A 52,739-nucleotide genomic window follows, 5' to 3' on the forward strand; every position below is an offset into this window, starting at 1 on the left:
ATATATATATATATATATATATATATATATATATATATATATATATATATATATATATATATATATATATATATATATATAAGGATTTGTGAAGTTAAACCTTTTTAAAGAAATTGTTTATTGCTCTCAGGGCTAAGATATTTTGAGTTAGTCACTAGAATACTGTGATAATATTTTCTCAATCTCTAATTTTTATTTGTTTTTAAGAAATATTTTGACAAAAAATTTTTAAACTAATTTACTTAGTAAGCTATTAAAAATGTCATATTTTAAGTATTCATAAAATTTTAATAGTGTAAATTATTTAGGTATATTAATATGGATTTGTATAGACTAATTTTTAGCAAGAGAAATGAACATAAATTATGTATTGCACTTTCTGAAATTCTTTTTTTAACAAGAAACATCTTTCAATATTGTGGTATTCAATTTTATTTTCTATATTGAGCTATGAGTTAGCTCTATGGATGTGACATATTCATAACCGCTCAGAGCTTGTTCTTTAAATTCTAATTTTTCTTAACGTAATAAGTTAATCTACCTTTACTAGTATAATAATTAGTAAGTTTGAACTCTTAAGTTTGAACTTATAAAACTCTCAGGGTGGTTGAAATTTTACAATTCTTAATAAATTTAATTATATTTTTTAAGTTGTATTGATAAATACATAGCGATTGTAAAATGAAATACATCTACTTTTGTTTTAAAAACTCTCCAAGTTAAAGTATTTTTTTTTTCTAAATGTTTTTGTTGTATACCTTCATTGAAAACATTAAATGTGTTTTTCTCTACATTTAAGAATCTTTTTCTGGATTTATAAAGTTCAATGCACCCCTCTAAGAAAATTGTTAGTTGCTTTTTGTTGTATACATTAAATGTACATAGCTTCATTGAAAGCATTGAACATGTTTCTCTCTCAATGTATATATATATATATTATTATTGTTTTTTTTTAATGCATAGAATTTTCTAATCCCTAAGCTAATTTTTTTTCTTTCAAATTTAATAATTTTGAAAACAGCTATATTCAATTTATAAACAAAATATATGTATATATTTAAGGATCTGTTTCTAGATTTTTCAATGTGCCTTTGCTCTGGTTTAAGAATTTTTTTTTTAAATAATCACTAGCATACTGTGATAATATTTTATTAATCTGTAACATATTTTTCCTTTTTTTTAATAAACATTTTGACATATTTTTCTTTAAATTGATTTACTTTGTAGGCAATTAAAAATGTCCTATTTAAGTATTCATAAAACTATCAAAGTATAAATCTTCATATGTATGGATTTATTTTTAGCAAGAGAAATTTGTATAAATTTATGTATTTCACTTTCTGAAATCATTCTTTAACAATAAACATCTTTCAATATTGTGGTGTTTTCTACTTACAACTGTAAGCCTCATGCTATACTTTGTGGTGCATGAGGAGTTTTAAGTCGTTTAAATAAAATAAAAAAATATTGTGGTATTCAATTTATTTCTATATTCAGCTTGGAGTTAGCTCCTTGGATGCAACACATTCATAACTACCTAATATTTTTTTTCCTGTCTTTTCTTAAAATAATTAGTTACCTGACTTTATGGACCTATGAATTAAAACTATCAGAGTAATATAAATTTTAAATTTCTAGATAATAAACTTTTTTATCTTCTTGAAATTGTTTTGAAAAGTGCATAGTGATTGTTAAATGAACTTGACCTAATATTAACTTTACCAAGAATTCCATTTGTTTCAAAAATTCTGTCAAGTTGAAATGTTTTTTCTAAAAGTTAGAAATACGAAAATTCTAACGGCTAAATAAAAAATGGAGAAAGCTTGGATGGATGGATCTGTTATTTAACTTAAAAGACTAAACTCGACACTTTAAATCAAATTAAGAACCCTTCAAAACCGCACTCCAAGCTTCGTTTAAAAGCATGGATTAACTAGAAATAGAAAGATGTATGAGCGCACAACGACGCAGCAAGTAAGATGGCGGAAAACTCTCGCGGTTGCTTCACCTTAAAAGGAGTGGGCTAATGGGAGTGTCTACTCCACTTACTCCTAGCTCCATGGTCAGTTGATGTGTAGTTTCTAAGTGAAACTGGTTGTTTTTAGGTAAAACCTGAAACCTGTGTGGTTCGAACTTAAGTGGTTAGAGTCTATGTGACTCATATTGTTATTGAGGAATAAATATTATTGTTATTGTTATTGATCATATGGTTAATTGAATTAGTTGATGATAACCAACATCATCGCATTATGGTGTAGTTTGAAGTAACTCGGCATATATACCTGACATATATATATATATATATATATATGTATGTATGAGAAATTATTGAGAAAATATGGATAATAATAAAGGTTAATGAAAAGAAAGAAAAATAAAATATTTTTAAACAAAATATTTTTAAAAAAAAATTCAAAGCCGGAAAACAAAATAACGAAAAGATATAATCTCTTTCGTAGCTCACACGATTATATCTACAAAAAGGAGTGCTCCTATTTGCGGATATAATTTTTTTTTAATATTCTTTTTATTATTTTCCTTGCTTTCACCCACCCTCTCTCTCTCTCTCTCTATATATATATATATAATATATATATATATATATATATATATATATATATATATATATATATATACGAGGGTTGCTATTTATATTTCTGGCCTAATAATGAAAAAACAAATATGTAGGATCGAAATTGGTTTTATTGTTTTTCAAAATATTCTCCATGATGATCCATACACTTTTGCATGCGTTTGAACCAATTTTCAAAGCACTTTTTCCAGTCCGATTGAGGTTACTCCAAAACATGCGTTTTGAATGCATCAACCGCTTCTTCGGGGGTCGAAAATCGTTGTCCACTTAATTTATTTTTGATGCGTGGGAATAAGAAGAAGTCATTGGGTGCCAAATCAGGGCTGTACGGCGGATGACCCATCAGTTCGATCTTTCGCTCCGTCAGAAATGCCTTTGTTTGAGTCGATGTGTGAGAGCTCGCATTGTCATGATGAAGAATGATTCGCCTGTTCTTCTGCTTTTTTCGAATTTCTCCGATGACTTCTGGCAAACAAATGGTCGTGTACCATTCAGAATTGACCGTCCTGCGTTGCTCTAACGTCACTGTTGTCACATGACCGTTAATGCCGAAGAAACAGGCAATCATTTGTTTCGATGTGCTTCTTCCTCGAACAACTTTTGTTGGCTTGCCTCGTCTTGGAAGACCCATACAGTTGATTGCTGTTTTGTTTCCGGCTCATATGCATAGATCCATGATTCGTCACCTGTGTAGATGTTATACTCAGCCTTTGATGTACCTTGAACGTATTTTTCCAACATTTCCTTGCACCAATCAACACGAGCCTTCTCTTGAGCGTTTGTCAGATTATGCGGGATCCAACGCGGGCAAATTTTTTTTACGCTCAAATGTTCATGCAATATTTTATTGATGCTAGTCATACTAATGTCCAAAGACGCCTCTATCTCGCGGTATGTCACATGACGATCTTGCTTTATCAGTTCACGCACAGCATCGATTTTTTCTGGCACAACAACGGATTTTGGACGACCTGCACGGGATTCGTCCTGGATCGAACATCGACCACGATTAAATTCGTTATACCAATTTTTTACAGTGCTGTAGGATGACGCTTTATCGCTAAATAAAGAATTAAGTTCATCGAAGCACTCTTGTCTTGACAATCCACGTCGAAAGTTATGAAAAATAATGGCACGAAAATGTTCACGATTCAATTCCATTTTTTGAAAGAGAAGAACTTTTCAATTTACTGTCAACAACACAAATGAAGCTATAATGGTAAATCGACTGCTGAATTTATGTTTAAAAATATCAAACTTTCGATTAAAATCGTCTGCGGTCGCCTAGCAACACTTACTGTTGCCAAGGCCAGAAATATAAATAGCAACCCTCGTATATATATAATTCAAAATGAAGATAGAGCAAAGGAAAATTATAGATATATGAAGAAACAAAAAGGGGGGAGAAATAATAATGAAAAAAAAAATAACAAACTGATTTTAAAAAAAAAAAGAGATGAAATTTAAAAAAAAAAAAAAAAAAGGAAAATAAAAGATGTAATCTTTTCATCAGTCCACACGATTATATCCGCAAATAAGAGTGTGGGCTGATGAAAAGATTATATCTTTTATTTTCCGGTTTTTTAAAAAAAAATTCATCACTTTTTTTTTTCTTTCTTTCTTTTAAATCAGTTTTTTTTCATTATTATTCCCCCCCCCCCTTTTTATTTTCATATGTCAATAATTTTCCTTTGTTCTATCTTCACTTTGAACTTATCTAATGAGTTCTGTTTACTTGTAGCTTATGCGCAATAAATTAAACTTATTGTTTTTCTTAACTTTCTTCGTGTTTTCTTGTATTTATTTATTTTGTTGTGTATATATATATATATATATATATATATATATATATATATATATATATATATATATATATATATATATATATATATATATATATATATATATATATATATATATATATATATATATATATATATATATATATATATATATATATATATATATATATATATATATATATATATATATATAATATATATAGATAGATAGATAGATAGATACCCCCAAAATGCGTTGTCCAGCAAAGAGACCCGAATCTGGTAAATCGGTCCAGATATTGAGTATTTCACAATTCGATTCGAGATCATCGTTTTGAATCTCGTGTTTGTCTCAATTATCATCAATTAGCATTTACCATTCGAACTGAAGACCGGAGGTGTTATTTTTTTCTCGATTAGTCGAAAATATGGCTTCAAGCAATTTGCGGTCATCCATCAGCTGATTTCCTTATTGACATATATAAAGCAAATGTTAAAGAATAGTGAAAGTTCATTTCCCTAATATCTTCATCTGGATTACCCACCATTGCAATGAGACTCTTTTGCAAGGTAAGCTTTCTTCTTTCATCTCATCCAGTGATCGGAAAAACTACATTATTTTCGTAGCTTACTACAACTACTTTTTTTTTTTTAAATATAGTGACTATAAACTACTTTGGAATTTTATTAACTACTTCACTACTTTAAGGTGGCGAACTTTGCTGGAGAACGTATTTTACACTTACGCTATGTGGTTTTGAATGAGAAATTGTCTGACATTAAATATTAGGGAATAATTAAAAAATATTTATTCATGTTTACATAAGTCAGTTATTCAAAAAAAAAAAATTTTTTTTTTCATTTAACCTTCTACTTTTTATGCCTTTTTCGAAAGCGAATATTTAATTTAAGATATGCGAAATTATCAAATATACTTGAAATTTTGTTAAGTGCTTAACACTCTTTTATTTCCTCTAAGGAATAAGGTACCTCAAAAATAAGTTCTCTTCTGTTGAAATAACATCCATGCTTCACGACTGTGCATTCGCATGTGAAAGTGTGATTAAAGTGATTAATTATTTAATTTTCGTAATGGCTAGTTTCAATATTAGTTATACGTGATTTCAAATACGTAATTTCACTTAACGCTCAGCTACAGTCACAGGATCATTTTCATTGCATCCATTGACTGACCCGTGAAGATTTGAAGACATCCAATTTGAAAAATTATTAAACTAACGTTAAAAGTAGTTGCCAGAAATTGCTACAAACTACGGATTTTTTTTTTTGTATCGCACTACTCACTACACTACAAACTACGAAAAACAGTAGTAACATCTTCTATAGAATGATATTCAAAATTAGCTCATCAAGTTCCTCTCAACCAGTAATATCTGTAAGACATTTTAAAGTCAATGCCTTTCGGGCATTGTCCCGAAGACTTATCCAAATCGTTTCATATTCTAGATGGCTAACTGTTGTCAACTGACTCCTTAAGTTGTATATAAGAAGAATATTAAAATTAAAAGCAGGGCAAATCATTACAAAAAAAAGGATTTTAGAATTTTCGTAGTACCGAAGACAGATTCAATGTTCGGAATGCTTTAAATCACTCATTTCCTGTGGGAAAGTGCGTCAAACTTGTGACAGAAGCTATTCTAATGAAGTTTGTGAACATGAAGATGGATATTCGAGCAACAATTAAGTCTATGCCTGGTTTCTCCAAAAATCTGACTAGACTTTAAACGTGTAGTTCATACAAAAAAGAAACCTTAACCATACAGTAAATTAAAAGAATCAAAGTCTATTCTAAGTCTTTGTGAATAGCTGTAAATATAGTGTAAATACCACACGGTAAAATGGAATGGTTGATTGGGTAGGAACTGCACCCGTAGGACAGGGTGTGGGTATAAATGAAAGTGCAACCATCCTCACATGGTGACTTCTCGGTCATTTTGATGTAACATAATGAGCCAAGGAATTCACAGTAAAAATTATGTAAGATTGTAAAACTTCTCTTTTTTAAAAATAAAAATAAAAATAAAAATAGACAGTTGCACAAGCGTAAAAAATAAAATTTTGATTAGAATTTAATTTATTTTGCATATGCATGGTGTTTTCAATGTAAATGTAAACAAGAACAATCCCGAGCTCTTGAACTACTCTTCTTCCGGTTGCAAAGTATACAGCTGCTTACTACAGCTTATTATGCAACGCTATATGGATGGTGTTTTCTACACTAGGGAACGTTGCAAGCTCGGTATCGCCTAAATTTCCGGGTTACTGTTTATCTTAAAGCCATTTGGCATCATTGTGTTTTGAGATTCTTGCAAACAATGTATTTGATTACTTATTACTTGTGTTTACAATATTAACAATACTTCTGTTTACATTGCTAAAAGTGCTAACACTAACGTAAGATGGTGCACAGCTTGCAACAAGAACAAACAGTAATAAACTTATGGAAAGAGGCCGTATCAAGACTGCCAAAAAAGCGAGTTATTCAAAATCTAGCAACCATGTCACCTTTTTTAACAATATATCTCTAAATAACTGAAACAAATTTTCACTTCAAACTCACCAGATAATAACATTAATATCTTATGAAATACGGCAGGATTTGAGCTCAGAAATTATCTAATTCATTTCTTTTATTGAAAACAAAATTATCGAGATTGTTATTGTTTACATTTCTTCTGAAAACACCATCCATTTTCAAACAGAAAATTTTGCTTTCAATAAAAAAAAATGTTATTTCTGAACTCAAATTTGTTGTATTTCACAGGACATTAGTGATATTAAGTAGTTCGGGTTAGTTTGAAGTGAAAATTTGCTTTCGTTATTTAGAGATGTATTGTTACAAAGGGTGATATGGTTGCTAGATTTAGAAAGAGCTATCTTTTTTGGCAGTCCCGATTTGTCCTCTTTTTATTTGTTTATTACTGTTCGTTCTTGTTGCAATTGCCTTCTTGCACCCTCATACGTAGTGTTATTATATTGTTATATATCATTAGCTCCAACAATAATGCACAAAATACACAAAAAGTAAAACTGAAATTACAGAGCCCTAACTTTCTTGCCTAAACTTTAGGGACCTATTTTACAGATCGCGAATCTATATTTTGAGGGTCAAAAATCCAAATACTTTAAATAAAAATTATCAAAGAAAGTACGTAACTTAAATATCGTCTCCTCAAATTAATTTGCAAATTTAAGATTAAGTTCCCAAATACTGCATTGTTTTAACGTATAAAAATTTGTTAAAACTTGGAATTCGTTGATTTTAACAGTTTTCATTTAAGTGGGAAAATACCTTCAAGATGGTAATTATTAAAACAGTTTACTTATTCTTTAAGCATTTGAACTATTTTATTTCTATAACCGTTGTTGAACAGCCGACCTAATTTTGAGTTAATGACTACCAATGTTCACCTCTATAGTTTCGTAATTTTGAACCTAAGCCAGAAGACAATGACGCTCGCGGATCAACAATTGGGAGAAATTTGTCCTTTAGGAGAATTTTTTGCTGGAACTAACCAGCATTTGTGTTACAATTGAGAGTAAAACCATAAAAACCTCTCACCGTTAGCCTGACGAAAAGGGGGACTAACCCATAATCCGGTCGATGCGAGCTGGACGTGAAATTCGTATCGACCAGCCATCGCTTGGATTTGAACCCGGGTCACCTCATTGGGAGGTGAGTTTTCCATCCCCTGAGCTACTAAGGCTCATCTGTTCGCGTTAAACCCAGTTCAATTTCAGCAAAATATTAATATATTTTAAAGCTTTTGTTCAAGCGTAAGGTATCAAAATCATAAAACTTAAGATCTTTGCATAAAATGAGAAAAAAAATCATTTTTTTCTCCTCAACACCATTTGAATTTTGTTTCTACCTCAATTAGAGCAAAATTAAAAAATAAAAACATCTATTTATAGGACGCTACATACTCGATCATTTTGTATTGCACATAATCTCAAAACGTGTTTTCTCGTAATTTCTTCTGGTCTCTATTGTCATACCTTATAATTTATTTGTCCGTTTTTGTAAATGTTCTCCACAAGTTATGTAGATAAATAAAGTACGCACTCACTTATCAAACTTTTTTTAATTTTATTACCCTATTAAAACAACAACTTTTAGTATTTTTCATTATTTTTGCTAAGTGCAATGCAATATTAGCTGTAATTTTTTTTTTTTTTTTTAATAAATGTTACGTCTATTGTATTGCCCTTCCCTAACGTTACGATTTATTTTACAAATAGCAAAAATCTTCTAGCACGATAGCGGGAGCTGCAGATCTGCAGATTTTTTTTCCCACCTTAGCTTAAGAGGAAAATATACATTTTAATAGAAAAAAAAAACCGCTAAAAAATAAAGATTTAAAATAAAATGGAAATGAGAACAGATTTTTCTACTTTCTTATGTGAAAAATAGGAAGAAATTTTCCGTTTTTTTTATTTTTCTAGCTAATGTTTTACTTGCCTGCGAAATACCTGCGATGTTATGGAAATGAATTTTAGTTAAAGAAACTTTTAATACTTTTCGTTTTTTTTTCGAATTTTCCTTCCTCCCATTTGAAAAAGAAAATGTTTTAAGTTTTGATTTGTTTTTACCACGGTTTAGTGCATGATTTATTACATAAATCAATATTAAAAAATTCTAAACTAAAAATATAAAAATTTGGTCTCCAAAAATATTTGGGTACTTTAAACGTTTTTTCCTAATTTGCATATCTTCTTCCTGAGTCTGTTCTGATCAGAACCGTTACTAGACTTTGCGAGGCTCCTCATACTAAAACATTTTGGCTCAGTCTCTCGGAAAATGACTTACTTAAAATTCCACATTTTTGCCTTTATAATTGAAAAAGAGACGCGTTTTTTCTTCTTCTTTTTACAATTTTATATCTTAAAACAAAAAACTTGACATATTATTTTTACTCAAATTTTATTTTTGTATATTTTATAAGTGGCTCATTGAAGTTGAGAATTTTGTATTTCAAGGTCCCGCCTAAATAATACTAAACGCTCAAATAAAATTATATTTCATATCCAGAACCGGGTATCATATCCCCCAATGGTGGAATGCCACGTAATTTTGACCTCGGTAAAACGACATAAGCAATGCCTCAGCTGGTACCCCTCTCTTCCAACTTCCACACCACCACCAATGAGAGGACTTTCAGCCATGGTAGATGCGTCCCTAACTGCGCTTACACGCCGATGGTTTATGCGACTACCAGGATCGAACTCACAATCCGAGTGCTTCACCTGCGGCGAGAGCGGCTAATCGACCGGCAGTCAGGGCCTGATTATCGCCTAGGCCCAATAGGCACGGGCCTAGGGCCCACACTTTCTGGGGGCCTCAAAAATTAGTAAAAAGTCCTCAATATTACTTTTTTTTTAAATACTGAGAAAAAAAAGTTTTTCTCAAAAAATTCACTTTTTTTTTTCTTCTTCAAATTTTTTTTATATTGTGATAAACCAAACTCGTGTAAACATTGCACTAATCAAATTCGAAAGTACAGCTGAATTTTAATGGGTGCAGTTTTGACGTCAACGGCCTAAGTGAATGCGCTGAATATGAATTTTAATTTTTTAAAAGTGATATCTTTAAATAAATTATTATTTAAATGTGTTTTTAATTTTCTATGAGAGCTATATGGGAATAGTATTTTGGCTCCTTTTGCATATTTTTTGCGTGCATATTTTTAATAAAAATTATAATTAATAACCTTAATATCTTAGCATACATGCTGAAATTATTGTTAAATCTAATGAAAAGTCGGCTAGCTTTGTGTTGGTTTAAGTACTAAATAAAAAAAATAATTACAGCTTACAATGAAAAATAATTCTACTAATCAGTGACTTTTAGCATAAATCACTGATTTTCAATTGTTTGTGGTCACCAAACTATTTTTATTTTGACAAAACATTGTTTTGTTGTTTTATATTTTGCTTTAATATATAGATGCGAGAACTTTATCTTAGAAAAATGATCCTCAATTGTTTGCTTTCAAAATTTTTTGGAATGTTTCTCCTGAATCATGCAGCTCAATAGATTCTTTTTTATTGTTAGGACTATTCTTCAGAAACTTAATTTCAAAATATTTCGTAAGGGGCCCGGAAAATTTGGTGGGCCTTGGGCCTGAATTTGTCTTGATCAGTCCCTGCCGGCAGTGCTGCTAGAGCACTTTGTATGTGCAACACGATCGCAATCTTTATAAAACTTTAAATCTGTGTAAAAAATAACTTTCCTCGAGATCTTCAAAAACTTTCCTCGTTTTTTTTTTTTTTTTTTTTCATCTTCTTATATAAATATACATCTGTGAATTACCGAAATCAAGAAAATGTCGACTTTCACCGGTGAATGTCAACAAACACATAGTCGCTTTAATGAATGCCCGAAAAAATACCGGTTAAATGCATACCGGGCAGTGGCACTTAATCTTAAGAAAACATTGATGTAGGACATACCGGGCAAATGTATACCTGGCAGCGGTACTGAATCTTAGAAAGAAAACATTGGAGTAGGGCATACCAGACAAATGTACAGCGGACAGTGATATTTAACTAGACCAAGTATATATTTCGGACATTTACCAAAGCTATTATGTGATTGTCACATTCACCGGTGGAAGTCAACAACCACCAATTTCGGTTATTCACAGTAACATATATATATATATATATATATATATATATATATATATATATATATATATATATATATATATATATATATATATATATATATATATATATATATACTCGCACATTTTTTTTACAAATTTCAATTGTTAGATTTTTATGATACTTTTGATAAAAAAAATATCAAATGATAAGTTTCAGTCACAAAATTAAAATTTTCTGAACTTCGAGTCAAAAATTGTCTGTTAAAGTAATGAAAAAGAATAGAGGATTTAAGGGGGGGATCATAAAACCAATGTTTCTCCACATTGTTAAAAATTTCTAAATACTTTGAACCATGATAACGCTCAAATGATGTAAGTAAATATGATGGCTATTTCAACCATATTATTTAACTTCTTAAACTTTATTACGCGATACTATACTATGGTTTAAATTGAACTAAATACCTCAATTAAATCAACTAAATACCTCATTAAGGTTTCAGAAAAACCGCAATATTATGATTCAACGTTGATATGATTTTTCTTCGGATTTAGATAGGAGTAGTCGATAAAGGCAACTGGTCTTCCTTTTTGAGAAATGTAAACGTTGTTTTGTATACTTAATAAACAATCTTGAACTCTGCTAAGAGTCCCCTTGCAATCAGGCTAGCCGTGGAAGGTTGACGTGGTCTTTCTCTCCCTGTAACGCAAAAGCGGGTTAATTCCACCCAAAAGTTCACCACGAAGGCAAATTTCACCCAATACTTGATCCAGGATTTCCCTTGTCTTCTGGATTAGGTTCAAAATAAATAAGAATACGGAGTTGAACATTGGTAGTCGTAAACTGAAAATTCGGTCAGCTGTTCTACAACGGTTATAAAATAAAATATAAAAAATGTTCATTTAATATCTCATTTGAAATGTTCAATATTTTTTTCCATTATGTTTTATTAAACCCTCATACACCCCTACCCCTTTCATCACAAAGATTCTGGGTTCGAATCCCGGGCAAGGAAACGTATTAAAATCCTGACAATTGGATACATGCATCCCAGGATTGTGCCTAATCACGTGGTTGTGCTTGGCGGGGGTTGCTATGTTACAGCAATTAGGCTTGTTTTATTAGCAAGCTGAATCAGTTTTCAAATCATATTTAATTGGATGTCTATAAGTGACGTCACGCGTGTGGGTGTCGATCCTAATGGGCTTCTGAATCTTGTCATAAGCGAATGCCACGATTTGCCTACGAAGCACGCTTACACGCACCACACTATACACTACTAGAATACAATTACATAAAAAGTATCCCGATTAATTTCATTTCTTTAAGAAATAATAATAAGAACGCATTTTTTTTGTTGAGCTAACGATTACATAAATTATGGATTTCTAGAATCGCATTCAAATTTTAATTTTAAAATTTATATATTAACTATTATTGCAGATATCTCGATATTATTGTTGTATTTGATCTCTGAACTGAACTGTATTAAATATATGGGCCCCTCAGACAGCCATTCATCTTTAACTTGAACTTTGTGGTGTTTCGATGAGGTGGTGGAATGCAAATGAAGTATTTATGTGAATTATTGAATTGTGACTGTGTACTTATATGCAGATAATGTAAAAATATGAGGCATGACTTGAACTAATCTAGTATGGTGAAAATGAGATTATGTATATGCTATTGATATCATTGCTATAGTATGCTGCTATTGGTCTCATGACTTCAGTTGAATTTCCATATAGAAATATTTAATTGACATTTGCTGCAGAGCAAGAGGTGGCTTTTGTATTCGTATTTGGTGGAATTTAGAATTTAATTTAGCTATGTGTTTGTCTATTGCATCTATTTTGAAGTGTATTGTATAACTTCTTGTGAACCATTTGGCTTTTCTTATCCATTTTAGCATTTCAGTTTGATAGAGTATTATTTTGTTCAACAGAGTTTGTGTTATATTTGTCAAAACTGGTGTGGCATATGTAAGGATGGGGCGAATCATGGTTAATCGAGCAATCTTTTGAGTTTTAGTGCCATGTTTGATCGATAGAGTAGTACCTGTAATTTATTTCGATGTAATTCAGTTCAATATGATATCGTAGCTCTTTAAGGTGCGAAAAAGAAAGCCATTTTTTTAACAAAGGATTTAATAAACCACACATTTTCTCAATGGTAAGATAAATTATAGATTTCAATTGTAACATTTTTACACAATAGGCATTGTATTTGATGTTTTAAACTAATGTAATGTTTAGAAATAACAATTCTGAGTGGCATAATATTTCTTTTTTTTTTTTTTTTATGCACGAGGGCTGTTTTTTAAGTAAGGGCAGTTTTGTTGTGTACACTAATATGTGTCCGTGCGTCGTGTCCGGACATTCCTTGGGACCAACTGTGCTCCGTTACAGCTGTGTAGGTAACCTATACAGGTCATTTCAGTGTCTTTAAAATATTCAAGTTTAATTATCAATTTTTAGCTATATTATAAAACTTAGTTATCTTTAAGTAGTTATATTATAAAATTCTTTTTTCAAATACTTTTTCTTTAAAAAAATTGAATTAAAATAAATTTATGCGTAAAAAAATGTAAAAAGTAGTTCACTAGTTACTTATTAATATAAAAAAATTAACATTATCTAAATCCTTTGCTAGGTTCGTTCAAAGTTATTATTAAAGTTATTAAAATTCTTTTTATCTAAACTACATGTGAATTAAAGTAAATTTATGGGTAAAAAAATTTAAAAAATAGTTCACTAGTTACTTATTAATGTAAGAAAATTAAAATTATCTAAATTCTTTGCTATGTTCGTACAAAGTTATTATGTAGGTCGGAATCAATTTTTATTGGACAAACATAATATACAGGATGGCAAAGAAAAATATAATTCCTCTTTATAAAAAAAAAAACGCTATTGCACATTTTTACATCTTGTTACTGTTGTTGTTGTCTTAGGTCATTAAGGCAAGGGGGGGGAGATTGTTCTTTTTTTCTAGTGGCTCCATCTATGACCAAGAATTTGACTTCCGCCGCACCAGTTTATAGACGGACCCATTCATACATCCACAAATCGTAATTTTGACCTGAACCAGAGAACGCCCCTGGTCGTCACTTTAAAACAAATGTACAGTGCGCCTAAAAAATTGACCACCTTAAATAACTTTTGGTCTAATGATTGGATCTTTACGTTCTAGGACTCTATTTTAATGGTTCGAGGGGCTAACCTCAAATATGCTAATTAATTAGGGCAAACTATATTTAAAGTTACGAATTCAGACACAAAAACGTACTTTATCTGAATAAACATACTTTTTTTTCGATGGATTCGGATTTCTGATCCCCAAAACATGGGGGGTAGCCGCAATCTGGGAAATACAGTCCCCATAGTTTGGTTAAGAGATCAGGCTATACAAAGTTTGGACCCTTTAATGTTTATTTTATTTTTTTTCATTGGTCACTATATCTCGAGAACTTTTTAGGCGAATTTAAAACGGTTTCCACACAATTATAAAATTCGTTTATCCAAAGATAACTTAATGCTAAAAAAAGAAATTTTAGTAAAAATTATTTTATTAAACAATAGTCGAAAAATGTGGAATTGTCAGGTATGCATTTTTTTTATTATTTCAAAATATGTAAATTTGCATGGCAAAATACAAAATTTGAGTGAAATCGGTCGAATAATTCCTAAAAAATCCAATTTTAAAGAAGTCCTATTTTTAAAATTCGATTTTTCAGGAACTATTCAACGGATTTCGCTCAAATTTTATATTTTGCCACGTGCAATTTTATACTTTTGATGACATACTTTAGTTACATACTTTCAAGTGATTTAAAAAATTGCATACCTTACTATTTGAATTTTTTTCGACTATTATGAAATAAAATAATAAATATTTACTAAAACCTTTTTTTTTTGTTTTTTGCATGGAACTGTCTTTGGATAAACGAATTTTATTATTCTATGCAAAAAAATTTTAAAAGCTCACGAGATATGGGGAAATAAGCAAAAAGTATAATTAAAGAAGTCCAAACTTTGGATCACTCTCTTGACCAATCTATGGGGACCCTATTTCCCACATTGTGGCTACCCCCCCTATATATTGGGAGTCAGAAATCTGAATCCGTCGAAAGAAAATTTATGTTTATTTAGAAAAAGTACGTTTTTATGTCTTATTTCATAACTTAAAATATTGTCTTACTTCATACGTAACTTAAAATATATCAAAACTATTCTAATCTTGGCTAATGATTTATTTTTAAAAGGTAATCCTGTTGGTGACTTTATTGGGCGCTGCTCAAGCCGGAGGACGCCCACCTCTGCCATCCTCTGATGCCGAAGAGTTAAATGCCCCCCTACAGCAAGGACAGGTCTCGGTCGAATATAATGAGGAACCCGAAGAACAAAAAACCGTTGAAGATTTTGATTGGAATCATGGAAGAGGACCTCCGCATGAGGCAACGAAACAACTTCCTCTCAACTATGGAGATCGAATTCCTCAAGAAAATACTGAGAGAGACCATGAGGCTTACGGGAAACATGCTAAAGCAGATACAGGATATTCTGGCAAGAAAGGAAGTCATAATTCGAAAGGTCACTGGATAGAAACTTCAGAAGATCAGAGAGAAACTGGAGAAGAACACCCCAAGAGAAGTTTTGAGGACAGTAAGTTACATGGAGGTCACGATGGTAATCTAGGTTCCAACAAATACAGACTAAAAACCAGGAGAAAGTATCCTAAAAGACCCAAATATCCAAATCCTTTCGAGCAAGCATCAAAGGGACAAACACGTTCAAATGCTTACGGAAAAAATGATAAAAGCTCTACCAGCGAAGGTGACGAACAACTTTTAGTATATCGAGAAACTCATAAGAATGATAAAATACCTGAATTCAAAAATTTCGACACGAGCAGCGAAATAAATCTTAAAAATCGGGACCATACTTTTCAATTTAATAGTAATAAAAATGGTGAAGAAAGTTATGTTAAAAAAGAAGACGAAAAAGACCTATCAGGTTTAGTTCAAACACAAGATAATTCTGATCATCGCAATTATAAAAATGACAATTTATTTCAATCCCATTTACAGAAGGCAGATCAAGCTGAAAGTCATAGTAGCCTAGGAAATCAAAAAACTGAAGATGCACATAACAGACATTATGGCGTAATGAATCTTGGACATAGTAATTTGCATCATGCATCCAAATATGACCAAGATCATCGGAGCAAAGATAACTATCATTCCGGAATTCATTCTCAAAACTACGGCAATAATTTACATCGTGCATCACGACTCAATAATAATAATTTTAGCAAACATAATTATGGTTATGGTAGTGGCTCTGGTTTACATTCTGCAAACTCACACATTAAAAGCTCTGGAAATAGTAATTTGCATCATGCAGCTCTGTTCAGTGAAGATCATTTGAATAAACACAATTACGGTTATGAAAAAGATTCTGGTTTGCATTCCGAAAATTCTCAATTTCAAAGTTTTGGAAATAACTTGCAACACACATCAGGATTCAGTGAAAACCATTTGAGCAAACATAATTATGGTCATGGTAGTAATTCTGGTCAACATTTTTTAAATTCACAAGTTCGAAGCTCTGAAAATAGTAATTTGCATCACAGATCTGTTTTTGGTCAAGAGCATTTGAATAAACTAAATCATGGTTATGGCAGCAATTCCGGTCTCGATTCTTCACAAGTTCAAAATTCTGGGAATAGACATCATACAACTGGATATGGGGGGCATAATTCCGGATACGAAAGAGGTTCTGGTCTGCACTCAGCCAATTCACAAGTTCAAAATTCAGGAAATAGTCATTTACATCATACATCTGGAATTGGTCAAAATCATTTGAATAAACATAAATACGGTTATGGCAGTAATTCTGGTCAGCATTCTTCACAAGTTCAAAATTCTGGGAATAGTCATTTACATCATACTTCTGGATACGGTGGACATAATCACGGATACGAAAGAGGCTCTGGACTGCGCTCTGCCAATTCACAAGTTCAAAGCTCCGGAAATCACCATAAAACCGGATATGATAAAAATCATTTGAATCATCGTAGTAATTCTGGTTTTCAATCCGTAAATTCACAAGTTCAAAACTTAGAAAATAGTAACTTGCATTCACATAATAAATATCATACATCCGGATTCGGTCACGAACATTTGAATAAACATAATTACGGTAATGAAAGAAATTCTGGTCTCCATTCTACAATATCAAAAGTTCATAACTCTGGAAATAATTTACATTATACGTCTGGATTAAACAGACATGGATCTAGAAGTAATTCTGTTGTGAATTCACAAGCTCATAATTCCAGAAACAGAAATTTACATCATACATCTAGGGCTCATGATCATTTAAATAAACATTCAAACAGTTATGGAGGAAATTTCGGCTTGCATTCCAAAGTTCATAATTCTGATTTAGCAAACAGCTATGTCACTGCATCGCATACTTCAGATTTACAAGAAACGCGTTCAGGTGGAGATCAATATGGGCAAAATAGAAAACATAATATGCAAAAAAATACTGGCTATGATAGAATAGCTCAAGTAGACGTCTCTAAGGGAGTTGACGAGAAAAACTATAGGCCTGATTATCATTCACTCAATCATGATAAAAAACATAGCTATGGCTCTAGTAAACGAGATCAAGTACACTACAATTCGGGAGCTCAACACAAAACTACGGGCTCTGGAGTATTTTCTCCAAGCCACAGCGATGTGTTTGGAGCTAACAAGAAGACTCTTAATGAATATTCAAATAATGAACATCACAAAATTATATTTCCAAGCCACAAAGCAAACGATGGGTACTTTTACAATGAAAATGAAAGTGGCAACCATGATAAATACAAAAAAGAGAACGCACAAGGCATAGGAGAAATAACGGTTCTTGGTTACAAAACACAACCTGCAGGAATCAAAGGTTTCAGTGACCATCATAAGACTTTGAGCACTCCAGGTGAACAATTATATGCACATCATACAAAAAAATCACTCCCTGTTTTTGAAGAAAACAAACAAAAAGTCAAATCTTCTATAAAAACGAACAATCTTAACCACCCGAAGCAACCGCACTTGGTAACACACTCTGGGAAACATAATACGAACAGTGAAAACAGTCCTTTTTCAAAAACTGACCAAATTCATGATCACTATCAAGCTTTTGAAAGATCACCAAACACGAAAAGTCACAAACCCAATCAACCAAAGTACCCCCGAATCGGAGCATACAGTGGAATTAAGGGTGGTTCTGATAAAATCAGCAGACCCCACTTCCAGTTAAGTGAACCTAGACATGCATCTGGAGTAAAAGGGGGAATTTCTAAAGATCTTATGAAGACTATTCCAGACTTTCCAGTTCAATCAGATGTCCCCATCATAGAACAAAAAGAATTTCCACTTGAAAAAGAGCAAACACTTGGTCATTGGTCAAAAAGCTCTTCCAAAAATGCAGAACCTCATCTCATTAGCCAACAACCTCAAGCAGAACTATCTTATGAAGCACTGTTGGGAGAAGGAAAGTATCCAGAGAAATCAAGTGGATACGGGTCAAGTGGATTCGGTAATCCTGCAACTCACAACTCAAGAAATAATGAGTACAAGGTAGGTATTAGCACAAGTAAAAAACTAGAAGCAAAATAATTTTTTTCGTAATTAGTTTTTAGGAAGTATATTCGGGCACTAAAAACAATCCATTGCTGTTAATATAGTCACGCATTTTTCAAACCTTACCTAGAAATAAAGTGCGTTTTTCTCAAAGGCTTCCTCTTGGAGTTTTTCACGTGACGGTCAATCAATATGTACAGAGTGTTTCAAAAATATCTGATGGAAATGTTATCAAAAGTAAATATTTCACCAATAATTATAAGAAAATAATACCAGTTTTACATCCCAAAGTGCTGGTTCAAAAAAATTATGTGTGTATTTATACTTTTTAACTTTTCGAGAAATTCAAATCGGATATTAAGTTACCAAATATGAATTAAAACAAATTTATGAAGAAAAAAAATTTCAATGTTTTCAACACCGACGCAATATTAAAAGGATTACTTTAAAAGCTCATATCTAGTACAATTTTTGACGAAATCTTTTTCTTTCTTTTTTTAAATTTTAAAATACTTTTGTTAATGATTAAAAATTATTCAAAAAATTATGTTAAATTTTATTGAATATTTTTACAATTATATGAAAAAATGATTTTTTTTTTTTTACTAAAAGAACAAGTTGATATTTCCATAAATAAAACTAGGTTTACGAAATTTTCTACAATTATTGCTTATAATAACTAAAGTAATGGATACAAATTACAAGCTATAATATTCGTATACACTGAGTGACTAAATTATTATGACCACCCCCTCAATACAGTATTGGACAACCTTTATCTCGTAATACTGCTCGAATTCTACTTGGCGTAGATTCTAGAAGATGTAGGTACGTGGAAGTTGGAATTTGATCCCATATCTGATGAAGTGCAAGTTCAATTCCGTCAGATTGGATGGCAATGAATCCAGCAGCCTGTCTTTTTGATCTTATCCCACAAATTCTCAATTGGATTGAGATCTGGTGATTGTGTGGGCCAACAAAGCATGGTAAAGTCTCCGTCATGCTCTTCGAACCTTCTGATGGCGATACGAGCTGTATGACAAGTAGCATTGTATTGCTGAAAGTATCCATACCCGTCAGGGTACAGCATTAACATAACAAGACGTACTTGATCTGCAATAACACCTAAATACCCTGGGGTATTCAGATGCTGTGCCACAGGAATCAAAGGACCCAAGCAATGCCAAGAAAACATCCCGCAAACCATAACATTGCCCCCACTAGCTTGAAGTGTTGTGGAAATGCATTTGGGGTCCATGCTTTCGTGCTGTTTTCGCAATATCCGAACCCAGCCGTCTGCATGGTATAATTGAAAAGGTGATTCCTCAGAACACATGACCCTTTTCCTGTCATCTACTGTCTAATCCTTATGCTCCTTTGCAAATTGGAGACGTCTGCTCTTGTTCAAGGCTGACAGCAGAGGCTTTCGAATAGGACGTCGGCCCATAGCCCATACCAGGAATGGGCCAACTGTGGCCCATCGGAAGGTTTAATCAGGCCCGCGTATAGAATAACTTGCCGATCCGTGGCTAATATAAAGCATTTTCGTATCTACTTTGTTTAAAGCTATTTTTGTTCAGTTCATTCTCTTTTAACAAAGCACTGATGACATTTTTTCTTTCTCTATTTTTGTTCTACAAAACATAAATTGAAGGAAATAGCTAGCACAGACAGCTTCAATTAGTGAAATGTTGAAAACAGAAGCTCTTTATAGAATAGCCGCAGATTGGCGTCATCTGAAGCAGTTGTTTCTAAATATGCCAAGGTCTGAGTTTTACAAATCATTACCAAAAGCTAGTTTCCCAAATTTAATATCTCATGCTCAGAAAATCAGTGCTATGTTTACTTCATCTTATATTTGTGAACAAGTGTTTCCAACTATGAACCTCAGAAAAAATCATTTCGGAAGTAGATAACAGACAAACATTTAGCCTCGTTCCTTAAAATCTGTTTAGAGATGTTCGCAGTTGCACCTTCTGTTGCTCTACTGTTGGACTGGACAACTCTGGCAAGTCTCCTTTCAGCTCGAGCATTCAGTAGCCTGTAACGACCACAAGCCTAGCGTTCAGACCCGGTTTTCTGCTCGGTAGTCCACATTAATAACTGCTTCTCTCGAACACTTCCAAAGAGCAGCCGCTTTGCTGATACCGACGCTTCGATCATCCAGCTGTCAAATTCAGTTCAGTCACGTTTTTCGTCCATAGCTCCGCTCGTAACACAGTGCAACTGATGGTTCACTTGCATTGCATTCACTTTTTGTAGCTATCTCGCCCTCTATCGTGGCCTCACTGTGACGCAATAGCTCATTTTGCATAAAACTGTCAGGTGGTCATAATAATTTGGCCACTCTATGTGTGCATGCCCTTGCCTTCCGAAGATTCTCTCCCATGAGCAGTAATTTTTGAAAGAGAAATAAGTCCATATGCAGCTAAGGAAGTAGTTAATTTATTTAATTATTTTTTATTTTATTTGAATAATCATTGTAGCATGAGTCAGGGTGGCTCCGGGGATAGAGCGCTCGCTTTCCAATGAAGTGAATTGGGTTCGAATCTCAGCATTGATGGGTCGATTTGAGTTCCGCACCCGGCTTGCAGTGACCACAGTGCTGACGTAAAATATAATCATGGGCTAGAATCCCCTTGCCGCCAGTCTAACCGTGGGTAACAGTTCGTGGTTTTCCTTTCCATGTAATGCAAATGCTGTTGCGATTTGCAATTGGCAAAGACGTTCGAAAATTGGCGAATACTTTTAATGTTCGGCTAATAATTTAAAATCCTTACCGCAGACCCGGAAATACTAAGTACTTTTTAACTAAAAAATAAAAATTTTTTTGGCTTAGTGTTGCATATTGATGCATTATTTTTACGCCGAAATGCTCAAAGCTTTTAAATGATTAACAAGGTAAAACTCGGGAGTTTGAAATCAGAATTTTTTTATTATCAATAATCATTTAAAACAAATTATAAAAAATACTAACGAAATAAAAAAAAAACTAAATATCTCAGTGCTTTTTTTAATTGACCATTAGTTTGGTTTAAAGCGAATTTGAGGCAGATTTGCATTTTGCCCCCCCTCCCAAATCAATCATTCGCTACGGCCCTGATTGATACACATATTTATGCATTAGAAAGAAAAATTTTTTTAACCTATTTAGCATAAATTGTGTTAAAATTATAAGTGGTAAAAATAAGTAGGCAGATACTCGTACTATACTCTTTGTTAATATAATAATCGTCTCAAGGTTATCTCACTTCTCAATTCCTACTCCGTTGCCTATGTTTCCTTTTCTTCTTAAGTTTTTGTTAACCGTCGTAGAACAGCCGACCCACTTTGCGTTTACGACTACTCATGATCAACTCCGTAGCCTTGTCATTTAAAACCCAATCCAGAAGACAAGGGAACTTCTGGATCAAGTAGTGGGAGAAATTTGCCTTCACAGAGGATTTTTTGATGAAACTAACCCGAATTTGCTTAACATGGAGAGGAAAACAACGAAAATCATCCACGGTTAGCCCAACTGCAAGGGGACTCTGACCCATGATCCCTCTACCACTGACGATATTTTACGTCCGCACTGTGATCGGTGCGAGTCGGGTGCGGGATTCGAACCCGGTTCACCTCATTGGAAAGCTCCATCCCCTGCGCCACCACGTCTCCATTACCATGGTTAAGGCAACTGTTTATTTTCTCCACGGCGGTACGTTTCCGCAAAAAGTCGGAATATACTGGAGAGGGTAGAGAGAATTGCCGTAACTATGGTAAAGGATAAGAATTGGGCAAATGTCTATTTCATTGATTTAATTCTCTCTTTTCAATTGAAATAACGTGTGTATTGCAGGAATCCAAAGCTATGCCGTATGAATTTAAATATGAAGTAAAAGATGATGATGGAGCCAACCAATACAGAGAAGAGAAAATGGATGAGGGTGGTATGCTGACAGGTCGATACGGATATAAGGACCATCACGGAATCTACAGGCATGTGGAGTACCAGGCTGGTAAGGAGGGTTTCAAAGTATCCAACATAAAGACAAATGAACCAGGCACAAGCAATTCAGATCCAGCTGATGTCCATTTTGAAGTTCATAGTGAACCAATATATTAGAATTATACTATTTATACTAGTCTCATATGCACAAAGGTAAGAATCATTCTAGCACCATGGAATAAAGGTTATTGGAAATTAAGTCTAAAATCTCCTACACTTTTAACATAACTCTTTTTTGCAGTGTAAATGACAGTCTCTGGCAGAAAAAAAAAATCATTTACTTTTTTAATAATAGCAGTATGAAAATTGCAATAGGCCGATGAATTTTTATTTTAAGACGACTAAAATGTACTCTATGGTGTAATGTTTCGACATAAAACATTTTTCAAAAATCCTATTTTTCTTTACATTATTTTAAGCATTGTTTATAGTGTGTATTGAAAAATAATTTTTTTTTTTCGATTCTAGGTAAAAAGTTGTGATGGTAAGAGGTTGCTCATCAAGCATTGTTTGATTACGCACATTGTTTAGATATTTATTAAATGTTATCTCATGAGTTTATGTTGTGTTTTGTATCAAATAAAGATGTTAATGTCTAGCTTGTTGAGTTTAACTTTGTGATCAGTCAAGAACAGATTCTGATCCTGGTTAATGCATAATTCATATAGTAAATTCGTATGGTAGGGTGCACAACCATTTTGAAAAAAGGGCTACATGTTCCAGTATCTAGATATGTTGAGGCATTTTTTTTTCCGAAATTTTTAATTCATCATTTTATTTTAATTTATATCATATAATTTATATTATTTCAATACAATCAAACACTATGTCTAAAACACTTAAGTAAACGTCAGTGTTTTTGACACAGTTCTTTTTATCACTCAACTTAGTAAAAATTATGCATAAATTAAATTTTTTAAATAATTATAATTCTTTTCCTATTAGTTTTAATTCATTGTTTTCTTTAATCAGTTAACTTAGTAATATACATGCATAAAATTAAATTCTTTTAAATATTACATTCATTCAAAACTGAAGAAAACCAAACTGATACTTTTTTTTTTTCCTTTTTAACAAAAAAAAATAAAAAATAAATAAATAATAAAAAAATGAATTTATCGAAAACATATAAACATGGGGAAAAAGAGATGTTTTTTATCGCATCACATAATAGAAAAAGTATATTTTAAAATAAATTAACTGTAATGTTCTTGAATGAAAGTAAAAAAATAAAAACGATAAATATATTTTTTGAGCAACATAAATGCAAATTAAATATTTTAATTAAGAAAATTGTATGGCATCTAAAATTATTTAAAATGAAACAAACACATTATAGCTCAAAATAAGCTTCAACATTCAGTTGAGATTAAGTTCAGTACATTTTTAACATAAGGACATTTATAGTTCGTGAGTTATAAGAGATTTTATGTATGTTAGATTTTAAAATATTTTTTTAAGCATATTTTTTAACTACCAACAGTTAGAAATAAAGCTCAAAAACAGTAAAAAGTTTAAAACTCTCATTCGAATTTTGTAATAATATTGTTTAAAAAAAATAGAGTTATTTTTTTTAAAAAGTGAAATCAAATAGTGTCAACTCAAAAAAAAACATGGACAAAAGTAATTATTAAAATGTCTAATACGAAAATCGCAAGCCATTATAATACCTGAATAATATCAGGATTTTCGAAACCCTATGAAAAAACCTATCAACAACTGCTGAAAGAGTGATTAAAAAAAAAAATCTTAGATTAGAGATTAAATCCTCAAAAATAAAGTACGTCAAAAATGATTATTATACACACGATAAGAAAGTTGCGAGCCTTATATCTAATTAAAAAGATCAGGATTTTAAAAAACATCTTGCAATCCGAAAACTCACGGTTATCACTTCAAAAGAGATAAACACCGGAAAAAAGCGAACGAAAAACTATAATGATTTAAATTTAGCGCGTCAAAAAATTTAATGCGCAGTTCAAAATTTCTGATTAAAAAAAACACACACACACAATATAGTGTATTATTTGTGGATCGTACCCCCTCCCCACGGTGATGTTATTTACGCCACTACAACTTAAATAAAATGTAAGGTTTGCCTTGTTCTGAGTGTTATTCCCTATTTGACTATAAGTGTGTGAAATATCACAGTTTGTTATTTTTTGGATAGTATCATAGCATGCTTGTGGAATCTTTCGAATTTGAGTGGTGTTTGTTTTGTTGAAAGCTAAATTGAAAGAACGTGTTCTATTGACAAGTCTATAAGTATAATAACATGGGTGGACCTCCTTTTTTCATACTTAGACATAAAAATAAATCAGAAATAGTAACCCAGAAGTCTCATGGTGAATTTCAGTCCATAGCGCCACCTGTGCTTTGCTTTATACGGTCAACCATCCATAGTGAAAGAAATTTTTAAAAATGCAAGCAATTCTCTCAAAATGATATGTTTTGAACAAAAAAAAAATCAGGACAACTGCAAAAAGAACTTCAGCACAAGAATTACAATGAAAAACTTTATTAAAATATTCTTTCTTTCGTTCTTTTTTCAGCTTTTAACAATAAAATACTAAATGTAAAACAGATATACTCTCAACATATAATTGAGGAATGTTTGACTAAAATTTCCTCAAATATTTGAAGATTTCCAACAGAGTGGCTAACCAAAAAAAAGGGGGGCTTACAAAAAGTAGAGTGCGATTCTGATCCAGTTGAGGTCAACTCAGTTAACCCTAGGGTCAACCATAGTGTGTGTGTATATATATATATATATATATATATATATATATATATGATACCGATACCATGGTAGAGTTGGATATTTGTTCAAGTACTTTAAATGATTTCCTTTAGATACTATTTAAACTTTTATATTTGTTAAGAAAATGAAATAATCTGCATACTTTTAAAATATAGATATGCACCTTGAAGAACCTCTAGCACACAAAAAAAGCTTACAAATCTGGAAAAAGGAATTGTTAAGTTTCTAGTGTATGTCTTATTTCAAAAGAAACATTATGTCTTGTGTGGTAAAACTCTTGGAATAAATTATTGAAGGGGAAACAGAAGTGATCAAAACAAAGTCTTAATAATATCATAAATGTAGATGATTCAAATGGTTCTACTAAACCAAAATGGCAAATAAAATTAAAGCCTATTTAAAGGACTTTTTTTCTTTCTATAAAAAAGATTAAAACAATTGATAATTTGATAAAAATCCTGCTATCTAGAATCCAACTAACCAGAAAGCTCAAGTAACCAAATTCTCGAAAATCTAGGAAAAAAGTTCTCCAAAATTCTTACTTATTAACTTTTAAAATATTTTAGTTCATTTTCACATTATTGCCATTATTTTCTATGAGCAGCGATGCAGACATATTTTTGTTTTTCAGAGGTTTTAATTATGTTACGTCATTTTTTTTCCAAGTAAATATTGTAATATGAAGCACTAAAAATTTTGGCATTACATCATAAATTACAGGACTACTATCCTATTTTTCAATTTCAGTTTTTTTAAATAGATAATTTTAAAAGCTTTTATGGATAACTATTACAGTTTCCCCCTTTTTATCATTATTAAATTTTTATAAGTGTTGATTAAAATATTTTTGTTTTGCTTTTGGTGTTTGTTAAAATAGAGATTTTTGGAGCTAAAATATGCCCACATATAAAAAATTTGTCTATTTCCTGTGCATTCCAGATAGTCGAACTTTTTCTGTATAGCTAAATAATTAATATGATTCACAAATAAAATAATTAAGTAAGCAACTTTTTTCCTTGGCCACTCATTAACAATTCATTTAAGGAACTTTTGCTTCACATCAAACAATGTCATTTCTTCCTCTTCTTCATCATCATTGTCGAGGGGAACCATCTCCATGTCAGTGGACGTGATCACTCCATACTTCCGACTCTTGCTCTTCTTGTGGTGCATCCTGAAAACATTAAAAATATCAGAACTAAGAGAGAGTTTTATCTTTTCTAAAACACTTTAAAAATAAATATATAGTTGATTCTCATGGTTTGGGTGACGTTATAATATGTGGAAAATGATTTACTGTAGTAATTATAAAAGTGCACTTATAATAATTACTACTATAAATCACTTGAATTCACAATTATAAATAGCATATATATATATTTTATAATGAAATACTGTTAAGCAAGAATACTTGCTGTAGTGTATCTACCATTACAAAAATACAATCCCAATTCACTAGTATATAAGACATGTTAACTCGATTCTATGGTGGGGTACCTTTTCATAGATGAAGGCTGACATGGTTGATATCTGCTCTCCCAACATTGGTGACCTTTGGATGCGAACATACCTATCTTGACAGCAACTCTCAGTTTGATCTGAACACGCCTACTTTGACGGATGGTCCACATTGAACAGTAGACTTGCTACTTGTGACTGCAACATTATCCACCTCCTTGCATTGTTGCTACTCAGTCTCGATTACACACAACGTACTCACTCGACTGCCAAAGGCAACACAGGAGTGACCACGACCCTGAACCTAATACAGCTCTCACGATCAGTAAAAAGTACAGTGATCTTAATACAGCTTTCCAGTCTTCTCACAAAACTGCAATGAATCAACTAGTGGAATCCATTCATCGAATTCTATCACAGATATAATACTGGTGGGGGTATAATACTGTAGTGTATCTACCACTACTAAAATACAATTCCAATTCAGCAGTATATAAGACATGTTAACAAGACTCTATGTTGGGATACCATTTCATAGATAAAGGTTGACATTGTCGAAAAATATACCCCCACATTGGTGGCCTTCGGACGCGATTTGAACATGCCTACTTTGACAGAAACTCCCAATTTAAAATGAACACGCCTATCTTAACAGTAACACCCACTTCGATCTGAACTACTTCGATGGATGGTCCATATTGAACAGTTGACTTGCTACTTGTGACTGTAACACTGACCTCCTCACAATGTTGCTTCTCAGTCTCGATCCCACACAACGTTCAACATATACACTCGACTATTAAAGGCAACAAAAGAGCGACCACGTCCGTGAACTTAATACAGCTGTCACGATCAGCACTAAAAAAGTACGGTGATCTTAATACAGCTCTCCCGGCTTCTCACAAAACTGCAATGAATCAACTAGCGGTATCCGCTCATCGAATTCTATCACAGATATAATTCTGGTGGAGTACTGTAATGTATCTACCACCACAAAAATTTTATTCCAATTCACTTGTACATCATGTTAACTCGATGCTATGTTGGGGTACCTTTTCACGGATGAAGGTTGACCTGGTCGATAGCTACCATCGCCACACTTGCATTAACTCTGAAGACATGATATATAGATGTTTAAATTCTATACAAAGCTAAAATTAATATGAAAATAGTTTTTTTCTTTTTTAAAAGTAGTTGTAAAGATCTTCTAACTTTCTAGTAAGGTATAAAATTTTGTTAAAATGTGATTGTATGCTCCATTTTAAGTTTATCTAGATTCCTTCGATTTTCGTTTGACTGTTTCTTTCAATGTCCCAGAAGAAAACATTTGCTTCCCGGAAAAAATCCCAATGATTGAATATTTAAGACAGCAAGAACTGTGATTTTTAGATTAATAAATAAGACAGTTGAATCATTCATTTCAAATAAAGAGAGGAATGACCTGTTTTTAAAATTGGGAAAATTTTTAGGACTACCCAACTTACAAAAAATCTGAGCATTTCTTGTTAATAATAAAAAAAAAAAAGAGTTTTGTTGTTTAAATGCATCTAAGTGAATGGCGAAACAAAACAAAATAGTATAGTATTGCCATTTATCAAAACATCGTGAAAGTTGCCAATATCAAGGAAAGATGATAGTCAGCCTCATGTTTTATTTGAGCTAGAGACCTTTAAGTCTATATCCAGATGTTTTAACCACCCACGAGGAGTTAGGAATACTATTCCATTTTATAAATCATAATTGGCAATTTTTATAAATTGGTATATAATAACCAGGACACTCAATATTATAAAAATAGACAACACTCTTAAATTTAATTATTACTTTATTCCATACTTTTAATTATTAATAATTTAACTTAGTAAACTAACTTTAAATGCAAAAAAAGGAAATTTTAAATAATAAAATATCAAATTATGTAAATGTGTCTACATACAAAAATTGTAAATTTTATTCCTAACTTTGACTTAAAATGTTTTGCAAGGAGATACAAGTAAATAGTTCATCGACACACGTAAATTGATCTGCAACATACCTTGAAGCACTTTCTGCCTTAAGGGTATATCTAACATACCAATTTAGATACCTTGATAAGTGTTTTACAGCCCTAAGAGAAATCTCGGTAGGAGGCTTTATATACAATCCACTATAGAAGATGAATAATCATTACATATAAATTTTTTTGCATACATGTAGATATGCATCTGAGAAAATCAAATAAAACTTCATCTCAGTTATTTGGGATATTTTCGTATAAGTACCTATTCTCACCTACTACAATCAACAGAGCGCCTAAAAAAAAATTTATTATTGAGAAAAAAGAGCTCCAAAGAGCATGCAATTATACACTATAACTGCCCTGGAAGGGATAGAAGGGAAGATTTCCGTATCATGTTCTGCGGCTGAATCGCCAAGTCTTGGCAACTTCTAGGCAGTGGTCGGAGAGAAATAAAATGTTTTATTTTTTTTATAAAGTTTAAAATCTATCTTACAGCTTAACGATTGTAGTTGGCGCGAAAGATCAAGATACGGAAATATCCATCCCCGAATAGAAAATATATCCATCAAATTGGTGACTTTCCAAGTTTTTTTTTTAGTTTCTTGCACGATGACACTATATAGAATACGCCAAAAACTTGGCGATTATTTCGCTGCAGTTACCAATACGAATATCTTATCTGGTAATTAGCCGAAATCTCGATACATATGTAAAGGGAAGTTTAAGTTAAGGAATAAAATTTTCAAACGCACCTGACACTTCTGACAACAAAAAAAAGTAAAATTATGATCATAAATCCTAAAACGACGAAGCCTGTCCTTTGCAAGGCACCACTTTTAATCGGTACCATCCAAGATGGCACATTATGAGTTGAGTTATAAGTATCTGAAATACTCGAATTATTTGGCAAATCATGCAAGGTATCAGTTTCTGAAATCACTTTAACGTCAGCATTTGAAGTCACTGTGAAATTTTGGGATGTGCTGTTTTCTTTAACTTCTCTTTTAAAATTAGAATGGAGACTTGACCATAATGGGATCGGTTTTGAGTTGCTAATTTCTTCTAAAGCCAACACACAATGTTGAATGCTAAGAAAAAAAATGAAATACAGCCAATGAATGCACCAAGGCATTAGTGAAATGACGGAGAAACTAAAACAAAATTATTATAAGTATATTAGGAAGATAAGAGAAAGTTCACAGTTGTCATATTTGTTTACATTCTACAAACGGTTAAGGTTACATATGATCATATGTTAACATAACATGATAAAATGAAAAAGAAAACAAAATTAAACGTGAATGGCAAATACTTTAAAGAAATGTTTCAGAATATTAAAATGTGCATAAAACAATGAGAAATTGTAAAAGTACCAATTGAAATATTTAATGCAGATTCAGCTAAGGAACAACTATACTTCCTAATTTTTTCCGAGATGCTAATTTCTTTTTAGCCAATCAAATTAGGACTGGCAACTTTGAAAACTGTTTTTATAATTTGCTGATCAGTTTTCTTACTTTTACCTAAAATTATTCTACAAATCTAACTTTTTATTGATGAATTACGTTTATACTTATTTTAATTAAGCTATGGTATGTTTATTGAGATAATTTCTCATTTCTATACTTTCTAAGTTTTGTTTCGTATGTTACCTTAATTATTTTGAGGGCTCAACCTCCATTTTTAATTATGTTTTTACAGGAAACACTCAGAAATATTCAAAATGAAAACCTCCTAGGTGCCAGAAATAAAGCAACTGCTGGTAATCTGCTGAGGAAACCTTTGCGTGGAGTGGGAAATGAAGTTCGCAATATTCCAGTAAAGGTATAACTATATACTTAAACAATTCCTAATCTAAGAATGCGTTTTTAAGGCGCTATTAACTTTTTTTTAAAAAAACTTTATTTTATTCAATTTAAGTGCTAAGGCATTGACGTAAAAGTTGTGAGATTTTGTTTACCTGTAGTTAGCGTATGAAATTTGAATAGGGTGAATCTGGAGAAGTAGAAACATTTTCTAACGCCTGGGTGTCGATTTTAATTACTGAAAAACTTTAGAAAATTTCTCGAGCAAAACTATTAAAAAATTGTAATTCGCGCTGCTATGATTCTACAAACTGGCTATTCTCACATTTTCCCATAAATGGAATGCAATTTTTTTTTTCAAATGAAAAATTTTTATAAATAAGTTTACTTGATTCATTTTAAAAATAACGAAAGTTCTTAGAAATTTTCTGGGTTCTCTACAACTAGGCTATTTTCAGGAAGCAACAGCAAGACAAAAAATTAAAAGATGAAAAAGGTATCGGACATGAAGAAGGGGATATTTCCATAACTTGATCTACCATGCCAACTATTGCCAAGGCACCAAATTTAAAATTAAATAGTAAAATTATTTTAAAAAGATGTTTTCCTCTGGGAGGGTAGCTAAGAGTTTTACCCTTCTAGTTGGTCCTTTTCTATGGTGTTTTTATTTTTTATTTTTCCTTGTGGGTTGCTGCTCATAAGTTACCAAGACTTGGCGATTATTCTGCCACAGGTCATGATAAGGAAATCTCCCCAAGAAATACATAGCAGTCACACTTAATATTTTAAAAAATGCTAAAACTATAAGTTTTCATTAAAGTGTAACAAAATGTGGGAATAAATATTTTAGTTCCTAATTTGTTTAAAAATTTTAATGAATATATTGAAGTAAATAAGTTCCTACCTACTTTAAAAAATAACTAATATCTTTTAGTCTTGACCACTAGAAGAATAAACCAGACAAAAAAGCAATTTTCTCATAGTGAGGAAATAACATTTGCTTTTGATGTTTCCATTCTTAAATGAAATTAAAATATATATTTTCAAACTATCCCTCAAGAGGCAAATAGCACATCTTTTTTCAGAAAATAAATTAACTACATTTCAAAAGTTTTTTCTCAGAATGAGGGAATGTAAAAGGATTATTTGCTCATGTAATTTAATCTTATAAATAAAATATTAAATTATGTATTTTTAAACTATCTCATTAGAGGAAATTAAAACACTAATATTTTTAGTAAAATTAAGTTCATAAATAAAATTTATTTTTTAGTTTTATCAGTACATGTTTTTGGAACATACATCGAAATCATATGTAAAGACTAAAAAATTTTAATTCATAGCAACAACAGTACTGGCATTAATTTTCGAAGATAATAGTTAAACAAAAAAAGTTTATGTATTTCAGTGAGTTTTTTGTATTTCTAAGCAGTAAGTTGGGAGTGTAAGAATACTTCACATGTTTAAAATTAATGTTAAATTTTTAAAATTATACTTCAAACTTAAGAGAATGTTAGATATTTTTAAATTATATTTTGAACTAATAGGTTAATCATTTATCTATAGAAAAACTAAAATAGCCTATTTTTAGAAAATTACCCGTTTCTTCATTGTCATCTTTTTACTAAGATTACAATTTTCAACTATTTCAATTTCCATGTACCTTTCTCCTTCCTGTGTACATTTTTAGAAGGGGGAGAGGCAAAAGAATATTTAACAGAATTCTTAATGATATTTGAAAATTAATTTTAAAGAGCCATAGGTAATCAATGAAAAATAATCTACATATTTGAAAGCTTTTAGAATTTTTTTTTTTTTTTTCAAAAACTTGTTGGTCGTATGGAAGAGTTAATGAAAAATATAAAATTTTGGTCTGGAATAAGTACTTTGAATTGAATTTAATGTATAGTATGTTCACTTTAAGTGTTTTTTTTTTTTTTTATTTAATTAAATCTAGTTTCATAATTTTTTAATCATTTAATTTCAATTTAATGTTGCTTATTTCTTTAAAATATTTTAAGAAAATGAATATTTTAACTCTTGCTCACAAAGATTATTTTAGTTTTGTGATTCCAATAATGTGGACTTATTTTAAAAATTTTTGTGTTTTAAAAAGCTATTTTTCTAGTATATTTAATCCCTGTAATTCTTGTTGTTATTGTCAGTTTAGAAAATATTAAATTCCCAAACTATGTTATAATTTTTAATAGCAGATTTTCTGTATGAAAAATCTTTTTTTAAAGTTTTTACTTTGTTTTATTCATTGATATGCTTGTTGAACTTGGCATGACAGTTTGGATTGTAATATCCTAACAACCTTTTGTATGTTTTTCTAAAAAAAAGTATTCCACAAACAAGGTTCCACAGGTGAGGGGAAAACTTGGAATTTTATTTAAACTTCAAAAATCGGGGAAGTTGAAATTTTTTACAAAACGTGGAAGTTTCTATATCATACCAGGAAAAATTCTTGGAATTGTCAGTAACCATAATCAGTTATTAATTTTAGTTAAATAATTCTAACATCCGCAGGGCTGATTGTGCTCCGGAAGTTTCCGGAGATCGAAGGTTCAGACGTTTCAAAAAATCATTGATCACAAGTTTCCGGAAATCAAATTTGAAAAGGTGGAACTTAAGAACAGTTTATTTTGTTTGTAAGGGAGAAATACTTTATAAGCTTATATTCAAGATTATAACTATTTACTGATAAAAAAATATTAATCATAAACTCAAGACATATTTGTAAATTTCTATTACTTCTGCAGGTCATCATTGGTATGTGTAAATGGTATAGGTGTGTGTAAAATTCCAAATATATTTTAAGTGGACTAAAATATTGAGAAAAAGGGAAAAACCTTGTTTAAATTTTTAATTTTTTTTTTTTTTTTTTTTTTTTTCATTGCACATTTTAGTCGAACTGAGGTGTTTCCATCCTCATTCAACCACGCTATTTTTCTCTGAAAATCTGGCATTACAAATATTAAAAATCTATTTTCTGGTGAAAAATAGCATGGTATATGTGAGATATAGTCTGGATTTTAATAGAAATTTATGCAGAAATTTTTTCTTTTTTTTTTCTTTCTGAAATTGAGTGATACGCCTACACGTATCTCAATCGGAGTTTTCTCTTAAAATAGCAAAGGCTTTCTTGGGTTTGTGTGTGTAAACTCATTACATTAAAATTTTCCCTATAAATCTTATTCGAGCAGCTACAAAAAGTTTGAAATTTTGCCACCTTTTGAAATTTTTTAGATGGTGGAAAAGAAAGTGTTAAAAGACTAAATGTCTTTCTTTAATAAATATTTTTAAGGCACTTGGGTACACACAGTCATTTCATTGTGGTTCTCTGGATAGTCTCCACTAAAAACCCTGCATTCTATTTTTTTTTTTTTTTTTAAATGAAAAAATAAAATTATTTTTTTTTATGCCTAAGTATCGATTAGTTACAGCTTGGTAAAAAAAATCTGTTGCTATGTTATGCAGGGTGCATTGAGTTTTTAAGAAGCGCTTAAATGTGCTTTTAAAATTTTCCCTTTTTCAAAGTGAAATTTTTATTTTTTACCGTGTCTATTTTCGCAGTTGATTACGAAAAAAGTGTACTCTTCCTATTGTTCCTTTCAACTTTTTCACAATCCATTTTGACATGCCGTATGAAGGCACCAATCATTTAACATGTTTGGTAAAATGCTTGTGATCTATAAATGTTTTCATTAAGCTGAATTTAGTTGGAAGGATTCTTTCACTCCTATGAGCAACTCTGCTGCATTTTGCAAGATATTCTAAATTTTAGACTTAGTTTTCTGCTCTTTGAAATCAAAGCGAAAAATTTCGAATTTTTGCTAAACATAGACTAGTGAAACATTTCTAAAAAAAATTTCCCTGATAGAGAAATAAAATTTCTCTTAAATTTCATTACTGTTGAAGCACTATCATCTTGATCACTGACAAGGCAATGACCTTGTGCTATTTTATTTATAGATTAGTATCACAATACTTGAACTTAGACTTGGGGATTATTCAATAAATACTTATTTTCATGCAAGTCCAGAAAATTCAGCAATCACCTCAAAATTTCCATATTCCTTTTATTAAGTTAATTTTAATAATTGTAAGAAATTTACTTGAGACCATCCACAAAATGCATGAAATTTTTAAGCTTTTTATTGTACAACTTTAAAAAATTTTTAGTGCTCATAAACTATTTTATGAAAATTTATTATGAATCTATTTTAAGGCAATGTTTTAGGAAAATATGAACTCTTTTCACAATTAGCAGATATAATATGAAGAAATCTTATGTTAATTCAGATTTGAGCTTAAAAAGAACCTTAATTCTTTGGAGGGTTGAAAGATTTGGTTTAAAAACAATTGAAATGAGAACTTAAAATTCTTAGATTTGTTAATATTAGGAATGTAGGGATTATATAATTTAGTTCTGACTAAAATGTTTAACTTCAATACTTATTGTATTTACAATCCAACACTATTAAGAAAAAAAATTTAGTTTTATTAGAAAAATGCTGAACTAAAGTAGCAAATCTTAATAATTTGCACGGGCCATTCACTAATTTACATTAGTAATATGAATTAATACAGGTTTTTTCGTTTTTGTTTACATGTCTTTATTAATTCAGTATGATCAATATTAATCCTAATCATGTAATGTTTTTGCATTATATGTATGAACTTTCTACAATTGAAAGAATTTATTTTTTAGTGCACATATCCTAATTATGATTTTTTTTCCCCAAGAAAAAGTGCTTACAAATAATTCTTTAGTGCTTAAGGGTACAAGGGACGTTTAAAAAATTTTTTTCCAATTTTTGAGCTACAATTTTATAATTTACAGCATTTAGTTGTTGCATCTTAAACAGACTAAACATGAAGTTTGGTGATGATTGTTCAATTAGTTTTAAAATAAATTAAATTTTAATTTTTTTAAATACCCAAAAAAGGAAATATTTGAAATGCTACATTTGTTCAGAAAAGCAAAGTAGGAAGTTAATTTTTTTTTACAAGATTTTTATTATATTTCTAAACAAAAGTTGCGATAATTCATAACTTTTAAACAAATTTATTTTTAAAACAATAATGAAATATTAAAAAACACATAATTTTAACTAAAATAGTTACATAAGAATTTTCATTTGTGACTAAATAATTTTTTTTACTCGAGTTAAACCTATAATGCATCGCAACTTTCATTTAGACATGTATAACGAGCAATTTGATGAAATATAATTAAAAACAGATAAAAATTAAAATGTATGGAGCATTTCGAAAACACAAAATTTACCAGAATATTGATTTTAAGAAAAAGCCAGTTTTAAAATTTGCACACAATAATACACTATTTTTTGCTTGAATAATAAATTTTTAATGCGTTAAATATGTGTAAAATACTTATGATTAACCTCATCAGAAATTATATAGTATTTAATAACATTCAAATGAAAAATAATCCAAAATGACAATGTTATTACAATACTTGAAAGAGAAAACGAGAAAGATGTGATAACACATTTTTAAACATATTTCAAATATATTACTTTTAACACTTAATTTGATGTTCAAAATTCGCCTGCAGAATATGTCAACCCTTCTTTTTTAACTGATTTCTTTTCTAATGATATTTTTTTATATTTTCTTGAATTTTTCTCTTCCTTGAATTTTTGAGAGGATTTTCGCTTTTTCTGCCTTGCACGCCTGCAATCTTTCCTTTATCAGAGCCTGCAAACTGTTGCAGAACTGTGATAAATATGTTGATTTTTTAATTTTTATGTCTCAACAGAACCTAAATTGTACTCTGCAACTTCAGCAATAACGCCAAGCTCTAATCTTTTTTTGGAGATAAACACATCTTTTGCAAACTTACGCCAAATGCAACTGCAAAGGGGCGGGCGTGGTCATACTAAAAAAGCTTATATCTCAGTGAAAAATGATCAGATTTTAATTTTTTTTTTTTTAATTTAAAGCTTATGATTCCTACTTCAAATATAAAGTAAAATCTCAAAATTGAAAGTTTAGCCATTTTATTCGAATTTCAACGTCCCTTGTACCCTTAAAAGGTGTTTATTTTTGTTAAAATTTGGCTATGCTAGTTACATTTCAAAACTAAAGTGCTAAGTTATTTTTCTTGTCATGTTATTTAAGTAAATTTAATGCATATATCACATTACATAGAGATGTCGAAGCTTCAGGTCCAAAAATTTGTAAAAGACTGATTACTTTGAAGGTCCAGGTTTTTTACTCATAGCGTCGAAAGTGCCCCTGAATTCCCTCATAGTTTGATCTCTTCCGTCTTCTGTTTTTATATGTATTAATTAAATATTTTAATCGCAACCATGTTAACTGTACTCATTTATTGTATCTTTTCATAAAAAATATAAATTGAGCATTAGTGTTGGATTGCAATTTAGGCAAAATAGTCAAAGCATAACCAGTATCTTAAAATCATGCATTGAGTATTGTCTAAGTTTCTTTGTAGGTTATTTTGCTGACAATTAATTAAAATGTTCATAAAATTATTGAATAAGATATTGTGTAGAAGCTAAGAAATGAGTTGTTAGGTTCTCTAGTTGAATGATTATAAAGTGCATTGCTTTAGTTCCGTACCATTTTTATTTGCTCAGTAGAAACCCTTTAGTGGGACTCTATTTCTGTCTGCTGGGTTGAAGCATGAATATCGATATTTAGGTAAATGATTCTTTGAAGATGTTACAACACTTGACTGTCATAAAACAATACTCCGTTCTAAATCAAGACCATTGCTATTTAAATTATCGCCCATGCTTGCGTATGGTTCCCTTTTATTTTGTTATCAAATTATACAGATATGCTTTCAAAAACAATATAACAGCTTTTAAAACTTCAACTCTTCAGGCAGAAATTTCATTTATGCTGTCTCTTAATCATAAAATTATTAAGAGGTTGTACTTATGCTAGAATCCTAGACTAATATTTCGATAAATAAAGAGACGTTCTTGAAAAAGAACAGACATTACAAGAACATTGGATTTTATGGAGCCTCTAATACGAGTCCTAGGCTGTCATGCTCTTAACAAATCCAATGAGAGAAAGAATATTTACTTCTCTTATGCGGTAGAGGAAAATAGTTTGCAGGATACCATTTTCTTTCACAAGTTTCTTTAAAGGAAAAATTTCTATGTTGATATATCGCTGGTTCAAAACTAAAACAACACTTCTGCACTCACTTCTTATTCAAATAACATGAGAAGTTAATGCAGAAGTGCCATTTTAACTTTGAACCAGCCATATGTTCATGCTGGGAGCTTGGTATGCACTTATATGCATACAGGCTCTCTCTATAGTGATAATGGTTTTTTCTTAACTTTCAACTGAGTTTAGAATTTTATCTGAAGTAAGAAAGTTTGGCTCTAATGTATTTATTTTATTTTAACTTATTTTTACTTGAATATGTTGCACAAAAAGTGTTATATAGTCTGTATTGTTAATTAGGTTTTGTAGCATTATTGATGGTAGTTTACATTAAAATGAAATGTTGTGAAAGTGTTCTGATGTGTTGCAATTGCAGGGATCTTTTAGAGAAAAGGCGACTAAAACCAAAGATTGCGGGAAAGAGAAACTGGTTCCTGTAAAGTCTGTTAGAACTAGATCTGAATCAAAGAAAGGGGTGAGTATCTGCCTTTAGATTATAATTAGTTTCTTATTTACAATCGCGTGCTTCAATGGAAAATCAAGATATTTTATTTTCCATAATTAAGGTTTTCCTAATGAAAGCTCAATCCTGAAGATCTCATTGCTGTTAATCGGATTGGGGACACATTTGAGTCTTTCGACACATTTGAGGGGGTGTTTAATTTTTATGCATCATTTAAATTGAGTCTCAGTTTTAACAACTTTGAGTAAATTAGTTTAAAACCTGTTTTTTAAATTCAACTTAGTAGTTTTATTGTCAATTTAAATTTAATCCAATCGAAAGTTGTAACTACGTATATTTATATAATTCAATGAGTGTCCTTTATTAAATGGATTGTTTATAAAGTGCTTTTTTCCCCTTTGATTCTTAAAGTTAGATTCAAAATCTTTAAATTAAACCAGTAAGTTGAACTTGTATGTTAAATTTCATTTTTGGTTTTTTAAGCTCACCTTCTATCGTATCTTAACCTATTTTATTCTATCATTAACATATTTTAAAATTATGTTAAAATATTTAACTAGAGGTGTTCAACTTTGAGTGAAGGGTCACATACACATTTGACCAATGAAGGGTGGCATGCCTATGTATTTGGATACATGTTGATAGCAATTATAGATAGTAATTGGTGGAAACATCACTGTTCTAGGCACTAAATTCTTTTAATCGGTTAGATTAGTAATATGTTTGTATATAAATTAAATATATTTAAGTGTTTAAAATTAGTCAAAATTATTACTGTTTAAAAAAGAGGGGGGGGGAGGAAAAAAAACTATCAGAAAAAATTTAGTTTAATTTGAAATAAATAAAAACAATGATATCTAGGTACAAAATAGGTAATACAAAAGTCTGTTTTAACAAGTTCTAACAAAGCTCAAATGTTTGAATTAAATTTTAAAAAGCTGAATTGAAACAGTGCAATTCAAAATCTTGTGGGGAAAATTTAGTAGCTGCCAAAAATGTTAGAAAAACCTCTTAAAATGATGTTAACATCATGACAAACAGAGGGCATCAAAAAAATTTTATTTTGAAGAGATTTGAAATTTAAATATAGTAATAATATGTTAAAAATCCTGTTTTTTTTTTTTTTTTTTTTTTTTTTTTTTTTTTTTTTTTTTTTTTTTTTTTTTTACTGTTAGAGAAAAGCATTGTAATAACTGACAAAACTACAATCAAAGATAGTTTTGTATTCAAATTCGGGATTCGAAATTCAAGAGTTATAATAGCATAGTAAAAAATTTAGTGTCTTTTTAAAACTTGTAGAAATTTCGATTGATCGAAGCGGAATACAATCTGGTAAAACAGATTTTAAACATTTTTCTTAGTTATAATATTTTGGAAACAAATATTAAAGTTCAAAAGGTTTTGCTATACATAATTTTCTTTTAACAATTTTTTACACACTGAATTCTACTAATAAAAATTTTGGTCTCAATTTGTGTAGGTTTTTCAAGATGTTGAAGAACTAAAGAAATCTCTTCCAGTCATTGACTCTCATTCTACTAAGCAGCTACCACCTGGCGTTGAAAATATTGATGTAGATGATGTGGAAAATCCTTTGCTTGTCAGCATCTATATTAATGATATTTATTGTTACCTAAGAAATCTAGAGGTCAGTCCTTTATATGTATATTAATGTTGTCTTTAAGTCTTAAAAAAATTTGAATTTTATTCTGCTTCTTAACTATATTTTATAGAGTATTCTCCGGTAGCTGATCAAATTTGTAACTTGATGCGAAAAAAGTTTATATTGATAATGAGTTGTTTTTTATATAAACATTAAGGGTAATTTTTTTAATTAGTAAATTCTAAGTGTTTTTAACAAAAGTAAATGCTTGTTATAGATAGGGTTAGTCCCATGTCAGACTCCTTCCCCAAAGCTTTCCAGTTGTAAGATGGAATCTGAGTTATCATGGCGTTTCTTCAAACTGACGTGTTTGATGAATTTTATTAGCAGGGTAGTTTAAATATAGGGTCTGATTTAAAAGGATTGTTTAATTTTTAGTTTAAGGCTTATTAAATTGTAAAAAGTGAAAGGTTGCTGTATTTTCTGGTGGAAGAAAAGCTTGATGAAGAAAGTTATCGAAAGTGCAATCTTTCTTTAAGCTGGGGGTGTATACAAGGTACATACCTTTTTAATTTGTCTCCTTTTACGATGTTTTTTTTTTTTTTTTTTTTCCATCTGCGAAAGTTGCTAAAAATTGGCTATGTTCTGCAGCAGAATGCCATAAGGGCAAAGATTTTGCAGACTTTGTTATTAATTTTTTAATAGTTTTTCTCTCAGTTATTTAATTTTAAATAATTTTCCTTGATAAATTTTTTGCAACTAAAAATTATTTTGTCGGAAGCTCTATGTGTAAGAGAAAAACCTTTTTTCGATATCGCTGCTGTGCTTTGGCCGAACAATACAGTAATTGTGGGTTTCACTTTATAGTGTGCTCGGTTACAAAAGATGGTTAAAATTTTTATGATGTTTGCCATCTTCTAACTCTGTTCCTCAAATTTATTATTGATTACAATTTTTTTGTTTTGTTAATGAACCCTAGTTGAGGCTGATAGAAAGGCTGAAGCTATTTATGTAGGTTTGTAGCATAGAAGATAATAGATTTAAGCACATAATGAGATTTTTCTTTAGAAAATTCTTTAACAGTTAATGACAGTGTGATTATTCACTTTTTCAAACCAGCTGGAGTCAGCTGGGCATATGCCAATAATGCTAAAAGCAAGGTTGGAAAGTTTTTGACATTTAATATTTTTATCCAGTTTTAACCATAGTTTTAACAGTCATGTTGGAAAAAACCAAATTTTGATGTGAAGCTACCTACATATGAAATCGCAACAGATAAATAATATTTTTGAATTATTTTGACATTAAAATTTTTTTTAAATTGTCTTCTAAACCCAAATTTTTAGTGTAGGAAATTTTAAATAATTATAAATAAAAATGTGTGAATTAAACTACTAAAAGAAGTTAATTAAATTGTAAGATTCAATTTGCAGGACTTAAATGTCCTGAATTTTTTTTTTTTTTTTTTTTTCCAAATTTTTTTGTATGAGTTAACAGGAAGAATAAGTATTTTTTTGAGTGCTACATTTATTTGACTCCAGTGTTAGAGAAAATTACCCTTGATTAGGTGGCATAAAAGCATTCAATGTCGAGAAATATATAAAATGTTCTAATCTTTCTACTCCCTCCTCATCATTATATTATACTCTACTGTTTTTCACAACGGAATCCTCTTATTTTGTTACTACTTAATGATTTTCCATGTTTAGACTATTTTACCCTTTTTTATGTAAATAAGACCAAGCAAATTTTTTGCATTACTTAAAAAAAATCTACATTTTTTCTAAATTTCTTTTTTCACTTAAATGCAGGAACTACTAAAACTATTACCAATTGTATATCTGTGAATTCAAGTTGGTATCATACAAATTGCTCCCATTAGAGAATCAACATCCTTAAATTTAGAGGCGATTGTGTCCTTAATTTTTTAAAAAACCAGTCTTCATTTGTATTGAATTGTTTTGTATTTCAGGTAATCTATCCTATAAGGAAACATCATTTACAGCTTCAACCTGAAGTGACTGGAAAGATGAGATCTATTTTAATTGATTGGCTCATTCAGGTTCATTTTAAATTCAACCTTCTACAAGAGACTTTATACATGGCTGTATCCATACTAGACAGATATCTTCAAGTATGTACTCATCAAAGACTAAATCTATTTTGATGCATATATAAATTGTAATCTCAAAGTAATTTTCCTTTTTTCTTCTCTGCTTTCTAAGATTAATATTTAAGGATAATAACTAAGATAATAATTAAGATAACTTTTTGTAAAACGGAACAAACATCAAAACGTGTGTTATTCAATAAGGAATAGATTATCCTAATTTTTATAAAACGTTTTCTTGTAGATTGAACGACATTTTAAAAACTGGAGTACTTAGTATAAAATGTATTTATTATGAAAATAAAGTTAGCAGATGAACTTGAATAAAGATTAAAGAAAAAGGTGGTTGGAGTTTGAATAAGGATAAATTTTTTTCTAGTTTCTTTAAAAGAATTGGCAGCTCAGATAATCGGATAAAAATAAAATAAAAGGAGCCATTCAAAAATTCTAAAAGTTCGTTCAAATTTAATAAAATCCAAAAGAACAGAATTAGTAGATTTATTAAAAGAAAACATCTAATTTAAAATGAGCTATTAAGTGTTCGGTAGATTGGAAGCTTCCATTAAACCAACGTTTCTGAATGGAACATTGTACCGTATTTATAATGTTATTGCTTTTTAGATTATTGTTCTTTCCTTATTACTCATTAAGGTTTGCAAAAAAGCCTACATTTAAGGTTTTTATTCGGTATTAAAAAAGGGGTTTATAAATTTTGTGAAAGTAGCCTTTACTTTTGGCTGCATAATGTTTTACTGATAACCTCGTACTTTTAGTTGCTGTTACCATGTCAAACCCGAGTGACATTGTATTTCTATTTTATTTCAGTTAGAATTTAAATAGTGTCTTTGAACATTAAATTTTAGAAAGAAATTTCTCAGGTTTTTTGATATGCTATTGTGTGTTTATTTTTGATATGTTATATAGTGAATATTGAAATGCCTTTTTATTTAAAATTGTGGTTCCTCAATGGGATTTTTAAATTAAATAAGATAAAATTGGATAAGCATAGCTATAGACTCTACTGGATTTTACCAGTTTCTACTAGTTTAGTAAAAGTTCTAGTTTTTACATTTTTGAAAATTCCTTAAAATTGAGCAAGTTTCCTACGAAATCCCTATTGAAATAGAATTTTTACTTAATTCATGGCTTGCTTGAATATTAATATTACCAATACATGAAGTTAGCGTAAATTATAGTTAGTAGTTAAAGGTTTTTCTTCCAAGATTTTCTGTTTTTCATTCGGAACTCTTTTTTCTTTTTTTAATTAATCCTTTACCACCAGTAATAAATTACCTGTATATTACTATTCAAAATTATGAGTTAACATTAAAAGATTTTGAAATGTTTTTTATAATGTCAATTATAAATATTGCAGACCATTTGTAGTTATTAGTGTAAAAAGCTTCTGTATTTTGATAATTTCTGTATTTGAATAAAAATCCCTAAAGTTTCCCATATGTAAAATATTTAGTGTACTTTGCAACAGTTATTATGAAATTTATATTTATTTGTTAAGTCTGTCAGATTTTTTCCTATTAATGTTGGCAGCTATGCATACAATAGTAGTGGTTCTTCAATTAGTTCTTTACTTACCAATTTTGAATCAAAATCTTAGGATTTTAGACAGGTAGCCAAGGTTTATGATTAAAAAAAATAGATACTCAATGAATATCAATAACAAATTAAACTCTGTGGCACACATTTTTAACAAAGTGCAAAGTTTTGATTTTTAGATTTCAAATCAAAACTTAGATATGTAAAAAATCTTTTAGTAATTTATATTTGATAGTATATTAAGACAATTGTGTAAATCAAAATTTTTATTTGAAAAAGAACATTTTAAGTTATTGTTTGCTGCACTGTAATGTAAATTAAAAGTAGGTAGGTTTTAGACTGTTTTTACCTCTGTCAAGTTAAAATTTTTCTACTCACATTAACTCTTGTAACTAGTTTCAATCCTTTCGTCGCCACCCCATTTGCACGAAATTCATTAGGAAATCACTGATTTTTTTTTAAATGTTTCATTTTGAGTAAAACATTTAATTTTTTAAAACTCTTATTGATTCATAACACAGGGATGTGTATGGTAAATAGCCACAAAAAAAAATCAGAATGAGCAAGAAAGTGTTGGTGAAGCATTTATCCTCAATGCTAAAATATCAATACAAGTACTTTATTTAAATTGTGGGGATATGAATCTCAATGCGAATTTTCGGTTAAGACATTTCTTTAAGCAGCATTAGTGTATAATATCTGTTAACAAGCGTGGTTTTCTTTACTTGTTTTTTTTTTTTTTTTTTTTTTTTTTTTTTTTTTTTTTTTTTTTTTTTTTTAGTCTGAGAAGGTGAAGAGGTCTGAGTTGCAACTGGTTGGTGTGACCTCCATGTTCATTGCATCAAAGTATGAAGAGATGTACGCTCCTGAAGTGAGCGATTTCGTGTACATCACTGACAACACTTACACAAAGCAGGAGATATTGAGGATGGAAAGAGTGATGCTAAAATCCCTCAAGTTTGACTTGAGTAAGCCACTACCGCTACACTTCCTAAGAAGAAACTCCAAAGCTGGAAATGTGAGTGATTTCTTCTTTCACTCCTGATTCTACATTTAGATTTTTATCATTTATTTTCAGTGATTGTAGGTCTAATTGAATTGTCAAACATTTGCACATACATGAAATACATAACTTTCTGCAAGTAATTTGACACAGTTTGTTCAGAAATCGCTTGAAAATCTTAATTTTTAAAGATTATTGATTATTTCACATATCATCGTATGTTTCTTTAAATTTGGCAGTGTTATGAAGATATAAAAACTAGTTAGAGTAAAGCAATGTTCACTGAAACAATTTCAATGCAAACATGGAATAATCTTTTTTCAACTCTTTTACACTTAAATAATCTTGCTTTCTTACACTACTCATTTTACAATATTACGAGATAGAGTATTAAAACTGCTTTTTAACTAAAAAAGGCTATGATCAACTGACTTGATGTTACCATTTAAGAAGTGATATGTGTATAACGTTAAATTTTTTTTTAATAACCATGAGCTAACCACTAATTTTCTTTAAACAGTGTTTTCACGTTGTGTATATTATGCATGTCTGATACTGGCTAAGTGTAGGTGCCCCAGTATTTTTCTAGTCAGCCTGATAGGTTTTTGTATTGAGCCCACATGCTTTTGGGTTTATTAAATCTATCAATATTACAGGGTTTGTGTGCACCATTAACTAAGTTTTAACATCTGGCTTTAACAAGGTGAAAAATATATAAATATTTAAAGTATTAAATTGCACCTAAAGTAAGAACAAAAATGCCTGTTATATTATGGGCAATTTAAATACATTGATTAATAGATTTATTAGTTAGTAGGGAGAATAAATTTTTACTAAAGTTTTATCTAAGTATGCGGCTAACAATACTGCTTAAATCTGTTTTAAAAATTATTTTAATTATGCAAAAAAAAAAGCAATTGTTGAAAAGAATCTAACATTAATCCATAAAAATATTGTGCCAACCACATCGCTAAGCTACAACAGCGCCACCACATACAAGGCAGTGGATGCTCAGGCTTCGAACCGAATGGACCTTTTTCCTCCTTCTCAAAATTAATCAAATTTGTTTGTCCGTGTGCTATATGTATGTCAAAGTATTTGGCACTAAGCCTTTCCTTATTTTACCCCCCCCCCCCTCGAGATCTAGCTAGGGCTACAATATCTAATTCTAGGGGGTGTGAAATTTCAAAATTGTGATTAAAATTAATTTAGATATTAAATGTATGTGTATACCGAAGCGTAAAACAATTAAAATACGTATAAAGAATATTATGCAATAGATATAAAAGTAAATACTACCACACTATCATTAATATCACTATACATACATGAACCTGCAGGTTCTTGACTGTATTTTTAAATATTAAGTAAATATAAATTTAAAAGCTTCACACTGATCACAGAATGCAAGTCAAATCTGAAAAATGTTTTCAGAATAACTAAATTATATAATATTTAAAATTATTTTAAAGCATGAGGATATGGTGTAATTTTTTGAAAATCTCTTCAGTTTATATAGAATTCTACTCAAATAACTTACATGTTCTGCATCTTTTTTAATTCCCGGTAAGCTTAAGCATTCATGAGTGTTTCGATAAGGAAACTATAAATTTTCTTGCATCATGTCTTTAGAAAAAAGCAAAGGTACACGTGTGTGGGTCGAAGTAATACATGTTATTATTTCATTCGGTTTTACTTTAATTGTTTGTTTTTGTCAATTAAAAATAGTCTTAAAATTCAAAAATTTACAGTTTATATATCCAGAATAGAAGTTCTAAAAATATATTTACAAAGAGTAAAATATTGGTATAATAAATTTGTAGGTTGATGCAACTGTTCACACGCTTGCCAAGTATCTAATGGAAGTTGTGCTGACAGAGTACGACTGTGCCCATTATCGTCCATCAATGTTGGCTGCTGCTGCACTGTATCTTGCAAGAAAGCTTTTGACAGAATCTTCTTCCTGGAATGATACCCTAAAATTCTACAGTAATTATTCAGAAGAGGATTTCATGCCCATTGTCAAAAATTTGTGCAAGATAATCCTGAAAGCAGGAGCTTCAAAGTTAAAGGTAACTCTTTCATTCTTCCTAGTTTAGAAATTCTTATGGGAATACATAGGAATGAATAGACAAGGTGTGCTTTTTGTTTCATTTGATATTTATAAAGTGCTTAATTTTCTCTTTTCCAAAATTAGATTTTTCTTTACCATGTCTCTTTATACTGAGACTTACCCAAAACTTAGTTTTTGTAGTTACCCATTAAACATTTTCACAATTTGTTCAAACAAATCCATTTCAGTATGCTGTCATCTTTATCGTAAGTCACCAGTTTTATTCGTGTTGTATGGACTACTCGCGGGTCCGCATGGAACCGGAATTCGTGAGAAGGCTTCTTGCCCCAGTAACTTGGCTTACATTTTGACTTTTTCCACTGGAAAGAAAATCTATATTTTAATTAGATTGTCAAAATGAATTTTTCTAAACAAATTAGCATTTTGTATTCCATTACGGTAATTTTCGGTCGATTTGCTGCATAGCCAATTAAAATTGGATCCAAATGATATAGGCCTGAAACAGACTACGGAAAATAGTTTTCTATGGTGGAAAAGTCATAAATTGTTAAGATTTGTGATTGGCGAAGACTTTTGACTTGATATTTTGCTAATAATTCGAAATCCTTAGTGTGGTAGGTATTCCCCTGTATGGTAGGTTTCTGTATTTACGATACATTCGAAGGTTACAGTATTGAAATCAGGATTTTAAAAACAAGGTCGCTTTACAGCAAAATTGAAGTAGCTCTAAATTCGTGTATGGTTGTAAAATCACGCTCTATTAAATTTTCTTTTAAGCAATCATAGAAACAAATCTCATTTAAATGGCTTGGACCGATTTTAACTCTTTGTTGCAAATAATTAATTACTTCACTCATAAAGTTCTTCACACTGTTTTTGGTTGGTCATAAAGTAGCCTGATCACATTTTAATGAAAAATGAACAATAAAAATAGGAACACTATTTTTCGAGCAAATTATTTTTTCTAATTGATCAAGATTTCAGTTTAAAATCAAGTGGATTTTTTTTATTAAAAAAATTACATAATGAAAATCTTAAATATTTCATAATTTAATTATTCACTTAATTTCTTTAAATTTATGTAACAGTTTTGAACAGAATTAAATCTTCTGCATTTTAATAATTTAAATTCAAGGCTAATTGTGCTCCGGAAAAAATTCGGATTTCCGGATTTTTCGCTAACAGTGATCCAGAAGTTTCCGGAGATCGATGGTCCAGACGTTTCAAAAAATCATTGATCCGAGAATTTTCCGGAAATCAAATTTTCAAAGGTGGAACTATTACACAGTTTATTTTATTTGTTCGTAAGGGAGAGTCAGAGATACTTTATAAGCTTATATTCATGATTAATATTCATTCTTTATCAGTGAATAGTTGTTATAATCATAAACTCAAGAAAGAAAGACATATTTGTAAATCTTAATTACTTCTCCAGGTCATCATAGGTATGTGTAAAATTTTAATTATATTTTAAGTAAACTAAGAAATATTGAGAAAAAGGAAAAAAAACCTTGTTTAAATTTTTTTTCTAATCTTTCTATTTAAACCGTTTTGAAATTTTTTTACTCAAGAAATTTTCCGGAATTTTGACTTGGACTCACAATCTCCCCTGTAAATTTAACAGTGAATCTTTTGAAGTAGATGCCGACGGGTATGTTTTTTATCCTCTAAAATGTTTAAATTATTAGATTATTAATTTAAAACCTTTTTTTTGTAATTTTTATCTTTTTGCTTCATTTTTATTGTTCTCTACATTTAAAAATGGAATATGAACTTTAGTAGAGTATTAATTTTAATGGTTGATCTGATTAGTTTTAAAGTAATTGCTTATAATCAAAGCTCACTTTCTCTTTACAGGCAGTCCACACGAAGTATGCTGGATCCAAATTCTTCAAAATCAGCTGTATACCTCAATTGAAATCTTCCATTGTGGTTGAACTAGCTGCTTCTAATTGATGTCTCTTTTATTTAAATTTTATTTACAACAGTGGACAAATGTAAATTGACTTTTAATAACATATTTGGCTATTTATAGTACTCTAGACAAATTTTATAATGCAAGCATTGTTTGTAAATGCTATGTTTTCATGTCTTTTGATTTGTATAAATGTGAATTGCTGTTTTATTTTAATTAAAAATGCTTAAATTATATTAATTTCACTTTCTCATTTAACCTGCCTGTTTTTAAATGCTTGTCTTTGTTTAATATTGATAGGTTAAAAACAACTGCAAATTTTGTGCATTTTCAGATATTTCATATTGGATTAAAAATCATTTTCTAAATAAAAGTTTAATGAAGATTGAACATTTTTAATCTGTTATAGAACTAAGTTGATTTGATGAATAGTTATGGTTTTTAGTTAATTTCTAGTTGAAATCTAAGTTTATCACTAGCATGCAATTTTGTTAAATATTACTCAATATGTATGATTTGCGATACCTTTTCGAATATGTAAAAAAAAAAATTATTTTTATACAGGAGTAGGAAAATTAGCTGGACTTTAAATTAAAGTCATAAGAGTTTTCCTCTTTTTTATGACTCAAATATCTTTATACAGCAACATCTTAAAATAAATTATGCATATAAATGTTAAGTTTTTTAAAAATCTGATTTTTATTGATGTTCAATCCAAACATTCTCTCATTTACACATTTAAGTTCAAAATTTACTAGTAAACTAAGTTGCGGTTGAACTCGGATGTAACGTCCAACGTGATTAACTATTTCCAGTTTTTAACGCTTTTCAGCTTTGTATCCTTTCCTCTATCAATATTGTAAAATTATTCCAGTATTTAGTGTCCTATAATATTTCTCAGATACTGTCTTGTTGGAGTCTTTATAATTTTTCTTTTTGTTGAATATTAGAAATTTTATGACTCTTTAAACTTAATGCTGTTGATCTAGAAAAAAGTTTCTTAAGATTGTTTCTAATTGCCTTGGAAAAAGTAGTTTTACATCAGTTCCGCCAGACATTTTAGGCAAAATGACTATACTGACATTTTGGGAGTGATGAAGGCTGAATCTTCAGATCTAGCACCATCATTTATTATGCAGCAAAAATTGAAACCAAGGACATGAAAAACGAGAAATTTTGTCCTGGATTGTTGAAAAATTCATTTACCTTTAAGTAAAAAAAGAAGGTACTTAAATAAAAATGTTGGATATTTTTCATTAAAGCATTAACATTTTCTGTTTACGAAAAAAATTACTTCAAAGTCGCAAATTTTATTTAGGTATTAAAAAAATTTTATATTGAAAAATTTTTCACATTCCAGACATTGCGACATCCTACTATTTACGTTTTGTCCTTTCAGACTAGCATTGTTAAGTCATAGCTCTAATATAGCGTAAAACTCTTAAGTTACAATTTTCCATTGGCTGTTTATAAAATTTGTTATTTATTAAACATATTCGTGCTGGAGATTTACTTGTTTTGACAAAGAGTAATTTCTGAAATCAATTTTTTATTCTATTTCATTAGTGGACCAACGTAATATTGATGGTAACCACCCATAATTCAATCATTAACCATTATATTTTTGATGGTAACAAACATAGGGATTGAGTTGAGTTAACAATTTTTTTTCTTAGATCTAAATATATTGTCCATTTGATATGTAAGTGTTATTAGGTCAGCTTTTAAAAGTTTATGAGGATGTTGAGCTTAAATAAAAAGTACTAAGATTTATTTCAGTGATTAATTTGTAATTATGTGCCGGTTTTTTCAATTTTAGGTAAAAATGTTGAGGCTTTTTATTAGTAAGTGTGTGAAAAAGCTGATATTTGCCAACCCTGGATCGGAATATTAGTTCGTAAAAATGTAATACTGTCCAATTTTTTTGGTTGTCTGTTTTTTAATAAAATAGATTAAACAAGTGAGCAAATTAGTGATACATAGCCCATGAATTATAAAACTGACTTCATTTTTAAAAATATTTCCATATAGTAGTGTTACACTTTAAGCATTCAGGGTTGTATTATTCTTGACTGTACACAGGATTCCTTTTCCTGCTAGACTTGTTTTGAGTCATTTTGTGAAAAAGGGAAGGGTTTCATTATTTTTAAAAAAAATCACTAATATTGAGGTGTTCTTTGCTTTAATAAACTTAGTGAATTTTGTGTGTAAATTCAGAATTTCAAAAGTTTTATCTCTTTTGAATTGAATCAAGTTAAAGTGTTTACAAGAACAAACTGATAACTCACTTTTTATTTTAAATTGTTAAAACTATTGTTTATTGTGATTTAAATTTTATAACTTTACTATAAATTTTAATTGAGAACCATTTATCTAATCCTCTTGTGGGGGGTGGAGTTATCGACCATGCCATCCTTCATCTATCAAAAGGTACCTCGTGATTGAATCAAGTTAGCATATACCAGGGAATTGATGTTTAATATTAGTAGTGGTAGTATCTTTTATGTTAATTCCATACATTAATTTTACATTAGTCTTAAAAAGGTTCGTAACTAGTTGTCAGTTTAATAAAATCATGAAAATTTAAAATTCACTAATTTATATTTGATTATAGGGCCGGACGGTAAGTCTTTCAATCCACACTTTTTAATAGTAACAGTTAACATCAAACTGTTCCCAGATATGTAGTTTAAGAGTGCCTAGAATTTTCACTATGGCTGGAAGTTTCTACACTAGGGAGCTCGGCATGCCTACACTTGTGTGTGCATTTGGCTCACAACGTGATCATTGGTGTTTTGAGACTCTTGAGTAGTATTTCTTGTATACATATATTTGTTACCCGATTTATTATGTGTGTTTAAAAGAAAATTCATTATAAGAATTGTCATTTAAAAAAAAAATCTTTATTAAAACAATTCTTACTTTGTTAACAATATACCAACTTCGAAATTTAAACCTAAATGATTATTTGTAAAATGAACTTAATCTTGCTGCTGGAAAAATAAGCTAACACTAACGTAGGATGGTGCACGGATTGTAACGAAAACAAATGGTAATAAACAAGTAAAAAAGAGGCCAAATAAGAACTGCCGAAAAAGCGACTTCTTTCTAAATAAAGCAATCGTGTCACCTTTTTAAAAAATACATCTGTAAATACCTTAACAAATTTTCACTTCAAACTCCTAGAATTTCTTATCCCGCAGTAGACTGATCGTAAAGTCCCAGTAGAAATCCGAAGTCAAGCATTCGTAGTTCATTTACATCGCACTAGAGCTGCGCAATGGGTTATTGGCGACGGTCTGGGAAACATCCCTGAGGATGGTCCGAAGACATGCCATCACAATTTTGATCCTCTGCAAAGGGGATGGCACCCTCCCTTCGGTAGCCCGAGGTCCTGCACCGAAGTCAATCACTGGCTGCTGTCGAGTAAGTGGATGGGTGACCACTTTGATCTGTCTGCCTAGTGACCGAGGATGCACAGTATCGATCCTTGTTAAACTGTTCAACCGTAAAGAACTAGACTTCGCGCAGGTCGTCGGGCTACCGAAGCAGGGAAGCCATCCCCTCTGCAAGGGATAAAAATTGCGATGGCATGTCTACGGATCATCCTCGGAGATGTTTCCCAGATCGTCTCTTATAGCACATTATGCAGTGTGACGTAAATAAAGTACCTATCTACCCAGAATTTCCAAATAGTATCATTAATTTATGAATTACAGCAGATTTGAGATAAGAAATTATATAATTTATTTATTTCATTAAAAAGAAAGTTATCTGTTTGCAGAGTAAGCTGTAGTAAAGAGCTGTGTACTTTGTAACCTGAATTAGAGCAGGTCAAAAACTGGAGATTGTTGTTCACATTAATATTGAAAACACCATCCATATATATAAATGCAATACAGCTTGACTACAGATTTCAAAATTAAAAATCTCTGAAACTAAAAGCTGTATAAATTTTGAAATTGTTTCAAACAGATATCACCTTATACTGTATACAAAGTTCTTGAGAATAAAAAATGCTGTGGCCAAGGGTTTTCGTATAATTCTTTCGGGGTTTAAAAACTGGAGGCAGGGCCTGTTTTTTTGTATCGCGGAATTCCGCATATCTCAAGACTATTGGTTCGGACTTATAATTCGACAAAATTTTGAACCTTTCTCTAAATCCTGGAACGAGATGTTTGCATTCA

The 52,739-nt window shown here is 30.4% G+C and overlaps 3 protein-coding genes across 3 annotated transcripts; 2 read left to right on the plus strand and 1 right to left on the minus strand.

The window, feature by feature from the left end:
• The first annotated feature begins 4,787 nt into the window (after positions 1-4,787).
• Positions 4,788-23,229, plus strand: LOC107456316 (uncharacterized). The gene is made up of 4 exons (XM_016074159.4): positions 4,788-4,944; positions 15,272-18,640; positions 22,482-22,784; positions 23,100-23,229. Exons 1-3 carry the CDS (start codon positions 4,927-4,929, stop codon positions 22,746-22,748), a joined length of 3,654 nt encoding a protein of 1,217 aa, XP_015929645.3. The 5' UTR covers positions 4,788-4,926; the 3' UTR covers positions 22,749-22,784; positions 23,100-23,229.
• A 1,904-nt stretch (positions 23,230-25,133) lies between these two features.
• On the minus strand, positions 25,134-30,095 carry LOC147805242 (uncharacterized). The gene is made up of 2 exons (XM_087149747.1): positions 29,602-30,095; positions 25,134-26,566 (listed from the first exon to the last, which is right to left on the minus strand). Exons 1-2 carry the CDS (start codon positions 29,979-29,981, stop codon positions 26,428-26,430), a joined length of 519 nt encoding a protein of 172 aa, XP_087005873.1. The 5' UTR covers positions 29,982-30,095; the 3' UTR covers positions 25,134-26,427.
• A 186-nt stretch (positions 30,096-30,281) lies between these two features.
• CycB (Cyclin B) lies at positions 30,282-48,792 on the plus strand. Its single transcript, XM_016074149.4, has 8 exons — positions 30,282-30,441; positions 30,551-30,673; positions 38,207-38,305; positions 39,774-39,941; positions 41,869-42,030; positions 44,342-44,578; positions 46,387-46,635; positions 48,495-48,792. Exons 1-8 carry the CDS (start codon positions 30,439-30,441, stop codon positions 48,591-48,593), a joined length of 1,140 nt encoding a protein of 379 aa, XP_015929635.2. The 5' UTR covers positions 30,282-30,438; the 3' UTR covers positions 48,594-48,792.
• The last annotated feature ends 3,947 nt before the right edge of the window (positions 48,793-52,739 follow it).

This window comes from Parasteatoda tepidariorum, chromosome 8 (assembly GCF_982258835.1).
Source record: "Parasteatoda tepidariorum strain Cologne lab strain chromosome 8, Ptep-v5.0, whole genome shotgun sequence".
NCBI lineage: Eukaryota > Metazoa > Arthropoda > Arachnida > Araneae > Theridiidae > Parasteatoda > Parasteatoda tepidariorum.

Bases quoted from the DNA above. Each gene is read 5' to 3' on its own strand.
- LOC107456316 (XM_016074159.4), top strand. The intron at 18,641-22,481 runs GTAGGTATTAGC...TGTGTATTGCAG, and splicing joins CAAGAAATAATGAGTACAAG to GAATCCAAAGCTATGCCGTA.
- LOC147805242 (XM_087149747.1), bottom strand. From the start codon at position 29,981: ATGCCTTGGTGCATTCATTGGCTGTATTTCATTTTTTTTCTTAGCATT. The intron at 26,567-29,601 runs GTGCGTTTGAAA...TAATGTTTTCAG, and splicing joins TTTGTTGTCAGAAGTGTCAG to GATGCACCACAAGAAGAGCA.
- CycB (XM_016074149.4), top strand. The intron at 30,674-38,206 runs GTATAACTATAT...TTGCAATTGCAG, and splicing joins TTCGCAATATTCCAGTAAAG to GGATCTTTTAGAGAAAAGGC. The intron at 39,942-41,868 runs GTCAGTCCTTTA...TTTGTATTTCAG, and splicing joins GTTACCTAAGAAATCTAGAG to GTAATCTATCCTATAAGGAA.